This window comes from Panulirus ornatus, unplaced genomic scaffold, assembly GCF_036320965.1.
Source record: "Panulirus ornatus isolate Po-2019 unplaced genomic scaffold, ASM3632096v1 CTG_5919_pilon, whole genome shotgun sequence".
In the NCBI taxonomy this organism is placed as follows: domain Eukaryota; kingdom Metazoa; phylum Arthropoda; class Malacostraca; order Decapoda; family Palinuridae; genus Panulirus; species Panulirus ornatus.
Window position 1 is genome coordinate 102,476 of NW_027265000.1, and position 72,089 is coordinate 174,564.

Below are 72,089 nucleotides of genomic sequence, written 5' to 3' on the forward strand. Positions count from 1 at the left end.
AGTCATCCCCTTTTTTAATAAATTCCACTGCAATACCATCCAAACCTGCTGCTTTGCCGGCTTTCATCTTCCGTAAAGCAATTACTACCTCTTCTCTGTTTACCAAATCATTTTCCCTAACCCTCTCACTTTGCACACCACCTCGACTAAAACACCCTATATCTGCCACTCTATCGTCAAACACATTCAACAAACCTTCAAAATACTCACTCCATCTTCTTCTCACATCACCACTACTTGTTATCACCTCCCCATTAGCCCCCTTCACTGAAGATCCCATTTGCTCCCTTGTCTTACGCACTTTATTTACCTCCTTCCAAAACATCTTTTTATTCTCCCTGAAATTTAAAGATACTCTCTCACCCCAACTCTCATTTGCCCTCTTTTTCACCTCTTGCACTTTTCTCTTGACCTCCTGTCTCTTTCTTTTATACCTCTCCCAATCATTTGTCATTTTTTCCCTGCAAAAATCGTTCAAATGCCCCTCTCTTCTCTTTCACTAATAATCTTAATTCTTCATCCCACCACTCACTACCTTTTCTAATCAACCCACCTCTCACGCTTCTCATGCCACAAGCATCTCTTCCGCAAGCCATCACTGCTTCCCTAAATACATTCCATTCCACCCCCGCCCCCCTTACCTCCTTTGTTTCACCTTTTTCCATTCTGTACTCAGTCTCTCCTGGTACTTCCTCACACAAATCTCCTTCCCAAGCTCACTTACTCTCACCACTCTCTTCACCCCAACATTCTCTCTTCTTTTCTGAAAACCCATACAAATCTTCACCTTCGCCTCCACAAGATAATGATCAGACATCCTTCCAGTTGCACCTCTCAGCATATTAACATCCAAAAGTCTCTCGTGCGTCTATCAATTAACACATAATCCAATAACGCTCTCTGGCCATATCTACTACCTACATACGTATACTTATGTATATCTCGCTTTTTAAACCAGGTATTCCCAATCACCAGTCCTTTTTCAGCACATAAATCTACAAGCTCTTCACCATTTCCATTTACAACACTGAACACTCCATGTATACCAATTATTCCCTCAACTGCCACATTACTCACCTTTGCATTCAAATCACCCATCACTATAACCCGGTCTTGTGCAGCAAAACCACTAACACACTCATTCAGCTGCTCCCAAAACACTTGCATCTCATGATCTTTCTTCTCGTACCCCGGTGTATATGCACCAATAATCACCCATCTCTCTCCATCCACTTTCAGCTTTACCCATATCAATATAGAATTTACTTTCTTACAGTCTATCACATACTCCCACAACTCCTGATTCAGGAGTAGTGCTACTCCTTCCCTTGCTCTTTTCCTCTCACTACCCCCCTGACTTTACTCCCAAGACATTCCCAAACCACTCTTCCCCTTTACCCTTGAGCTTCGTTTCACTCAGAGCCAAAACATCCAGGATACTTTCCTCAAAGATACTACCTATCTCTCCTTTTTTCTCATCTTGGTTACATCCACACACATTTAGACACCCCAATCTGAGCCTTCGAAGAGGATGTGGACTCGTCGCGTGACTCCTTCTCCTGTTTCCCTTTTTAGAAAGTTGAAATACAAGGAAGGGAGGGTTTCTGACCCCCCGCTCCCGTTCCCGTTAGTCGCCTTCTACGACACGTGAGGAATGCGTGGGAAGTATTCTTTCTCCCCATCACCAGGGATATATATATTTTTTTTTTCTTTTTGCTTTGCCGCTGTCTCCCGCGTTTGCGAGGTAACGCAAGGAAACAGACGAAAGAAATGGCCCAACCCACCACCATACACATGTATATACATACGTCCACACACGCAAATATACATACCTACACAGCTTTCCATGGTTTACCCCAGACGCTTCACATGCCCTGATTCAATCCACTGACAGCACGTCAACCCGGTATACCACATCGATCCAATTCACTCTATTCCTTGCCCTCCTTTCACCCTCCTGCATGTTCATGCCCCGATCACACAAAATCTTTTTCACTCCATCTTTCCACCTCCAATTTGGTCTCCCACTTCTCCTCGTTCCCTCCACCTCCGAAACTTATATCCTCTTGGTCAATCTTTCCTCACTCATTCTCTCCATGTGCCGTAGCCATTTCAAAACACCCTCTTCTGCTCTCTCAACCACGATCTTTTTATTTCCACATATCTCTCTTACCCTTACGTTACATACTCGATCAAACCACCTCACACCACGTATTGTCCTCAAACATCTCATTTCCAGTACATCCATCCTCCTGCGCACAACTCTATCCATAGCCAACGCCTCGCAACCATACAACATTGTTGGAACCACTATTCCTTCAAAAATACACATTTTTGCTTTCCGAGATAATGTTCTCGACTTCCTAACATTCTTCAAGGCTCCCAGGATTTTCGCCCCCTCCCCCAACCTATGATCCACTTCCGCTTCCATGGTTCCATCCGCTGCCAGATCCACTCCCAGATATCTAAAACACTTTACCTCCTCCAGTTTTTCTCCATTCAAACTTAATTCCCAATTGACGTGACCCTCAACCCTACTGTACCTAATAACCTTGCTCTTATTCACATTTACTCTTAACTTTCTTCTTTCACACACTTTACCAAACTCAGTCACCAGCTTCTGCAGTTTCTCACATGAATCAGCCACCAGCGCTGTATCATCAGCGAACAACAACTGACTCACTTTCCAAGCTCTCTCATCCCCAAGAGACTTCATACTTGCCCCTCTTTCCAAAACTCTTGCATTAACCTCCCTAACAACCCCATCCATAAACAAATTAAACAACCATGGAGACATCATACACTCCTGCCGCAAACCTACAATCACTGAGAACCAATAACTTTCCTCTCTTCCTAAACGTACACATGCCTTATATCCTCAATAAAAACTTTTCACTGCTTCTAACAACTTGCCTCCCACACCATATATTCTTAATACTTTCCACAGAGCATCTCTATCAACTCTACCATATGCCTTCTCCAGATCCATAAATGCTACATACAAATCCATTTGCTTTTCTAAGTATTTCTCACATACATTCTTCAAAGCAAACACCTGATCGACACATCCTCCACCACTTCTGAAACAACACTGCTCTTCCCCAATCTGATGCTCTGTACATGCCTTCATCCTCTCAATCAATACCCTCCCTTATAATTTACCAGGAATACTCAACAAACTTATACCTCTGTAATTTGAGCACTCACTCTTATCCCCTTTGCCTTTGTACAATGGCACTATGCAAGCATTCCGCCAATCCTCAGTCACCTCACCATGAGTCATACATACATTAAATAACCTTACCAACCAGTCAATAATACAGTCACCCCCTTTTTTAATAAATTCCACTGCATTACCATCCAAACCTGCTGCCTTGCCGGCTTTCATCTTCCGCAAAGCTTCTCTGTTTACCGAATCATTTTCCCTAACCCTCTCACTATGCACACCACCTCGACCAAAACACCCTATATCTGCCACTCTATCATCAAACACATTCAACAAACCTTCAAAATACTCACTCCATCTCCTTCTCACATCACCACTACTTGCTATTACCTCCCCATTTGCGCCCTTCACTGAAGTTCCCATTTGCTCCCTTGTCTTACGCACTTTATTTACCTCCTTCCAGAAAATCTTTTTATTCTCCCTAAAATTTAATGATACTCTCTCACCCCTACTCTCATTTGCCCTCTTTTTCAACTCTTGCACCTTTCTCTTGACCTAATGTCTCTTTCTTTTATGCATCTCCCACTCAATTGCATTTTTTCCCTGCAAAAATCGTCCAAATGCCTCTCGTTTCTCTTTCACTAATAATCTTACTTCTTCATCCCACCACTCACTACCCTTTCTGAATCAACCCACCTCTCACTCTTCTCATGACACAAGCGTCATCACTGATTCCTTAAATACATCCCATTCCTCCCCCACTCCCCTTACTTCCATTGTTCTCACCTTTTTCCATTCTGTACTCAGTCTCTCCTGGTACTTCCTCACACAAGTCTCCTTCCCAAGCTCACTTACTCTCACCACCCTCTTCACCCCAACATTTGTATGGGTTTTCAGAAAATAAGAGTGAATATATATATATATATATATATATATATATATATATATATATATATATATATATATATATATATATGGGAGGCAAGTTGTTAGAAGCAGTGAAAAGTTTTTATCGAGGATGTAAGGCATGTGTACGTGTAGGAAGAGAGGAAAGTGATTGGTTCTCAGTGAATGTAGGTTTGCGGCAGGGGTGTGTGATGTCTCCATGGTTGTTTAATTTGTTTATGGAAGGGGTTGTTAGGGAGGTGAATGCAAGAGTTTTGGAAAGAGTGGCAAGTATGAAGTCTGTTGTGGATGAGAGAGCTTGGGAAGTGAGTCAGTTGTTGTTCGCTGATGATACAGCGCTGGTGGCTGATTCATGTGAGAAACTGCAGAAGCTGGTGACTGAGTTTGGTAAAGTGTGTGAAAGAAGAAAGTTAAGAGTAAAGGTGAATAAGAGCAAGGTTATTATTAAAAATAGGGTTTAGGGTCAAGTCAATTGGGAGGTAAGTTTGAATGGAGAAAAACTGGAGGATGTAAAGTGTTTTAGATATCTGGGAGTGGATCTGGCAGCGGATGGAACCATGGAAGAGGAAGTGGATCATAGGGTGGGAAAAGGGGCGAAAATCCTGGGAGCCTTGAAGAATGTGTGGAAGTCGAGAACATTATCTCGGAAAGCAAAAACTGGTATGTTTGAAGGAATAGTGGTTCCAACAATGTTGTATGTTTGCGAGACGTGGGCTATGGATAGAGTTGTGCGCAGGAGGATGGATGTACTGGAAATGAGATGTTTGAGGAGAATGTGTGGTGTGAGGTGCTTTGATCGAGTAAGTAACGTAAGGTTAAGAGAGATGTGTGGAAATAAGAGCGTGATTGAGAGAGCAGAAAAGGGTGTTTTGAAACGGTTTGTGCAAATAGAGAGAATGAGTGAGGAAAGATTGACCAAGAGGATATATGTGTCGGAGGTGGAGGGAACGAGGAGAAGTGGGAGACCAAATTGGAGGTGGAAAGATGGAGTGAAGAAGGTTTTGTGTGATCGGGGCCTGAACATGCAGGAGGGTGAAAGGAGGGCAAGGAATAGAGTGAATTGGATCGATGTGGTATACCGGGGTTGACGTGCTGTCAGTGGATTGAAACAGGGCATATGAAGCGTCTGGCGTAAACCATGGAAAGCTGTGTAGGTATGTATATCTGCGTGTGTGGACGTATGTATATACATGTGTATGGGGGTGGGTTGGGGTATTTCTTTCGTCTGTTTACTTGCGCTACCTCGCAAACGTGGGAGACAGCGACAAAGCAAAAAAATATATATATATATATATATATATATATATATATATATGTTATCCATGGGGATAGGGGAGAAAGAATACTTCCCACGCATTCCTCATGTGTCGTAGAAGGCGACTAGAGGGGACGGGAGCGGTGGGCGAGAAATCCTTCCCTCCTTGTATTTCAAGTTTCTAAAATGGGAAACAGGAGTCACTCGGGGAGTGCTCATCCTCCTCGTAGGCTCAGATTAGGGTGTCTAAATGTGTGTGGATGTAACCAAGATGTGAGAAAATGCGAGATAGGTGGTATGTTTGAGGAAAGGAACCTAGATGTTTTGGCTCTGAATGGAACGAAGATCAAAGGTAAAGTGGAAGAGTGGTTTGGGAATGTCTTGGGAGTAAAGTCAGGGGTTAGTGAGAAGACAAGAGCAAGAGATGGAGTGGCACTACTCCTGAAACAGGAGTTGTGGGAGTATGTGATAGATTGTAAGAAAGTAAATTCTAGATTAATATGGGTAAAACTGAAAGTTGATGGAGAGAGATGGGTGATTATTGGTGCATATGCACCTGGGCATGAGAAGAAAGATCATGAGAGGCAAGTCTTTTGGGAGCAGCTCAGTGAGTGTGTAAGTGGTTTTTATTCACAAGACCGGGTTATAATGATCGGTGATTTGAATGCAAAGGTGAGTAATGTGGCAGTTGAGGGAATAATTGGTATACATGGGGCGTTCAGTGTTGTAAATGGAAATGGTGAAGAGCTTGTAGATCTATGTGCTGAAAAAGGACCGGTGATTGGGAATATTTGGTTTAAAAAGCTAGATATATATAAGTATACGTATGTAAGTAGGAGAGATGGCCAGAGAGCGTTATTGGATTACGTGTTAATTGACAGGAGCGCGAAAGAGAGACTTTTGGATGTTAATGTGCTGAGAGTTGGAACTGGAGGGATGTCTGATCATTATCTTGTGGAGGCGAAGGTGAAGATTTGTATGGGTTTTCAGAAAAGAAGAGAGAATGTTAGGGGGAGGAGGGTGGTGAGAGTAGGTGAGCTTTGGAAGGATACTTGTGTGAGGAAGTACCAGGAGAGACTAAGTACAGAATGGAAAAAGGTGAGAACAAAGGAGGTAAGGGGAGTGGGGGAGGAATGGGATGTATTTAGGGAAGCAGTGATGGCTGCGCAAAAGATGCTTGTGACATGAGAAGCGTGGGAGATGGGTTGATTAGAAAGGGTAATGAGTGGTGGTATGAAGAAGTAAGATTATTAGTGAAAGAGAAGAGAGGGGCATTTGGACGATTTTTGCAGGGAAAAAATGCAAATGAGTGGAAGACGTATAAAAGAAAGAGACAGGAGGTCAAGAGAAAGGTGCAAGAGGTGAAAAAGAGGGCAAATGAGAGTTGCGGTGAGAGAGTATCATTAAATTTTAGTGAGAATAAAAAGATGTTCTGGAAGGAGGTAAATAAAGTGCGTAAGACAAGGGAGCAAATGGGAACTTCAGTGAAGGGGGTTATTGGGGAGGTGATAACAAGTAGTGGTGATGTGAGAAGGAGATGGAGTGAGTAATTTGAAGGTTTGTTGAATTTGTTTGATGATAGAGTGGCAGACATAGGGTGTTTTGGTCGAGGTGGTGTGCAAAGTGAGAGGGTTAGGGAAAATGATTTGGTAAACAGAGAAGAGGTAGTAAAAGCTTTGCGGAAGATGAAAGCCGGCAAGGCAGCAGGTTTGGATGATATTGCAGTGGAAGTTATTAAAAAAGGGGGTGACTGTATTGTTGACTGGTTGGTAAGGTTATTTAATGTATGTATGATTCACGGTGAGGTGCTTGAGGATTAGCGGAATGCTTGCATAGTGACATTGTACAAAGGGAAATAGGATAAGAGCGAGTGCTCAAATTACAGAGGTATAAGTTTGTTGAGTATTCCTGGTAAATTATATGCGAGGGAATTGATTGAGAGGGTGAAGGCATGTACAGAGCATCAGATTGTGGAAGAGTATTGTGGTTTCAAAGTGGTAAAGGATGTGTGGATCAGGTGTTTGCTTTGAAGAATGTATATGAGAAATACTTAGAAAAGCAAATGGATTTGTATGTAGCATTTGTGGATCTGGAGAAAGCATATGATAGAGTTCATAGAGATGCTCTGTGGAAGGTACTAAGAATATATGGTGTGGGAGGCAAGTTGTTAGAAGCAGTGAAAAGTTTCCATCGAGGGTATAAGGCATGTGTACGTGTAGGAAGAGAGGAAAGTGATTGGTTCTCAGTGTTTGCGGCAGGTGTGTGTGATGTCTCCATGGTTGTTTAATTTGTTTATGGATGGGGTTGTTAGGGAGGTGAATGCACGTGATTTGGAAAGAGGGACAAGTATGCAGTCTGTTGGGGATAAGAGTGCCTGTGAAAGTGAGTCAGTTGTTGTTCGCTGATGATACAGCGCCCGTGGCTGATTCATGTGAAAAACTGCAGAAGCTGGTGACTGAGTTTGGCAAAGTGTGTGAAAGAAGAAAGTTAAGAGTAAATGTGAATAAGAGCAAGGTTATTAGGTGCAGTAGGGTTGAGGGTCAAGTCAATTGGGAGGTAAGTTTGATTGGAGAAAAACTGGAGGAAGTAAAGTGTTTTAGATATCTGGGAGTGGATCTGGCAGCGGATGGAACCATGGAATCGGAAGTGAATCATAGGGTGGGGGAGGGGGCGAAAATCCTGGGAGCCTTGAAGAATGTGTGGAAGTCGAGAACGTTATCTCGGAAAGCAAAAATGGGTATGTTTGAAGGAATAGTGGTTCCAACAATGTTGTATGGTTGCGAGGCGTGGGCTATGGATAGAGTTGTGCGCAGGAGGGTGGATGTGCTGGAAATGAGATGTTTGAGGACAATGTGTGATGTGAAGTGGTTTGATCGAGTAAGTAATGTAAGGGTAAATGAGATGTGTGGAAATAAAAAGAGCGTGGTTGAGAGAGCAGAAGAGGGTGTTTTGAAATGGTTTGGGCACATGGAGAGAATGAGTGAGGAAAGATTGACCAAGAGGATATATGTGTCGGAGGTGGAGGGAACGAGGAGAAGAGGGAGACCAAATTGGAGGTGGAAAGATGGAGTGAAAAAGATTTTGTGTGATCGGGGCCTGAACATGCAGGAGGGTGAAAGGAGGGCAAGGAATAGAGTGAATTGGAGCGATGTGGTATACCGGGGTTGACGTGCTGTCAGTGGATTGAATCAAGGCATGTGAAGCGTCTGGGGTAAACCATGGAAAGCTGTGTAGGTATGTATATTTGCGTGTGTGGACGTATGTATATACATGTGTATGGGGGTGGGTTGGGCCTTTCCTTTCGTCTGTTTCCTTGCGCTACCTCGCAAACGCGGGAGACAGCGACAAAGTATAAAAAAAAAAGAAAAAAAAAAAAAAAAAAATATATATATATATATATATATATATATATATATATATATATATATATATATATATATATATATATATATATATATATATATATATATATATATATATATATATATATATATATATATATATATATATATATATATATATATATATATATATATATATATATATATATATATATATATATATATATATATATATATATATATATATATATATATATATATATATATATATATATATATATATATATATATATATATATATATATATATATATATATATATATATGTATCCATGGGGATAGGGGATTAAGAATACTTCCCACGTACTCCCTGCGTGTCGTAGAAGGCGACTAAAAGGGGAGGGAGCGGGGGGCTGGAAATCCTCCCCTCTCGTCTTTTTTTAATTTTCCAAAAAAAGGAACAGAGGGGGCCAGGTGAGGATATTCCAAAAAAGGCCCAGTCCTCTGTTCTTAACGCTACCTCGCTAACGCGGGAAATGGCGAATAGTTTAAAAGAAAGAAAATATTATATATATATATATATATATATATATATATATATATATATATATATATATATATATATATATATATATATATATATATATATATATATATATATATATATATATATATATATATATATATATATATATATATATATATATATATATATATATATATATATATATATATATATATATATATATATATATATATATATATATATATATATATATATATATATATATATATATATATATATATATATATATATATATATATATATATAGATGGAAAAAGGTGAGAACAATGGAAGCAAGGAGAGTGGTGGAGGAATGTGATGTATTTAGGTATTCAGTGAGGGATTGCGCAAAAGATGCTTGTGGCCTTAGAAGAGTGGGAGGTGGGTTGATTAGAAAGGGTAGTGAGTAGTGGGATGAAGAAGTAAGATTATTAGTGAAAGAGAAGAGAGAGGCATTTGGACGATTTTTGCAGGGAAAAAATGCCATTGAGTGGGAGATGTATAAAAGAAAGAGACAGGAGGTCAAGAGAAAGGTGCAAGAGGTGAAAAAAGAGGGCAAATGAGAGTTGGGGTGAGAGAGTATCATTAAATTCTAGGGAGAATGAAAAGATGTTCTGGAAGGAGGTAAATAAAGTGCGTAAGACAAGGGAGCAAATGGGAACTTCAGTGAAGGGCGCAAAAAGGGGAGGTGATAACAAGTAGTGGTGATGTGAGAAGGAGATGGAGTGAGTATTTTGAAGGTTTGTTGAATGTGTTTGATGATACAGTGGCAGATATAGGGTGTTTTGGTCGAGGTGGTGTGCAAAGTGAGAGGGTTAGGGAAAATGATTTGGTAAACAGAGAAGAGGTAGTAAAAGCTTTGCGGAAGATGAAAGACGGCAAGGCAGCAGGTTTGGATGGTATTGCAGTGGAATTTATTAAAAAAGGGGGTGTCTGTATTGTTGACTGGTCGGTAAGGTTATTTAATGTATGTGTGACTCATGGTGAGGTGCCTGAGAATTGGCGGAATGCGTGCATAGTTCCATTGTACAAAGGCAAAGGGGATAAGAGTGAGTGCTCAAATTTCAGAGGTATAAGTTTGATGAGTATTCCTGGTAAATTATATGGGAGGGTATTGATTGAGAGGGTGAACGCATGTACAGAGCATCAGATTGGGGAAGAGCAGTGTGGTTTCAGAAGTGGTAGAGGATGTGTGGATCAGGTGTTTGCTTTGAAGAATGTATGTGAGAAATACTTAGAAAAGCAAATGGATTTGTCTGTAGCATTTATGGATCTGGAGAAGGCATATGATAGAGTTGATAGAGATGCTCTGTGGAAGGTATTAAGAATATATGGTGTGGGAGGCAAGTTGTTAGAAGCAGTGAAAAGTTTTTATCGAGGATGTAAGGCATGTGTACGTGTAGGAAGAGAGGAAAGTGATTGGTTCTCAGTGAATGTAGGTTTGCGGCAGGGGTGTGTGATGTCTCCATGGTTGTTTAATTTGTTTATTGATGGGGTTGTTAGGGAGGTGAATGCAAGAGTTTTGGAAAGAGGGGCAAGTATTAAGTCTGTTGTGGATGAGAGAGCTTGGGAAGTGAGTCAGTTGTTGTTCGCTGATGATACAGCGCTGGTGGCTGATTCATGTGAGAAACTGCAGAAGCTGGTGACTGAGTTTGGTAAAGTGTGTGAAAGAAGAAAGTTAAGAGTAAATGTGAATAAGAGCAAGGTTATCAGGTACAGTAGGGTTGAGGGTCAAGTCAATTGGGAGGTAAGTTTGAATGGAGAAAAACTGGAGAAAGTAAGTGTTTTAGATATCTGGGAGTGGATCTGGCAGCGGATGGAACCATGGAAGCGGAAGTGGATCATAGGGTGGGGGATGGGGCGAAAATCTGGGAGCCTTGAAGAATGTGTGGAAGTTGAGAACATTATCTCGGAAAGCAAAAATGGGTATGTTTGAAGGAATAGTGGTTCCAACAATTTTGTATGGTTGCGAGGCGTGGGCTATGGATAGAGATGTGCGCAGGAGGTTGGATGTGCTGGAAATGAGATGTTTGAGGAGAATGTGTGGTTTGAGGTGCTTTGATCGAGTAAGTAACGTAAGGGTAAGAGAGATGTGTGGAAATAAAAAGAGCGTGGTTGAGAGAGCAGAAGAGGGTGTTTTGAAATGGTTTGGGCATATGGAGAGAATGAGTGAGGAAAGATTGACCAAGAGGATATATGTGTCGGAGGTGGAGGGAACGAGAAGTGGGAGACCAAATTGGCGGTGGAAAGATGGAGTGAAAAAGATTTTGTGTGATTGGGGCATGAACATTCAGGAGGGTGAAAGGAGGGCAAGGAATAGAGTGAATTGGATCGATATGGTATACCGGGGTTGACGTGCTGTCAGTGGATTGAATCAGGGCATGTGAAGCGTCTGGGATAAACCATGGAAAGCTGTGTAGGTGTGTATATTTGCGTGTGTGGACGTGTATGTATATACATGTGTATGGGGGTGGGTTGGGCCATTTCTTTCGTCTGTTTCCTTGCGCTACCTCGCAAACGCGGGAGACAGCAACAAAGCAAAAAAAAAAAAAAATATACTGATACTTGCTGCCTTCATCTATTCCTTTCACCACCCCGCCTCACATGAAATATATAAGTGTCATAAAATGAGAAAGAAATACTATGAGGACGTCGGCCATTATACAAGACATGAGAAGCGTCACAACAATCCTGTAAACTACACAGGACAGGTGCGGGGCCACGTCTCCTCACCAACTGGTATGTTATGCTTGGCTGAAGTTGTGACCTTGGGCTGAGCTGGGTGGTGTTGGCAACATTGACTATACTGGTTTTGTCATGATATTTGGTAACACTGCTGAATGTAGACAAGATAACTGTTCTGATGAAGTCGACATTTTGACTCCTATGTTCTGCCTGGAAATTGTAACTTTATCATTCGCTTGTAATATTTCAATACGTACGGAACTTCAAATCTGTTCTATATAGCCAGGAATTCTGCATAACTAATGTAGGAGAAATAATCTTTGATATGACAACTATAAGAAAACCCCAGCATCCCGTGCTGAGGTTTTCATCACCAGATGTATCATATCAGTATTTCGAAATAATGGAAAAAATGTTGATACAGAACTATGCAATTTTATGGGCCGTGTAGTTCCACCATTCACAAGAACTAGGAAGTACATTACTTGCCATAAATAAATTGAATTAAATGATTGCTCGGGTAAATTTTCCGTGTGAATCAGGTCACACAGACAAATGACTAACGGTATTCGGAATTTTGATGATACATTTCAAAGTAGTGTTAACTGTTTATAATGTATCAAAAACGCTAATGATGTGTCTTGTTTGGCCATTATGGTCGACTGTGACCTGTTTACGTAGCCTGGGTAATTATGACATTAGAACAGAAACATTTGTAGGATTATATACTGAATGATTTATTGTCAACATTGCTGGATGAAAGGTGCCAAAAACTAGAATATTGGACATTTTCCTGCACAATGACTGACAAAATCTATTTGTCATTGTGTGGCTTGTAAGATGGTGAAGTGGGCGGGTCTTGGCCTGACACAGTTACTGACCAAGAGCGTCACCCTCAGCGGATCACAACCCTCCACCTCTGCCCTGTTGCCTCATGGAACCTGTGTCCTCCAACTGCCAGGTCATGGCACCAGCCTCTACCATGGTGGTTTTGTTGCCTCATGGAACCTGTGTCCTCCAACTGCCAGGTCATGGCACCAGCCTCTACCATGGTGGTTTTGTTGCCTCATGGAACCTGTGTCCTCCAACTGCCAGGTCATGGCACCAGCCTCTACCATGGTGGTTTTGTTGCCTCATGGAACCTGTGTCCTCCAACTGCCAGGTCATGGCACCAGCCTCTACCATGGTGGTTTTGTTGCCTCATGGAACCTGTGTCCTCCAACTGCCAGGTCATGGCACCAGCCTCTACCATGGTGGTTTTGTTGCCTCATGGAACCTGTGTCCTCCAACTGCCAGGTCATGGCACCAGCCTCTACCATGGTGGTTTTGTTGCCTCATGGAACCTGTGTCCTCCAACTGCCAGTTCATGGCACCAGCCTCTACCATGGTGGTTTTGTTGCCTCATGGAACCTGTGTCCCCCAACTGCCAGGTCATGGCACCAGCCTCTACAGAGGAATACAAATATAAAGGATTTCAAACAGCAACAGATCACTGGGTCCTCTCGACGCTGTTTGTGATAGTTGAAGACACTAGAAACTCATATTATCGAGGTAAAAGTTAGAGGGTATACACATGATTCAAAAAGAGTAACATGCAAATTTTCAATATGACTAAGAAGGTGCAAAGAATATAATTCGTAGCTTGAAGCAATAAATCATGAAGACTATTCTTAAACGTATCTATAGTTCTGCTTTTAACTACTCTAACTGTCAAATCATTTCATGTGTTAACAATCCTATTGAAGAGAATTTACTTCGTCTCATTCGAGATAAAACTTTTGCCCACATGTTTGTGTCCACCACTGAGAGTGAAATTAGACAAATCAAGTCTAAGTAACGTGATAGATGTTCGCCCCAATTCATAATGGATATGGTAACTTCATGTGAGTGAGATAAGCCTAATATTTAAAGATACTATTTCACATAAAAACAAAATTATCTCATCATCCTTCTCTCTTATATCAGTGTACAATAATATTTTATGATGTGATAAGTTGGCTGTAACATCTATCATGCCTGTATGTTAGGTAAGCAATTTAGTTATGGTTATGTTATCTGTACGTTATATAAGACGATCTGCATTCAAAAACGCTTTCAGGACATCCCTGGTGTATAATGATTTATGTGTTTCCTGACAGACATCAAACAAGTAAATGGAGACACAAAGTACAAAAGAGAATTTGTAAAATGCTCTGAATTATAGGCATATACAACCATCAGGGGTGCAGTGGTGAGGAAGATGAATGACCGTATGCTGGTCATTTTCAGCATAGCAGGTGACGGCTAAAGTACATTACCATATATCATGTTACCGTTCATACACTCGTGATATAGAGGACCCAGCAGCCACCCGTAATGTTGAACCCAGTGAAGATCTGCAGCTCACTATAAAGCAGCAGTAAAACAATTATATGGTAAATTGTATTCGTATATAAGAAGTCAACTCAATCCTTATCTTGAAGTCCAACCTATGACGGACATCGCCCGTGTTAGGAATATGCATCAAATGTGTTGCTATCATTGCAGTCAGAGATTCAACCAAAAAACATTTCCATCGCAAGGTAGAAATCGCTGGAGTGTTGCACATATACCCTGATGACAAGGCGATACTGCGCTTCTGTCCAGACAGCTTGTTGACCAGGGAACCTGATAAACAACAGGTACTATGAAGGCCCAATTGACCGCACTTACATCTCCCAATAGTGATGATGTCATCTCCAAAGCAGCTCTTCAGATGAAAAAAATGAACAAGAAACAAGTATGGCCATCCGATACTTGCAATAGTGACGTCAGTATTCTGGATTCTGTCACAAGTTTCGTGTTAACACAGTTGTCAGGGAATCGCGATTGTGTGAATCCATCAGAAAGAGTCGAGCGACTTACGACACTTTGGAGATGACCTTGTATACACGGTTGGCTGCGGGATGAACAAACCACACAAGCATCCGTCAAAGATGCTGAAAGATGCACATGAGAGCCTAATACATCCATCCAGTCCAGAAATATATCAACAGGATGCACCATCCAACCATGAGAGAAACGTCTCTCCAACTCATGCAGCAAGTCTGATCTTATCAAGACAGAATGGAAAAGTCCTAAAATATTGGACGATATTGAAGGACAAGTTATTCTACACCTGCTTGAAAATGACAAATTATCAATGAGAGGATGTTGGAGAAGAGGACACTCATATGCTCCTACATGCACAACATGCAGCTGCCACTGACTACCAGGCTGTTACCTTCTCAGCAGGAGATACAGATGTACTGTTAGTGTTGTGTCTTAGTTTGGCGCCAGCCTTCCTCTGGGTCAGACGTGCCAGCTGTATGTGCTCTGCAGCACGATAATCTAGACCAGATTTTTTTGTTGTGATTATTCATCGTACTGTCACTGAATCTTTCCAAGCAAATTTTTTTGTGTTTCTGGGTGATTAACAAGTTGTGTATCGTGTCTTAGTGCCCAAAGGCACTGTGAATTTTGAGGGGAAGAAATAAATAGTATTCCTTCAAGTGTGCTTAGGAAACACTGCGCGGGTATCTGGGCTGGTGGAAAGCTCTCCTAAGCATAACGTGCAAGGTACTGTTTTATCTGTGAGTCTTCTTTTTATGAGTTATCATTTTATCTATTCAAATAGGACATTTTTCTTTTTCGAAGATTTTGTTAGCTAATTTTTATATGGTGGTGTTGAAGAGTGCTATAAACTGTGACGTAAAAAGAGCAAGTATAAACGATCAGGTCACATAAGCCGAGGACGCGCGGCACCGTGGAGGAATGTGAGTGTAGGGAACTTGGTCGTGTTCATAATGTCGACGGTTAAGTGTCCACAAGGCTGGTTGTTTACTAAGTCTTATTTTCTTTATTACTGAACTTATTTTCACTGCTTCAACATGTCGGCTTGCCAACAGTATTCTGTGTGTAATGGGAAGGTTTATGTCCAGTTTTACACAAATCTTGCGATATATTTGGTTTGCAGGTCTTGCGTGGCCAAACAGACCGTGGAGGAAAAGCTGGCTGCAGCTATTGATGAAATAACTTCTCTAACCCACACGGTGGATGAGCTTCACGAGAGAATCCAGCATCCACAGGACAAACCTCATCATCCACGCCAGTTACCCGGACGGAGGTATGAACACCAGGAGGTCGGGGAGACACCACATACAGAAAGGAGAATCTGGTAACGTACAGGAGGATCCCGGAGTGGTCAGGTGTTGTGATGGAGGGGACAGTAACCACGAGCAGATGCATACCTTGTCCGTAGGAGAGACACAAGACCCTAGCACCTCACCGGTGACGTTGGAGGAGGACTTGCAGGTGCCTGACGGTGGCTGGGGATGGCTGGTGGCGTTAGGTACCTTCATCATCATGGTCAGTTTCAAGCATAACTTAGTACCACTCTACTTTTAATAGTAGTTTATGTTGCATGAATTATATATAAGACCCCAGGTGCAAATTTTGTAATATTCAGCAGACCTTTATATATAAATATGTAAGTGCTAGATGATGTGTGCATCAAGTGTTTCCTTCAAAAATGGATGTGAGAAATATTCAAAGAAACAGATGATTTGTATGTGGCATTTATGAATCTGGAAAAGGCGTATGACAGGTGGATAGAGGTATTTTGTGGAAGGCCTTAAGAGTATAAAGAGTGGGAACTAAGTTGCTAGATGCAGTTAAAAGTTTTTATCAACGATGTAAGGAATGTGTGCTAGTAGAAAAAGCGGAGAGTAATTGGTTCTCAGTGAAGGTTGGTATACGGCAGGAGTGTGTGATGTCCCCATGATTGTTTAATTTGTTTATGAATGGGATGGTTAAGGAGGTAAATGCAAAAGATTTGGAGAGAGGGGAGAGCTTGTAGACCGCTGGGATGAGACGGCCTGGAAATTGTTAGATGTTGTTCGCCTATGATACAGCTCTGGTGGTTAATTCGAGTGTGAAAATGCAGAAATATTTGGAAAAGTATGTGAAAGTAGAGAGTTGAGAGTAAATGTGAATTAGAACAAGGTTATCAGTTTCAGTAGGGTTGAGGGACAAGTTAATTGGGAAGCAAGTTTGAATGAAGTAAATTCATCCCCCTTAATCACACTCCCTTTTACGGGTTACAACCAGTCATAGCAGACAGGGCATGGCCTAGAAAGAATTGTGTGCTACGGCAGGAACCAAGTGTGATGTGATGTAAATAACTTTGTTAAGTACTGGCTCCTGATTAGGCGAACTATCTCCACGAAACATGTCGTGCCACATGTATAGAAAAATTACAAGTAAAATAAGATTGTATGAATTACTGATATGCGATTTCAACATTATACTATCATCACGTACAAGTGTGATCATCATTTATATATATATATATATATATATATATATATATATATATATATATATATATATATATATATATATATATATATATATATATTTTTTTTTTTTTTTTTTTTTTGCTTTGTCGCTGTCTCCCGCGTTTGCGAGGTACCGCAAGGAAACAGACGAAAGAAATGGCCCAACCCACCCCATACACATGTATATACATACGTCCACACACGCAAATATACATACCTACACAGCTTTCCATGGTTTACCACAGACGCTTCACATGCCCTGATTTAATCCACTGACAGCACGTCAACCGCGGTATACCACATCGATCCAATTCACTCTATTCCGTGCCCTCCTTTCACCCTCCTGCATGTTCAGGCCCCGATCACACAAAATCTTTTTCACTCCATCTTTCCACCTCCAATTTGGTCTCCCACTTCTCCTCGTTCCCTAAACCTCCAACACATATATCCCCTTAGTCAATCTTTCCTCACTCATTCTCTCCATGAGCCCAAACCATTTCAAAACATCCTCTTCTGCTCTCTCAACCACGCTCTTTTTTTTCCACACATCTCTCTTACCCTTACGTTACTTACTCGATCAAACCACCTCACACCACACATTGTCCTCAAACATCTCATTTCCAGCACATCCATCCTCCTGCGCACAACTCTATCCTAGGCTAAGGCTGGGGTGTCTAAATGTGTGTGAATGTAACCAAGATGTGAAAAAAGGAGAGATAGGTAGAATGTTTGAGGAAAGGAACCTGGATGTTTTGACCCTGAGTGAAACGAATCTCAAGGGTAAAGGGGAAGAGTGGTTTGGGATTGTCTTGTTATTAAAGTCAGGTGTTAGTGAGAGGACATAAGCAAGGGAAGGAGTAGCAGTACTCCTAAAACAAGAGTTGTGGGAGTATGTGATAGAATGTAAGAAAGTAAATTCTCGATTAATATGGGTAAAACTGAAAGTTGATGGAGAGAGATGGGTGATTATTGGTGCATATGCACCTGGGCATGAGAAGAAAGATCATGAGAGGTAAGTGTTTTGGGAGCAGCTGAATGAGTGTGTTAGTGATTTTGATGCACGAGACCGGGTCATAGTGATGGGTGATTTGAATGCAAAGGTGAGTAATGTGGCAGTTGAGGGAATAATTGGTATACATGGGGTGTTCAGTGTTGTAAATGGAAATGGTGAAGAGCTTGTAGATTTATGTGCTGAAAAAGGACTGGTGATTGGGAATACCTGGTTTAAAAAGCGAGATATGCATAAGTATACGTATGTAAGTAGGAGAGATGGCCAGAGAGCGTTATTGGATTACGTGTTAATTGACAGGCGCGCGAAAGAGAGACTTTTGGATGTTAATGTGCTGAGAGGTGCAACTGGAGGGATGTCTGATCATTATCTTGTGGAGGCTAAGGTGAAGATTTATATGGGTTTTCATAAAAGAAGAGTGAATGTTGGGGTGAAGAGGGTGGTGAGAGTAAGTGAGCTTGGGAAGGAGACTTGTGTGAGGAAGTACCAGGAGAGACTGAGTACAGAATGGAAAAAGGTGAGAACAATGGAAGTAAGGGGAGTGGGGGAGGAATGGGATGTATTTAGGGAATCAGTGATGGATTGCGCAAAAGATGCTTGTGGCATGAGAAGAGTAGGAGGTGGGTTGATTTAGAAAGGGTAGTGAGTGGTGGGATGAAGAAGTAAGATTATTAGTGAAAGAGAAGAGAGAGGCATTTCGACGATTTTTGCAGGGAAAAAATGCAATTGAGTGGGAGATGTATAAAAGAAAGAGACAGGAGGTCAAGAGAAAGGTGCAAGAGGGGATAAAGAGGGCAAATGAGAGTTGGGGTGAGAGAGTATCATTAAATTTTAGGGAGAATAAAAAGATGTTCTGGAAGGAGGTAAATAAAGTGCGTAAGACAAGGGAGCAAATGGGAACTTCAGTGAAGGGCGCAAATGGAGAGGTGATAACAAGTAGTGGTGATGTGAGAAGGAGATGGAGTGAGTATTTTGAAGGTTTGTTGAATGTGTTTGATGATAGAGTGGCAGATATAGGGTGTTTTGGTCGAGGTGGTGTGCAAAGTGAGAGGGTTAGGGAAAATGATTTGGTAAACAGAGAAGAGGTAGTAAAAGCTTTGCGGAAGATGAAAGCCGGCAAAGCAGCAGGTTTGGATGGTATTGCAGTGGAATTTATTAAAAAAGGGGGTGACTGTATTATTGACTGGTTGGTAAGGTTATTTAATGTATGTATGACTCATGGTGAGGTGCCTGAGGATTGGCGGAATGCGTGGATAGTGCCATTGTACAAAGGCAAAGGGGATAAGAGTGAGTGCTCAAATTTCAGAGGTATAAGTTTGTTGAGTATTCCTGGTAAATTATATGGGAGGGTATATGATTGAGAGGGTGAAGGCATGTACAGAGCATCAGATTGGGGAAGAGCAGTGTGGTGTTTACTTTGAAGAATGTATGTGAGAAATACTTAGAAAAGCAAGTGGATTTGTATGTAGCATTTATGGATCTGGAGAAGGCATATGATAGAGTTGATAGAGATGCTCTGTGGAAGGTATTAAGAATATATGGTGTGGGAGGCAAGTTGTTAGAAGCAGTGAAAAGTTTTTATCGAGGATGTAAGGCATGTGTACGTGTAGGAAGAGAGGAAAGTGATTGGTTCTCATTGAATGTAGGTTTGCGGCAGGGGTGTTTGATGTCTCCATGGATGTCTAATTTGTTTATGGATGGGGTTGTTAGGGAGGTGAATGCAAGAGTTTTGGAAAGAGGGGCAAGTATGAAGTCTGTTGTGGATGAGAGAGCTTGGGAAGTGAGTCAGTAGTTGTTCGCTGATGATACAGCGCTGGTGGCTGATTCATGTGAGAAACTGCAGAAGCTGTTGACTGAGTTTGGTAAAGTGTGTGAAAGAAGAAAGTTAAGAGCAAATGTGAATAAGAGCAAGGTTATTAGGTAGAGTAGGGTTGAGAGTCAAGTCAATTGGGAGGTAAGTTTGAATGGAGAAACACTGGAAGAAGTAAAGTGTTTTAGATATCTGGGAGTGGATCTGGCAGAGGATGGAACCATGGAAGCGGAAGTGGATCATAGGGTGGGGTAGGGGGCGAAAATCCTGGGAGCCTTGAAGAATGTGTGGAAGTCGAGAACATTATCTTGGAAAGCAAAAATGGGTATGTTTCAAGGAATAGTGGTTCCAACAATGTTGTATGGTTGCGAGGCGTGGGCTATGGATAGAGTTGTGCGCAGGAGGATGGATGTGCTGGAAATGAGATGTTTGAGGACAATGTGTGGTGTGAGGTGGTTTGATCGAGTAAGTAACGTAAGGGTAAGAGAGATGTGTGGAAACAAAAAGAGCGTGGTTGAGAGAGCAGAGGGTGTTTTGAAATGGTTTGGGCACATGGAGAGAATGAGTGAGGAAAGATTGTCTAAAAGGATATATTTGTCGGAGGTGGAGGGAACGAGGAGAAGTGGGAGACCAAATTGGAGGTGGAAAGATGGAGTGAAAAAGATTTTGTGTGATCAGTGCCTGAACATGCAAGAGGGTGAAAGGAGGGCAAGGAATGGAGTGAATTGGATCGGTATGTTATACCGGGGTTGACGTGCTGTCAGTGGATTGAATCAGTGCATGTGAAGCGTCTGTGGTAAACCATGGAAAGCTGTGTAGGTATGTATATTTGCGTGTGTGGACGTGTACATATATACATGTTTGAGGACAATGTGTGGTGTGAGGTGGTTTGATCGAGTAAGTAACGTAAGGGTAAGTGAGATTTGTGGAAATAAAAAGAGCGTGGTTGAGAGAGCAGAAGAGGGTGTTTTGAAATGGTTTGGGCACATGGAGAGAATGAGTAAGGAAAGATTGACTAAGAGGATATATGTCTCGGAGGTGGAGGGAACGAGGAGAAGTGGGAGACCAAATTGGAGGTGGAAAGATGGAATGAGAAACATTTTGTGTGATCAGGACCTGAACATGCAGGAGGGTGAAAGGAGGGCAAGGTATATTGTGAATTGGATCGATGTGGTATACCGGGTTGACGTGCTGTCAGTGGATTAAATCAGGGCATGTGAAGCGTCTGGGGTAAACCATGGAAAGCTGTGTAGGTATGTATATTTGCGTGTGTGGACGTGTATGTATATACATGTGTATGGGGGTGGGTTGGGCCATTTCTTTCGTCTGTTTCCTTGCGGTACCTCGCAAACGCGGGAGACAGCGACAAAGCAAAAAAAAAAAAAAAAAATATATATATATATGTATATATATATATATATATATATATATATATATATATATATATATATATATATATATATATATATATATATATATATATATATATATATATATATATATATATATATATATATATATATATATATATATATATATATATATATATATATATATATATATATTCTCCATTGAGTCCACGGGGAAAATAAAACACGAGAGGTTCCCAAGTGCACTTTCATGTAATAATCACATCATCAAGGGAGACCCAAGAGAGATATGTAACATTCAAATGATATAGATCGAAGAGACGAAGCTAGGACGTTATTTGGTTAACAAACGATTGTCCAAGACATAAAACGAGCCTTCATAAACTTATCATTTTACAAATTTTATCAACAATAAAGTTATCGAATTTGTGTAGACCATCACTAATATCAAGATTAAAATTGTTTGTGTATTTGATATCAGAAGATTCAATGATACTTCTCGTGGTAAGAGAGTTAGAGTTAACAACTTAGATGGCATTACTCCAGTCAATACAATGATCATAGTTTTTAATGTGATTAAACAAGACATTTAATTCTTGTCCCTTTCCAATAATATATTTATGATGCTTAAGTCTAACAGAAAGATCCTTACCAGTCTGCCCAACATAAAATTTATCACAGTTTCCACATGGCACCTTATAGATGCATTCGGGAAAATTTCTTGGTGAATTCCTGATTAAGATATTCCTTATTGTATTATTGTTGCTGAAGGCAACATCTACATTAAAGGATTTAAGCAACATGGGAAGTAAGGTTAGATCATTATTAAAAGGTAGAACTAAAAGATTCTTGGTGTCAATGGGAGGCTTGGGCTCAACTTTATAAAATGATTTCTTTGTTAACTTAAGGGATTTATCATTGAAAGATCTAGGGTACTTTAACTTAGATCCAATAGAATATATCTTCTCAAAATCATCATCAATAAACTCTGAACTGCAAATACGTAATGACCTAAGGAACATGGAGTGAAATGATGATATGTTAACTCTGTCATGTTGAGATGAGTTATAATGGATACATGAGCATACACTGGTAGGATTCCAATATATGCTAAACTTAAACTTGTTTCCTTGCCTATGGATCATGCAACCTAAATATGGCAACATACCATTATTTTCATTTTCTACAGTAAATTTGATGGAAAGTACTAAATTGTTAAGTAAGGGGAGACTTATTTGTAAATTCTCATTTGTTGGCCAAACACAAAGAACAATATCTACATACCTAAACCAAACTGCATTAGAAGTTAAGATATCCTTTAATAATTGTTTCAAAAAAATCCATATAAAGATGACTTAGTACAGTTGAAAGAGGGTTACCCATTGCCATACTAAATTTGTGAGCATAATAATCTCCATTAAATTTAAATACGCAGTCTTTTATGCACGACTTTATCAGTTTAATGTGAAACAGACTTTGAAACAGGTAAATCAATATCATCCAAGACATAAAATAAATATTCTAAAAGATCATCAACGGTAACTTTTGTGAAAAGTGAGGAAACATCAAAGCTAACTAGGTTCAAATCAAAATTAGGCTAGAAACCCTCCCCTCCTTGTATTCTAACTTTCTATAACAGGAAGTGCTTATCCTCCTCGAAGGCTCAGACTGGTGTGTCTCAATGTGTGTGGATGTAACCAAGATGAGGAAAAAGGAGAGAGGTCGTATGTTTGAGGGAAGGAGCCTGGTTGTTCTGGCACTGAGTGAAACGAAGCTCAAGGGTAAAGGGAAAGACTGGTTTGGGAATGTCTTGGGATTAAAGTAAAGGGTTGGTGAGAGACAAGGGCAAGGGAAGGAGTAGCACTACTCCTGAAACAGGAGTGGTTGGAGTATGTGATAGAGTGTAAGAAAGTAAACTCTAAATTGATATGGGTAAAACTGAAAGTGGATGGAGAGAGATGGGCGATTATTGGTGCATATGCACCTGGGCAAGAGAAGAAAGATCATGTTTGGGAGCAGCTGAGTGAGTGTGTTAGAAGTTTTGATGCAGGAGACCGGATTATAAAGATGGGTGATTTGAATGCAAACTTCAGTAATGTGGCAGTTGAGGGAATCATTGGTGTACATGGGGTGTTCAGTGTTGTAAATGGAAATGGTGAGGAGCTTGTAGATTTGTACGCTGAAATAGGACTGTTATTAGGAATACCTGGTTTAAAAGAGAGATGTACACAAGTATGCGTATGAAAGTACGAGAGATGGCCAGAGAGCGTTATTGGATTACGTGTTAAATGATAGGCGAGAGAAATAGAGACTTTTAGATGTTGATGTGCTGAGAGGTGCAACTGGAAGGATGTCTGATCATCATCTTGTGGAGGCGAAAGTGAAGATTTGTAGAGGTTTTCAGAAAAGAAGAGAGAATGTTGGGGTGAAGAGAGTGGTGAGAGTAAGTGAGCTTGGGAAGGAGACTTTTGTGAGGAAGTACCAGGAGAGATGAGTACAGAATGGAAAAAGGTGAGAACAAAGGACGAAAGGGGAGTGGGGGAGGAGTGGGATGTATTTAGGGAAGCAGTGATGGGTTGCGCAAAAAGATGCTTGTGGCATGAGAAGCGTGGGAGGTGGGCAGATTAGAACGGGTAGTGAGTGGTGGGACAAAGAAATAAGATTATTAGTGAAAGAGAAGAGAAAGACATTTGGACGGTGTTTGTAAAGAAAGAGTGCATATGAGTGGGAGATGTATAAAAGAAAGAGGCAGGAGGTCACGAGAAAGGTGCAAGAGGTGAAAAAAAGGGCAAGTGAGAGTTGGGGTGAGAGAGCATCATTAAATTTTAGGGAAGAAAAAAGATATGTTTTGGAAGGATATAAATAAAGTGCGTAAGACAAGAGAACAAAAGATAACATCATTGAAGGGGGCTAATGGGCAGGTGAAAACAAGTAGTGGTGATGTGAGAAGGAGATGGAGTGAGTATTTTAAAGGTTTGATGAATGTGTTTGATGATAGAGTGGCAGATATAGAGTGTTTTGGTCGAACTGGTGTGAAGAGTAAGAGGGTTAGGGAGAATGATTTGGTAAACAGAGAGGAGGTAATAAAAGCTTTACAGAAGATGAAAGCTGGCAAGGCAGTGGGTTTGGATGGTATTGCAGTGGAATTTATTTAAAAAGTGGGTGACTGTGTTGGTGACTGGTTGGTAAGGTTATTTAATGTATGTATGACTCATGGTCGCTACCTCGCAAACGTGGGAGACAGCGACAAAGCAAAAAAAAAAAAGAAAAAAAAAATTACTCATGGTGAGGTGCCTGAGGATTGGACGGAATGCTTGCATAGTGCCATTGTACAAAGGCAAAGGGGTTAAAAGTAAGTGCTCAAATTACAGAGATATAAGTCTGTTGAGTATTCCTGGGAAAATGTATTGGCGGGTATTGATTGAGCGGGTAAATCCATGTACAGAGCATCAGATTCGGAAAGAGCAGTGTGGTTTCAGAAGTAGTAGAGAATATGTGGATCAGGTGTTTGCTTTCAAGATTGTATATGAGAAATACTTAGAAAAGCAAATGGATTTGTATGTAGCACTTATAGATCTGGAGAAGGCATATGATAGAGTTGATAGAGATGCTCTGTGGAAGGTATTAAGAATATATGGTGTGTGAGGAAAGTTGTTAGAAGCATTGAAAACTTTTTATCGAGGATGTAAGGCATGTGTACGAGTAGAAAGAGAGTAAAGTGATTGGTTCTCAGTGAATGTCGGTTTGCGGCAGGGGTACGTGATGCTTCCATGGTTGTTTGATTTGTTTATGGATGGGGTTGTTAGGGTAGTGAATGCAAGGGATTTGGAGAGAGGGGTAAGTATGCAGTCTGTTGTGGGTGAGAGAACTAGTGAAGTGAGTCAGTTGTTGTTCGCTGATGATACAGTGCTGGTGGCTGATTCGGGTAAGAAACTGCAGAAGCTAGTGAATGAGTTTGGTAAAGTGTGTGAAAGAAGAAAGCAAGAGTAGATGTGAGTAATAGCAAGGTTATTAGGTACAGTAGGGTTGAGGGACAAGTCACTTGGGAGGCATGTTTGAATGGAGAAAAACTAGCGGAAGTGAAGTGCTTTAGATATCTGGGAGTCGATTTGACAGCGGATGGAACCATGGAAGCTAAAGTGAGTCATAGGGATGGGAAGGGGCGAAAATTCTGGAAGCGTTGAAAAATATGTGGAAGGCGAGAACATTATTTGGGAAAGTAAAAATGGTTATGTTTGAAGGAATAATGGTTCCGACAATGTTATATGGTTTCGAGGCGTGGGCTATAGATAGAATTTTGCGGAGGAGGGTGGATATGCTGGAAATGAAATGCTTGAGGACAATATGTGGTGTGAGGTGGTTTGATCGAGTAGGTAATGAAAGGGTACGAGATGTGTGGTAATAAAAGAGTGTGGTTCAGAGAACAAAAGAGGGTTTTTTAAAATGGTTTGGTCACATGGAGAGAATGAATGAGGAAAGATTGAGAAAGAGGATATATGTGTCAGAGGTGGAGGGGACGAGAAGTGGGAGACCAAATTGGAGGTGGAGAGATAGAGTGAAAAAGATTTTGAGTGATCGAGGCCTGAACATGCAGGAGGGTGAAAGGCGTGCAAGGAATAAAGTGAATTAGAACGATCTGGTATACCGGGGTCGATGTGCTATCATTGGATTGAACCAGGTCATGTGAAGCGTCTGAGGTAAACCATGGAAAGTTTTGTAGTGCCTGGATGTGGAAAGGGAGCTGTGGTTTCGTTGCATTATACATGACAGCTAGAGCCTGAGTGTGAACGAATGTGGCCTCGGTTGTCTTTTCCTAGTGCTACCTCGCGCACATGCAGGGGGAGGGAGTTGTTATTTCATGTGTGGCGGGTTGGCGACGGCAATGAATAAGGTTAGACAGTATGAATTCTGTACATGTGTATATAAGTATATATATATATATGTGTGTCTATATATGTGTACACGTTGAGATATATCGGCATGTAAATGTGCGTGTTTGGACGTGTATGTATGTACATGTGTATGAGGGTGGGTTGTGCCATTCTTTTGTCTGTTTCCTTTGGCTACCTCACCATATACACACACACACACACACACACACACACACACATATATATATATATATATATATATATATATATATATATATATATATATATATATATATATATATATATATATATATATATATATATATATATATATATATATATATATATATATATATACATATATATATATATATATTTCTTTTTTTTCATACTATTTGCCATTTCCCGCGTTAGCGAGGTAGCGTTAAGAACAGAGAACTGGGCCTTAGAGGGAATATCCTCACCTGACCCCCTTCTCTGTTCCTTCTTTTGGAAAATTAAAAAAAAACAAGAAAGGGGAGGATTTCCAGCCACCCGCTCCCTCCCTTTTAGTCGCCTTCTACGACACGCAGGGAATACGTGGGAAGTATTCTTTCTCCCCTATCCCCAGGGATAATATATATATATATATATATATATATATATATATATATATATATATATATATATATATATATATATATATATATATATATATATATATATATATATATATATATATATATATATATATATATATATATATATATATATATATATATATATATATATATTATCCCTGGGGATAGGGGAGAAAGAAGTCAATTGGTAAGGTTATTTAATGTATGTATGACTCATGGTGAGGTGCCTGAGGATTGGCGGAATGCGTGCATAGTGCCATTGTACAAAGGCAAAGGGGATAAGAGTGAGTGCTCAAATTACAGAGGTATAAGTTTGTTGAGTATTCCTGGTAAATTATATGGGAGGGTATTGATTGAGAGGGTGAAGGCATGTACAGAGCATCAGATTGGGGAAGAGCAGTGTGGTTTCAGAAGTGGTAGAGGATGTGTGGATCGGGTGTTTACTTTGAAGAATGTATGTGAGAAATACTTAGAAAAACAAATGGATTCGTATGTAGCATTTATGGATCTGGAGAAGGCATATGATAGAGTTGAAAGAGATGCTCTGTGGAAGGTATTAAGAATATATGGTGTGGGAGTCAAGTTGTTAGAAGCAGTGAAAAGTTTTAATCGAGGATGTAAGGCATGTGTACGTGTAGGAAGAGAGGAAAGTGATTGGTTCTCAGTGAATGTAGGTTTGCGGCAGGGGTGTGTAATGTCTCCATGGTTGTTTAATTTGTTTATGGATCGGGTTGTTAGGGAGGTGAATGCAAGAGTTTTGGAAAGAGGGGCAAGTATGAAGACGGCTGGGGATGAGAGAGCTTGGGAAGTGAGTCAGTTGTTGTTCGCTGATGATACAGCGCCCGTGGCTGATTCATGTGAGAAACTGCAGAAGCTGGTGACTGAGTTTGGTAAAGTGTGTGAAAGAAGAAAGATAAGAGTAAATGTGAATAAGAGCAAGGTTATTAGGTACAGTAGGGTTGAGGGTCAAGTCAATTGGGAGGTGAGTTTGAATGGAGAAAAACTGGAGGAAGTAAAGTGTTTTAGATATCTGGGAGTAGATCTGGCAGGGGATGGAACCATGGAAGCGGAAGTGGATCATAGGGTGGGGGAGGGGGCGAAAATTCTGGGAGCCTTGAAGAATGTGTGGAAGTCGAGAACAGTATCTCGGAAAGCAAAAATAGGTATGTTTGAAGGAATAGTGGTTCCAACAATGTTGTATGGTTGCGAGGCGTGGGCTATGGATAGAGTTGTGCGCAGGAGGATGGATGTGCTGGAAATGAGATGTTTGAGGACAATGTGTGGTGTGAGGTGGTTTGATCGAGTAAGTAACGTATGGGTAAGAGAGATGTGTGGAAATAAAAAGAGCGTGGTTGAGAGAGCAGAAGAGGGTGTTTTGAAATGGTTACGGCACATGGAGAGAATGAGTGAGGAAAGATTGACCAAATGTGTCGGAGGTGGAGGGAACGAGGAGAAGAGGGAAACCAAATTGGAGGTGGAAAGATGGAGTGAAAAAGATTTTGTGTGATCGGGGCCTGAACATGCAGGAGGGTGAAAGGAGGGCAAGGAATAGAGTGAATTGGAGCGATGTGGTATACCGGGGTTGACGTGCTGTCAGTGGATTGAATCAAGGCATGTGAAGCGTCTGGGGTAAACCATGGAAAGCTGTGTAGGTATGTATATTTGCGTGTGTGGACGTATGTATATACATGTGTATGAGGGTGGGTTTGGCCATTTCTTTCGTCTGTTTCCTTGCGGTACCTCGCAAACGCGGGAGACAGCGACAAAGCAAAAAAAAAAAAAAAAAAAAAAAAAAAAATATATATATATATATATATATATATATATATATATATATATATATATATATATATATATATATATATATATATATATATATATATATATATATATATATATATATATATCATTAAATTTTAGGGAGAATAAAAAGATGTTCTGGAAGGAGGCAAATAAAGTGCGTAAGACAAGGGAGCAAATGGGAACTTCGGTGAAGGGCGCAAGTGGGGAGGTGATAACAAGTAGTGGTGATGTGAGAAGGAGGTAGCGCAAGGAAACAGACGAAAGAAATGGCCCAACCCCCCCCCCCATACACATGTATATACATACGTCCACACACGCAAATATACATACCTACACAGCTTTCCATGGTTTACCCCAGACGCTTCACATGCCCTGCTTCAATCCACTGACAGCACGTCAACCCCGGTATACCACATCGCTCCAATTCACTCTATTCCTTGCCCTCCTTTCACCCTCCTGCATGCCCAGGCCCCGATCACACAAAATCTTTTTCACTCCATCTTTCCACCTCCAATTTGGTCTCCCTCTTCTCCTCGTTCCCTCCACCTCCGACACATATATCCTCTTGGTCAATCTTTCCTCACTCATTCTCTCCATGTGCCCAAACCACTTCAAAACACCCTCTTCTGCTCTCTCAACCACGCTCTTTTTATTTCCACACATCTCTCTTACCCTTACGTTACTCACTCGATCAAACCACCTCACACCACACATTGTCCTCAAACATCTCATTTCCAGCACATCCACCCTCCTGCGCACAACTCTATCCATAGCCCACGCCTCGCAACCATACAACATTGTTGGAACCACTATTCCTTCAAACATACCCATTTTTGCTTTCCGAGATAATGTTCTCGACTTCCAAACATTCTTCAAGGCTCCCAGAATTTTCGCCTCCTCCCCCACCCTATGATTCACTTCCGCTTCCATGGTTCCATCCGATGCCAGATCCACTCTCAGATATCTAAAACACTTTACTTCCTCTTGTTTTTCTCCATTCAAACTTACCTCCCAATTGACTTGACCCTCAACCCTACTGTACCTAATAACCTTGCTCTTTTTCACATTTACTCTTAGCTTTCTTCTTTCACAGACTTTACCAAACTCAGTCACCAGCTTCTGCAGTTTCTTACATGAATCAGCCACCAGCGCTGTATCATCAGCGAACAACAACTGACTCACTTCCCAAGCTCTCTCATCCACAACAGACTGCAAACTTGCCCCTCTTTCCAAAACTCTTGCATTCACCTCCCTAACAACCCCATCCATAAACAAATTAAACAACCATGGAGACATCACACACCCCTGCAGCAAACCTACATTCACTGAGAACCAATCACTTTCCTCTCTTCCTACACGTACACATGCCTTACATCCTCGATAAAAACGTTTCACTGCTTCTAACAAGTTGCCTCCCACACCATATATTCTTAAAACCTTCCACAGAGCATCTCTATCAACTCTATCATATGCCTTCTCCAGATCCATAAATGCTACATACAAATCCATTTGCTTTTCTAAGTATTTCTCACATACATTCTTCAAAGCAAACACCTGATCCACACATCCTCTACCACTTCTGAAACCACACTGCTCTTCCCCAATCTGATGCTCTGTACATGCCTTCACCCTCTCAATCAATACCCTCCCATATAATTTACCAGGAATACTCAACAAACTTATACCTCTGTAATTTGAGCACTCACTCTTATCCCCTTTGCCTTTGTACAATGGCACTATGCACGCATTCCGCCAATCCTCAGGCACCTCACCATGAGTCATACATACATTAAATAACCTTACCAACCAGTCAACAATACAGTCACCCCCTTTTTTAATAAATTCCACTGCAATACCATCCAAACCTGCTGCCTTGCCGGCTTTCATCTTCCGCAAAGCTTTCACTACCTCTTCTCTGTTTACCAAATCATTTTCCCTAACCCTCTCACTTTGCACACCACCTCGACCAAAACACCCTATATCTGCCACTCTATCATCAAACACATTCAACAAACCTTCAAAATACTCACTCCATCTCCTTCTCACATCACCACTACTTGTTATCACCTCCCCATTTGCGCCATTCACTGAAGTTCCCATTTGCTCCCTTGTCTTACGCACTTTATTTACCTCCTTCCAGAACATCTTTTTATTCTCCCTAAAATTTAATGATACTCTCTCACCCCAACTCTCATTTGCCCTCTTTTTTCACCTCTTGCACCTTTCTCTTGACCTCCTGTCTCTTTCTGTTATACATCTCCCACTCAATTGCATTTTTTCCCTGCAAAAATCGTCCAAATGCCTCTCTCTTCTCTTTCACTAATACTCTTACTTCTTCATCCCACCACTCACTACCCTTTCTAATCAACCCACCTCCCACGCTTCTCATGCCACAAGCATCTTTTGCGCAATCCATCACTGATTCCCTAAATACATCCCATTCCTCCCCCACTCCCCTTACTTCCATTGTTCTCACCTTTTTCCATTCTGTACTCAGTCTCTCCTGGTACTTCCTCACACAGGTCTCCTTCCAAGCTCACTTACTCTCACCACCCTCTTCACCCAAACATTCACTCTTCTTTTCTGAAAACCCATACAAATCTTCACCTTAGCCTCCACAAGATAATGATCAGACATCCCTCCAGTTGCACCTCTCAGCACATTAACATCCAAAAGTCTCTCTTTCGCACGCCTGTCAATTAACACGTAATCCAATAACGCTCTCTGGCCATCTCCCTACTTACATAAGTATACCTATGTATATCTCGCTTTTTAAACCAGGTATTCCCAATCATCAGTCCTTTTTCAGCACATAAATCTACAAGCTCTTCACCATTTCCATTTACAACACTGAACACCTAATGTATACCAATTATTCCCTCAACTGCCACATTACTCACATTTGCATTCAAATCACCCATCACTATAACCCTGTCTCGTGCATCAAAACCACTAACACACTCATTCAGCTGCTCCCAAAACACTTGCCTCTCATGATCTTTCTTCTCATGCCCGGGTGCATATGTACCAATAATCACCCGCCTCTCTCCATCAACTTTCAGTTTTACCCATATTAATCGAGAATTTACTTTCTTACATTCTATCACATACTCCCACAACTCCTGTTTCAGGAGTATTGCTACTCCTTCCCTTGCTCTTGTCCTCTCACTAACCCCTGACTTTGCTCCCCAGACATTCCCAAACCACTCTTCTCCTTTACCCTTGAGCTTCGTTTCACTCAGAGCCAAAACATCCAGGTTCCTTTCCTCAAACATACTACCTATCTCTCCTTTTTTCACATCTTGGTTACATCCACACACATTTAGGCATCCCACTCTGAGCCTTCGAGGAGGATGAGCACTCCCCGCGTGACTCCTTCTTCTGTTTCCCATTCTAGAAAGTTAATACAAGGAGGGGAGGATTTCTGGCCCCCCCGCTCCCGTCCCATCTAGTCGCTTTCTACGACACGCGAGGAATACGTGGGAAGTATTCTTTCACCCCTATCCCCAGGGATAATATACATATATATATACATATACATATACACACACATACACATACACACGCACATATACACACACACACACACACACATATATACATATGAAAAATGTAAGAAACAATTTAGAAAACTGAAACTTCTAGCTTGAAATGAATGAAAAAATGAATGTCACATAATGGTTCAACCTCTGGCTATGGAAAAAAGAAATGTATAATTTATTTACACAAACGTCAATAGCAGTTCTCATCAATTTAACCACTGTATCAATAAGCTTCAATGTCTAAGCTACATTTTTCTTCAATTTCACTATTTTCTTGTCAAAACACCATATATATATATATATATATATATATATATATATATATATATATATATATATATATATATATATATATATATATATATATATATATATATATATATATATATATATATATATGACTATATATATATATATATATATAGTCATTGAATATGACTACTAATCAAGCATCTATTAGTTTCTTATTGATGTTTTCAAACTGTCGAACGACTCTCTTATTCTGCCCAGGTTGATTAACTATAAGGTGACCAAAGGTGGAAACTAATTGTGTAGTTCTGAGGTTTGTTGTAACAAATCGTTCCGTGACTCGTATCACATTCTTAAAGTGCGAGGAAAGTGTGTGATCAAAACACAAGTCAAGGATGAGGATATTGACCAATAAGAGATGAATGTGGTTGGTGGCATAACCAATGACAGCGCGCTGCCTGAGGTCTGAGGGTGCGTCGTTTCAAGTGACATCATCATTCCTTTACCTGCTTTCGTTGGGTAAAATCAACGGTCGAGTTCATCAGTCTGTAGATGCATGCTTGGTGATCTCTCACTGACACTGTGAGGAAAACCAATATTCCTGAAATTTGTTGGTGAACCCACAAATATATGTCAATGAACACTTTAGACAAGTCGCACAAAATGCTCACTTTTTTTCCAGATGCTGTACCAGTCTGTCGGTCCGATCTTTGGAATCCTTTTTTCTGGCTACCTTCTGGAGAAAGGCACGTCTTCTGCCACTACCGCCTGGGTCTTCAATATTCAGATTTTTGTTAAAAATATCATAGCGCCACTCATCCGACCTCTGGCGAAGGAGTTCGGCTGGAGAAGAATTGGCTACATTGGAGTGTTCATGTCGTCATTTTCAGTTATCCTCTCCGCCCTCTCACCATCAGCCGAATTTCTTTTCTTTTCTTACTCTCTCCTATCAGGTGAGTGGTTGTACTATGGACACCACTATACTCCTTAGGTGACTGATAGATATCACAGCTCCTAAATACACTGACGGACATGTACTATATGTATACATGCTCTGGTGAGTAGATCGGCATCACCAGAATTGGTATAAACAGAATACTTAAGCTAGTTTGTTGCCACATAATCATCATACTAAACCTACCTTCAATGACATCCGACGTTGATGGAGAAGAGGCAGAGCAATAGGTGGGAGTGAACCCTGGGATACTCAGACTGGCAAGAGATAGTCTGGGATTCCGGCCTCTTGCTAATGAACGCTGTTTGTCATTATTCTTGGCGAACTAGCAATAATTTCTAAGGACAGTATGACTTACTGTGTTGTGCAAGCATATTACCACAGTATCAAAAAAAAATTGCCTGAAGCATTTTGTATCCAACTACATTACGATAGTATATACATTTAGAACATATGATAAATGATTGTTAAAAGAAAACTAATAATTGCATAGGTGAAGGTCAGGTAAGTGAAGGGAAGGGAGAGGAAGATCATGTATGAGATGATACGTCAGCACATGGCAGCTACCAATGGCATCACTACGGACTGTAAATAGTGAAGCAGGTCAAGATAAAATGAGAGCTGATTCAGACATGAATCTCACTGACGAGTAATAAGAAGTAGACAGAGAATACATAAGAATCTTACTTTACATTGACTGAGGACTTCTTTAAGCTTTTAATACAATACCGTTCATGTTTCATTTTGATCTTAAGTTCCTAATCATTCATTACTATTTCCATTTTAGTTTCATATTCTTGCACCATATGTACCTGGAAAATATGAAACTGGATCAATATCAACGTTGAAAATTGCTAGAATCCGTGTTAAGCCAGTGTTGGTATTAGTTTCCATTATGGACATTAATGTACACATATAGATCAACTTTTTCCGGTTTACGCCTAGAGGCGGCATCAGATGGCCTGATAAAGAGGTAACTGTCACGTCTCATTTGCTTGCAGGTCTTGGTGCGGGTCTGGTGGTTGGGATGTCCATCATTATACTTCCACTCTACTTTGATCAACGACGTGGCTTGGCTAACACTTTCTTGATGGCAGGGGCCTGCTTGGGACAGATCCTCATTCCTCCATTCATTCGTCACCTGCTGGACAATTACAGCTACAAGGGTGGAGCTCTCATACATGGTGCTATGTTAATGAATGGGTTTGTGGCAGTCTCCTTCTTCCATCCAGTTGAGTGGCACATGAAGCCTCGTCTGAGGACAGACCAGCCTCTAGAAAGTCTTGCACCTTTGATACCACAAAAAGGAAGCAGTGATGGCCCTCAGAAGTCGATGAATCTGCTGGACGTCGTCCCTCAACATGAGGGAACCAAGGAGGAACCAGACTGGCTGGCTGTTGCAGATCAAGCGAGAGTCAAGCGAACGCGACGTGATACAAGTCACCGGGAGAGTGAATGTTCACAAGAGTCAGTGATTTCAAATATCTTGTCTGAAAATGTTTCAGACACTAACTCTGCTCCTCCTGACAACAAGGAAGGGTATAAGGGTAATGGTTGTTTGGATGTGATCAAGACATTGTGGATGATCTTGGTTCGCGTGGCGCACGAAACTAAATCTGATGTGCGTATTTTACGTTCAAGTCGTGTATTCATTATTTCTCTAGCCAACACGCTCATTTTTAGCAGTTACCACAACTTTACAATGATGGTGCCATTCGTGATGGAGTCAGAAGGCCACAGCCTACAAGACTCCGCTTGGGGCATGTCTGTGATGGGCATCTGTAACCTGGCGATCCTCCTTATTTTGTCTCCTTTATCTGACTGGAAGAGGTTCGACAAGCGCCTCTGTATAATGTCTGGTTGTGTCGTCATGGGATCCGCGATACTTGGTAAGGTACATCAGCTTTTGTTGTGCTCATATTAGAGGTGCAGTCACTATGTTCACAATTTCTTGTAAAATAATGTTTCTTTTTATACTGTGACTAGATTATCTTATCATGTCAGAAGACGGAAGATGATGATAAACATACTTCTTTGTACATTATTCTGCTCTCATATTATCTACACACACACACACACACACACACACACACACACACACACAATAGGTTAAGACCCCCAGCGGAGTACCATAGGGTTTAGTTCTGGGATCATTATTCTTTTTGATGTATATATAAATGACTCAAAAAAAGAAAGGCCTCCAGCCTGAATGAGTTTGCAGATGATGCAAAGGTCATGAGGGAAGTGGAGAGAGATGAAAATTGCATCAGCTTAAAAGGGGACTTGGACCGAGTTCATAGTTGCTCTGACACATGTTTTATGACGACCAACTTGAGTGAATTCAAAGTAATGAGGCCGGGTCACAGTGAGAGAAGATCTCGATGTAATTATTATCTAGCAGGAAACAAGCTGTGTGTGAGACGGACCTGGGAGTCGACATCGTCCCTGACGTGTCGAATAAGTTCCTCCTTTGTAGGATAGTGAAGGAGGCCTTCCATCTGCTGGTAAAATAGAAATGCATTCAAATTCATGGAAAAAGATATATTAAACAAAGCTGTTCATATCCTTTGGTACATAAGACCAAAACTGGAATATGTTTCTCAAGTTTGATCACCGATCTAAGGAACACAAGGTAGTCAATAGAGAAGGTCCAAAAAAAATCAACAAAATAATACCAGAATTAAAGCAGCTAAGTTACAGGGCAAGGCCAAAGGTTTTACATTTGTACGTCTTAGAAGACAGAAGGATGAAAGGTGACCTGAGCACTACTTTTGTTTTTGAAATAGACTGATGACATAGACACTGAACAGTTCAACGAGAGTTGTAAGAATAGAACAACCAGAGGACATAACATGAAATTAAGAGAGATTTAAAAGAGCACTTTCCTTGTATAAGAGTGATGGATGAATGGGATAAAAAGCCTGAACACATGGTATATGCAAACAGCAAACAGAAGTTGCACAATGGCCTCCAGTACAAAACAAACACGTAATTACAAGTGGAAAATTACTGATAAGTTGAATAAATACACTACTTGTTTTATACACTGCACACTGCTATGATGTAAGACACAACAACAACTGTTATATCGTGCCAGCTGCTATGATCTACCATTCATAATATTCTTGTTATACAGTACACGCAGCCCTGGTGTAGATACGCACTCTATATTTGTTATACATCACATCTTGCCATGATCTAACTCAACACAATTCATATTATACAGTTCACGTTCCCATGATCAAACACACTCACACAACGTACGTTACAAAGTGCATCCTGCCATAATCTGACACACGTACATCTTGTAATTACACAGTTCACACTGAAGATTATCTAACTCACGTACTACTTGTGTTATATAATGGATCCTGCCATTATCTAATACACACACCTTGTGTGTTCTACAGTGCATGATGCCATGAAGTAACACACCACGCACTACTTGTGTTATCCAGTTCATATCATCATGATCTAGCACATGCGCACTGCATGTCTTATACAGTGAATGTTGACATGATCTAACACACACAAACTCGTACTATACAGTGCACGCTGTCATCCTCTAAAACTCTTAAACTCTGTCATCCTCTTAAACTCTTGATGACCCAGCATCATATTAACCATGTAATGATGCTCAGATGATCAGTTCATACATAAAGCAAATTGTATTATGTTTTCTTCCCTCAGTGTTTTCCTTCGTGACGGACCTCATGTGGATAACTGTGGCATTAGCGGCCTCCGGCCACAGTATTGGTGCTGCCACCACCTTCTACACCTTAGTCATGATACAGTACCTGGGCATAGAGAACTTGGCAGCCATGTTTGGAGTTTCTTCCCTCATGCAGGGATGTGGTTTTCTGATCATTGGACCTGCGATAGGTAGGTAAATACAGCTCATCCCTACGAACCATCTCCCCATTTCTTTCACTTCCACCATCTCCAAATTCTTTTAAATTTTTCCATGATTCTTATACTCTCAAACATCAACAATCCCATTTCTTTTTTCTGATCATCAATACGACTTTCACAGAACGAGATCTACTTGTGGTCTTCTCTCCTATATTAGTAACCTCTGGTCTTCCTCACTCAGAGATTCTGGTGGAAAATTTACCGAGGCTCTTAACATCTAATCAACCCAACAGAGTGAGGCATAAGTCTCTCCTTTCTAAACTTCCTATTTTTAGTTTTTTCGTTTCTTCCTTTTAAGTCCACCCATTGCAGTAACCGTTAATGGAGCAACTTCTCTTCTTCTGTATCATCATCAAACAACAACTGACTCACTTCCTAGGCCCCCTCATTCCTGCAGACTGGTTAGTCGCCCCTCTTACCAAGAGTCTTTCATCTACTTTCCTCACCATCCCATTCATGAATAAATTCAAAAGCCAGGGTGGCATCATACGCTCTCGCCACAGACCAGCCTTCACTTGAAAGCACTCACTTTCCTCTCTTCCTACTCGTACACACACCTTACATCCTTGCCAAAAAAAGTCTCATGTATTCCACACCATAGAGTGTTAAACCTTCCAAAAGCATCTCTGTCAACCCTATCATGTGCTTTCTACAGATCCAAAAATGACACATAGAAGTCCTTCAATTTTTCTAAGTATATTTCACACGTACTCTGTAAAGAAAACACCTATCACTTCTGAAACCAAATTGTTTCTCCCCAGTCTAATGATCTTTATATGCCTTCACTCTTTGAAACAATAGTTTCCCATATAACCTATCACGTAAACGCACCAAACTTATGCCTCTGTAGGTCCGACACTCACTTTTGTCCCCCTTGCATATACATTAACACTGTATATACATTCCACCAGTCCTCAGGCACCTTACCATGATCTATACATGCGCTGAAAATCCTAACTAACCAGTCAGCAACAGTCACTCACTTTCTTAAGAAATTTTTCTCCAATACCATCCACTTGCCACATTTCATCTTACGGAAAGCTTCACTTCCTATTCTTCCTTTACCAACCACTCCCCATGACTCTAACTTCATATACCAACCTGATCAAAGCACCCCAAAAATGCCACTATATCGTGAAAAACATTCAACTTTCCTGGCGCTACCTCCTGACGCAGGGAATGGCGACCTGTTTTCCAGGCGCTGCCTTGTGAAGCAGTGGATGGCGATGCTGTTTCTAGTGGGATGGGGAAGCGCGAAGAATGGAGGAAGGCAAGCAAGTATGAATATGATATGTACATGTGTATATATATGTATATGTCAGTGCATGTGTATGTATATATATATGTTCATTTGTATATGTATATATAGTTTCATATATATATATATATATATATATATATATATATATATATATATATATATATATATATATATATATATATATATATATATATATATATATATATATATATATATATATATATATATATATATATATGTTTGTGTGTATGTGTGTGTGTGTGTATGTGTGGAAGGGCCACTTTCCGTCCGTTTCCTGGCGCTATCTCGCTGTCGCGGGAACTGGCGATCAAGTATGATATAATATTCCCCGCGTGTCGTAAAAGGCGACTAAAGGGGACGGGAGCGGGGGGCTACACGCCCTCCCCTCCTTGTATCTTAACTTTCTAAAAAGGGAAACAGAAGAAGGAGTCACGCGGGGAGTGCTCATCGTCCTCGAAGGCTCAGATTAGGGTGTCTAAAGGTGCGTGGATGTAACCAAGATGAGAAAAAAGGAGAGATATGTGGTATGTTTGAGGAAAGGAACCTAGATGTTTTGGTTCTGAGTTAAACGAAGTGGTTAGAGACTGTTTTGGCAGTAAAGTCAGGGGTTGGTGAGAGGACAAGAGCAAAGGAAGGAGTAGCACTACTCCTGAAACACGAGTTGTGGGAATATGTGAGAGTGTAAGAAAGTAAACTCTAGATTGATGTGGGTAAACCTGAAAATGAATGGAGAGAGATGAGTGATTATTGGTGCCTATGCACCTGGGTATGACAAGAACCATCACGAGAGGCAAGTATTTTGGGAGCAGCTGAGTGAGAGTGTTACCAGTTTTAATGAATGACAGCGAGTTATAGTGATGGGTGATTTGTATGCAAAGGTCAGTAATGTAGCAGTTAAGGGAATAATTGGTGTACATGGGGTGTTTAGTGATGTATATGGAAATGGTGAAGAGCTTGTAGATGCATGTGCTGAAAAAGAATTGGTGATTAGGAATACCTGATTTAACAAGAGAGATATATAGAAGTATACGTATATAAGTAGGAGAGATGGCCAGAGAGCGTTACTGGATTCCATGTTAATTGATAGGCGTGTGAAAGAGAGACTTTTGGATGTTAATGTGCTGAGAGGTGCAACTGGAGGGATGTCTGATCATTATCTTGTGGAGGCGAAGGTAAAGATTTGTAGAGGTTTCAGAAAAAAAAAGAGAGAATGTTGGGGGAGAGAGAGTGGTGAGAGTAAGTGAGCTTGGGAAGGAGACTTGTGTGAGGAAGTACCAGGAGAGACTGAGTGTAGAATGGAAAAAAGTGAGAGCAAAGGACATAAAGGGAGTGGGGGAGGAATGGGATGTATTTAGGGAAGCAGTGATGGCTTGCATAAAAGATGCTTGTGGCATGAGAAGCATGGGAGGCGGGCAGATTAGAAAGGGTAGTGAGTGGTGGGATGAAGCATTAAGATTATTAGTGAAAGAGAAGAGAGAGGCATTTGGACGAGTTTTGCAGGGAAATAATGCAAATGATTGGGAGATGTAAAAAAGAAAGAGACAGGAGGTCAAGAGAATGGTGCAAGAGTTGAAAAAGAGGGCAAATGAGAGTTGGAGTGAGAGAGAATCATTAAACTTTAGGGAGAATTAAAAGATGTTTTGAAGGGAGGTAAAAAACAGTGCGTAAGACAAGGGAACAAATGGGAACATCGGTGAAGGGGGCTAACTGAGAGTTGTTACAAGTAGTGGTGATGTGAGGAGATGGAGTGAGTATTTTGAAGGTTTGTTGAATGTATTAGATGATAGAGTGGCAGATATAGGGTGTTTTGGTCGAGGTGGTGTGCAAAGTGAGAGGGTTAGGGAGAATGATTTGGTGAACAGAGAAAAGGTAGTAAAAGATTTGCGGAAGATAAAAGCCGGCAAGGCGGCGGGTTTGGATAGTATTGCAGTGGAATTTATGAAAAAAGGGGGTGACTGTGTTGTTGACTGGTTGGTGAGGATATTCATTGTATGTATGGCTCATGGAAAAGTGCCTGAGGATTGGTGGAATGCATGCATAGAGCCACTGTACAAAGGCAAACGGGATAAAAGTGAGTTCTCAAATTACAGAGGTATAAGTTTGTTGAGTATTCCTGGGAAATTGTATGGAAGGGTATTGATTGAGAAGGTGAAGGCATGTACAGATTATCAGATTGGGGAAGAGCAGTGCGGTTTCAGAAGTGGTAGAGGTGTGTGGATCAGGTGTTTGCTTTGAAGAATGTATATGAGAAATACTTAGAAAAACAAATGAATTTGTATGTAGCATTTATGGATCTGGAGAAGGCATATGATAGAGTTGATAGAGATGCTCTGTAGAAGATATTAAGAGTATATGGTGTGGGAGGCAAGTTGCTGTAAGCAGTAAGAAGTTTTTATCGAGGATGTAATGCATGTGTACGAGTCGGAAGAGAGGAAAGGGATTGGTTCTCAGTGAATTTCGGTTTGCGGCAGGGGTGCGTGATGTCTCAGTGGTTGTTAAATTTGTTTATGGATGGGTTAGTTAGGGAGGTAATGCAAGAGTTTTGGAAAGAGGGGCAAGTATGAAGTCTGTTGTGTATGAGAGGGCTTGGAAAGTGAGTCAGTTGTTGTTCGCTGATGATACAGCGCTGATGGCTGATTCGGATGAGAAACTGCAGAAGCTGGTGACTGAGTTTGGTAAAGTGTGTGAAAGAAGAAAGCTGAGGGTAAATGTGAACAAGAGCAAGTTTATTAGGTACAGTAGGGTTGAGGGACAATCCATTGGGAGGTAAGTTTGAATGGAGAAAAACTGGACGAAGCGCAGTGTTTTAGATACCTGGGAGTGGATTTGGCAGCGGATGGAACCATGGAAGCGGAAGTGAGTCACAGGGTGGGGGAGGGGGCGAAAGTCTAGAAGCGTTGAAAACATTACCTAGGAACATTACCTCGGAAAGCAAAAATGGGCATATTTTAAGGAATAGTGGTTAGAACAATGTTATTTGGTTGCGAGGTTTGGGCTATAGATAGGATTGTGCGGAGGGTGGTGGATGTGTCGGAAATGAGATGTTTGAGGACAATATGTGGTGTGAGGTGGTTTGATCGAGTAAGTAATGAAAGAGTAAGAGATATATGTGATAATAAAAAGAGTGTGGTTAAGAGAGCAGAAGTGGGTGTATTGAAATGGTTTGGTCACATGGAGAAAATGAGTGAGGAAAGATTGACAAAGAAGATATATGTGTTAGAGGTGGAGGGAACTAGAAGTGGGAGACCAAATTAGAGGTGGAAAAATGGAGTGAATTGGAACGATGTGGTATACCGGGGTCGACGTGCTGTCACTGGATTGAACCAGGGCATGTAAAGCGTCTGGAGTAAACCATGGAAAGTTTTGTGGGGCCTGGATGTGGAAAGGGAGCTGTGGTTTCAGTGCATTATACATGACACCTAGAGACTGAGTGTGAACGAATGTGGCCTTTGTCGTCATTTCCTAGCGCTACCTCGCGCGCGTGCGGGGGAGGTGGTTGTCATTTCATGTGTGGCTGGGTGGCGACGGGAATGAGTAAAGGCGACAAGTATGAGTTATGTACATGTGTATATATGCATATGTCTGTTTGTGTGTATATATGTGTATACGTTGAAATGTATAGGTATGCATACATGCGTGTGTGGACGTGTATGTATATACATGTGTATGTTGGTGGGTTGGGCCATTCCTTCGTCTGTTTCCTGATATCTAAGTGTTAGACAGTCAGTCCCAAGATTTGTACTCTTGTGTTCGAGGGGGTTAGAGAGCTGCATTACCTGGAGACTGCGGAACTAACATGATGCTTTCGTTCTCCAGGTTTCATCCGCGACAAGAGTGGGAGCTACGCCGTCAGCCTGTGGGCGTTGGCAGCCATGCCATTCGTGGCCTTCACCCTGTGGCTCTTCATGCCCGCTGCTGTCGCTTGCGATAACAGGAAACGCTAGAGGGAAACATCACATGATCCTTGAGACTACATATCGAGTGTGGTCTTGGTCTGAGGTGCGCCAGTGAAGGACGTCAAGTGAATGTGAAAGTTAACCTTGTGTGACGTGACGGTGGATCCTTGAACACGAGTGCCATCCTTGAACAAGACGGTGCAATCTTTGGATATGACGGCCTGACCTTTGCCCTGATCATTAAGGGTCAAAACAAAGGCCATGTCATCATGGGATGTACCGTCATGCGCACGGGTCGTATCATATGCTCAAGGGTTGTACCGTCGCCCTCAAGAGGCCAAATTAACATCTGGATAGAGATGTAAACATCAAGTTTAGCAGAGTGTCGGTGTGGTCTGTACAGTGATGCACTGATGTCTACAGCCTGTAGGTAGCTGAATGTACTCCACAAGTCATCAGTAAATTAGCAGTGCGTAGTCTACAGTAAATTACTGATGCATATAAACTTTCGAAAGCAGAATGTATTCTGCAAGTCAATCCGACAACGACTCAGTGATCAGAAAGTCTGAAAGCCATGAGACGTAACAACAACAAAGAGGTCAAAGAGACATTACCTTGAGCAGGTTTTCAGAAACCTAATAATCCAGAAGTGAAAACGACACATAAAGAAACAAGTTTTAAAAGGTAGTTCATGTAAATGCATATCAACAATGAAGAGAGATCCATAAGTAGTTGTGCACTGCACGCATTGGACAGAACAAATGAACGTATAAACGACGTAGTTCCAATGGAACAAGAGAACTTACGGAATGAATTTTTAGACGTTTTGCTGAAGCTAATCTTACGTTGATACACAGATACTCATGAGAACCATTTAGTTATGGAAAGACGACAGTTAATGTGTATTTCTTTTGCATCTGTATTTACAATTGAAGACACCACTCACGTCCCAATCCAGTTTCATTGCTGGGAGGGGAAAATATTTTGCAACAAATTGATTAAAGGATAACGATATACTATCATCACTTAATGGAACGAGAGTAAACAAAACGGCGTGGCCAGATAAGTTTTATCTGAGGGCAGTGAAAGAAGTGAAAATTGAGATGGTTAAACCCTTGATTACTCCTTGCAATAACTTGCTGCCGAAAACATTCCAAGGGAATAGAAATCTGCCCGTGCAACACACTTATTCAAAAAGGTAATAACTGCCCAAAAATTATCATGCAATTATTTCGACGTGTGTAGTTGTTAACTCATGGAAACAATCTTTCATGATAAGATTTCTAGACGAAATCGATCATTTCTAACAAATCTGTCTGATCTCTTGATGTAAAATCAGGATGTATGATGGAAGTAATAAACTTGATGTCATCTAACTAGATTTTCCGAAAAAAATTGATAAAGTTTCACAGTGAAGGTGACAAACAAAAGTTGAGTCATATGATAAAGATGGGATTGTACTTCGATAATTAGGAAACTGGTTGACTGACCGTGACAAAGAGTGGTGATTAACGGTCAAACCTCTGAATGGTTAGACGTAGCAATTGATGTGCCACAGGGTTAAATCTTGGGACTGGTTCTCCTTCTTGTATACATTAATGTTATTGATAATGGGCTGCATTGTACGATATCGAAATTAGCGGACGATACTAAGATGAAATATAAATCTACAGCAGAAATTGCACGTCTGTTGAATCAAACTGACATACAAAAACTGTTGAACTAGGTGGCGGATGAGTCGTAGTGGTGATCAGTGTAAAGATTTACATGTTGGTAGTATAACTGACAAAGCAAGCTACATTTATGATTTGTTTCGCTACAAAACGTGAATGAGGAAAAGGACCTAAGTGTAATATTCTCTGGTGAACTAAATTGAGAAAGCATTTCAAAGAAACATAAAAACGGCAAACGAAATTCTTGGATTTATAGGACAGATTTTACTCTTGAAGGAACAAGGCCCACCTAGTTAACCTTTGATTCTTATCTCGGAACTTATTAACATATTTCAATGGGTGGTGATCAGTATACACCCTAATGACATTGCCTGAAGGACACAAATAAACATGCAAGTTAAAATTAAAGACAAAAGTTCCTTCTCAATGGTGGAATGATTCCATTGGGCTTGATTGAATTTCTTACTAAAGTAACTTACAGGGTGCTCAACATGGTTCTCCTCCTTCTGCAAGAGGACAGCACCGGCTCCCACATTGCTGGCATCAACAGCTAACTTGAATGGTTGATGAAAATCAGGTTGCGACAAGATAGGACTATTACATAGTATGGATTTTAATTGTTGAAAGGCTATCCCACACTGTCCATTCCAAACATATCTAGCATCTTTCTTCAATAAATCTGTCAGAGGGTTTGCGACTGTTGCAAAATTTACAATAAACATCCTATAGTACCCAACCATACCCATAAAACCTCTCAGTTCTCTTCGAGATCGGGCGGCGCTTATCTCGGATAAAGACTGGACCTTTGAAGTCGGTGGGGCTAGCTCACTTTGACCGATCACATAACCCAAATATTGCACCTTGGCCTTCACTAACTCGCATTTGTTCCAATCGATAATAAGGTTAGCCTTATTCAAGTCCGTCAGAACGTTATCAAGTCTCTGTAGATGTTCGTCCTAACTCTGACTGTATATCACAATATCATCCAAGTAGACGACACAACCAGGCAGGTCTCTGATGAGGATGTCCATAAGTCGCTGAAATGTAGCAGGGGCATTCTTCATGCCAAAAGGCATCACTTAACACTTATAAGTTTGTCCTAGCACTACAAAGGTGCTGACATCTTGTGCTCTCTCCGTCAGTCTAATATGCCAGTACCCTTTTCTGAGGTCTAGTTTTGACAGGAAGCGAGCATTCCAGACGCGATCTATATTGTCTTCCACTCGCGGCAGGGGGTAACTGTCAGTTCTTGTCACCTCATTAACCCGGCGGTAGTCAATACAGAACCGATAGGTCCCATCGGACTTGGATACGAGAATAACAGGGGAGCTCCACTCTGACTGACATGGCTCAATCAGGTCGTGCTCAAGCATATAATTGACCTCAGTGCGAAGAATGGCCGCTCGTTGTGGGCTCACCAGGTACGGAGCAAGTTTAACCGTTCGGGCTGCTTCCACGTCCACATCAAGTGTTGTGAGCGAGGTCTGTTCAGGTGTGTTTCGGAAAACCTCCGGGTGTTTTGACAACAAGGCGGACATCTGCAGACGATGCTCTTCCGACAGATGCGAAATTTTTGTCTCCCACTTCCCGTTCGCGCCTTCCTACGGTCCCCAGGCCTCCGAGGCACTCGCAGCTACGTCGTCGACTTCATCACACACAGCTACCGCTGGATATTGGATGATGCAGACTGGCACCTTCGGTTCCAAAGGGGAAGGATCACGACGGAAATATGGCTCAAGCATGTTGACGTGGCATAATCTCCGACCTCTGCGCCTATCGGGGGTAGAGACAAGGTAATTTGCGTCTCCTACACTCCGGATAATGGTGTAGGGGCCCTGAAACTGGGCAGCCAAGGGTTGACCTGGTTGCGGTATTAGAAGCAACACCTTGTCTCCCGCCTCAAACCTTCTCAAACGAGATCGTTTGTCATACCATTTCTTCATTCGCGCTTGGGTTCCTGTTAAATTCTGCCGAGCGGTTTCCCAACACCTTCGTAGTTTCTCATTGAACTCGCTAACGGAGTCCAACAGGACGACACTCTCACTCGAGTTGAGCCACACGTGTTTCAGTAACTTCAGAGGTCCTCGGACCTCGTGGGGAAACATCAGCTCAAAGGGGGCACTTCTCTCGTGGCGAAGAGAAGAAATGGGATTCCCTTATCCCAGTCCTTAGTGTTGTCAGCACAATAATTCTTTATCATGGAATTCAGGGTGGAATGATAACGTTCAATTGCTCCCTGGCTCTGAGGGTGGTAACCAGTGGAGGTAATCTTAACGATACCCAGCTCCCTCAGGGTTTGTTGAAAAGTCCTGGAAATAACATTGGATCCCCGATCAGATTGCACCCCTTTGGGAAGTCCAAATTTTGTGAAGAAGCTAAGCAGCTCCCGGACAACAGTCTTGGCATTCATGCTTCTGAACGGATTTGCTTTGGGGTATCTCGTTGCCATATCAATAATACTTAAAATGTAACAGTGGCCAGAGGAGGTTCCTGGCCATGGGCACACAATGTCAACTATGATTCAGTCAAACGGAGCTTCAAATGGGGAATAGGATCTAAGGTGGCAGCCATAAGCTTCTGATTAGGTAATCCCATCACTTGACATGTATGACACGTCTTTACGTACTGAGCGACATCCCGGCAGACACCAGGCCAGTATACATTCCGCCACACTCGGTCCAGGGTCTTCCTTCCCCGTAAATGACCGGCAAAATTTGAGTCATGCTCCAGCTTCAAAATCTTCCTTCTTTAAGGACGCGGCACTAAAACCTGGTTAAATGTCTGCCACTTCTCGTCTTCCCCATTATATGACACTGGACACCACCTCCTCATTAACAACCCATCACGAAGGTAATAACCGTCAGCCGATGCTGCAGGCGACTGAAAAAATTTCTTAAACTTGGGTTCGGCTCTTTGCAATTTCATGAGATTTTGCCGAGAAAAATTATTAGCCTCATCCGTCGACGCGGGGTCAGCGTCTAACTCAGCAAAGAAGGTATCAGAGAGTCCCACCTCACTCGGCTCACTCTTGGGCAGTGACTGTAGTTTTCCCGCCTCACGCTCTGTCTCCTGGGGCTTGCAACTTGCTTTCTTAGCGGCCATGGACCGGGTAACTGCGCACACGGGGATTAGGCCTGGTACCTCTTCCTGAACCTGCACTGCCTCCGGGGACTCCAACGGGAGCGTAGGCAACGCCGGCACTGGGTTCATCATCCCACCCTCTAGGTCATTGCCTAACACAAAGTCCACACCTGAGACAGGCAATCTATTGACAACCCCTATGAGAGCATGGCCAGTGAAAAGATCTGTTTCCACCCTCACATTGACTAGTGAAGCTTCCTTGGGACCCGGCAGTCCATCTAGCAAGATTCGGTCTCCAAACTCTTCTCGCGGCACCAAGGCATCCAACAGTAGGGACTGCAGCGCACCAGAATCCCGTAATACGGTCACTTTTCGTAGTACAACACATCTACTAACATAGACCTTAGACAAGAACGCATTGTAGTTCCCATAGAACGGATCCTTAACTATGAATTGATTAACACTCTCGTAACCCATCACTTCCTAGGAGCAGGGACAGCCTCACCTACTTTAGTAAGTGGACCTAAAGTTGAGAAGAGACTTACCGGTCTAGTTTTGGTAAAGTCTCTAGATTCCTTCTCTCGAGCCCAACAATCCTTCACTTGTTGCCCAGCCTTGCCAAAGTGAGAGCAAAACTTTACTTTCTGGGAGTAATTCCCCTGAATCATGAGTTACCGGCAAGGTAGCAGATTCAGGTGGGATTAAATAACCTTTGGTCCTCCCTCTGCCGTCAAAGCCCTTTGAACGTCTCTCCACGTCATGTTTGAGATTTAGCACGTACTCATCTGCTAGTTTCCCAGCCTCATCAAAATCATCCGCTGTTTTAGCTATTACGTAATACAGTACATCACGGGGTAGACCGTCCTCACATTCTTCGAATATTACTAGTTTTAAGACCAAGTCAGCATCATGATAAGCTCTTTCGGAGCTACCCATTGTACGCCTAACTTGCACTTTTCACGAAAGTAATATAGGTAGGTTTGATCAGGACGGTTACTTTTAGCTCGAAATCTGAGTCGGTGTGTTTCTTGGCTTAAGTGATAAGAATTCAGTACTGCATGTTTCACGACCTCATAATCATTACACTGGTCACCGGTCAAAGCGGTGTATGCAGACTCAGCTTTGACAAAAAGGATGGTACGTAGCACGATCGTCCAGGCCGCTTTCGTCCATGAGCAATCATGGGCAGTCTGTTCAAATCTAAGGAAAAAGGAAGCCACATCACCTTCATTGAACTTTGGTACGAGATGTAAGTTACTCAATTGGGTCGACACTGGTCCTGATGGTGAGGAATTAAGTCTTTCACGTTCGAGCACAAACCTAGCTTATTCAGTCTGGAACCTAGCTTGTTCAGTCTGCTCCTTCTGTATCGGCCCCTGTGCTTGTTATACTTGTGCATTGAACTTAGCTATCTCTAGTTGGATGCGCCAGTATTCGGGATGAAAATTAACATCACGTCAATGATGGAGCGTTACTGTCAACACTGATTTCAACATCAGGCGCCGAATCTACCATGTGCTCACTAAGAAAATGATTTATGACTAAGGTTTCGAACTGTACTTTACTAGCTTTCGGTCATAATCACTTTTAACATTTCCGCGACGAGCCTCAACTCAGGCTTTGTCAACGATTAATGTCCTCGGGAGAGGGCTCAGATCGACAGAACTGGTCAACGTCAGCGTCGCTGGTCAACGGCATGATTAACGAATCAAGGAAAGAGATTCCGTTAAGGCAAGAAAAATCAAAGCAAGGTTGCCAATTCATATGTTACGAACTCGATACTTATTCTGACAAGGTCGCCAGTAACATGTATATGTTACAAATACTATACTGATCCTTTTCTCTGCAAGGACGTTAGATTTATGTTGCACAACTCAGGATAACTGTATAAAAACTTTATGAGATTAAATCAAAGACAAGCATTACATTGAATTTACTTATAATGAAAGAATTCAAATGTACAAGGTGAACACATAAATTAGGGATGAATCATTGACGTTAACATTGAACATGAGTTTAACTTTGAACATGAGTTAACATTGAACATGAGTTAACATTTGTACATGAGTTAACATTCAAGATAAGATTTCGAGCCAGGATGTCTCTTTCCTTTATAACAGTTCTTCAATAACATTACACTTTGATAATTATTACGGGCTTACAAGCTTACAACACAGTACTCGGGAAACAGGCTTACAGGCGAAGAGCAGGGGGGGGGGGGACCACTTACTTAGCTGGGCTAGAGAGAAAGAGGATCTCAGCGGGTGTCATGGATATTTATTACAAAGACGAATCTTCGCCCTGCTAGCTATAACACCACCCTTGATTGGCAATGGTGCAAAGAGCGCTTGTGATTGGTTTGGGTATTATAGCGTCACACATTCTGGGCAGCTCACACTCCTCTTGTTTGAACCTGCAGCGATGATATATCCCGTACAGTGGTGAAATACTCCGTAACTGATTGACAACTCAAGTAAAAATGACCACCTGGCTTCAAAATTAAATTATCAAGCATAATGCTTGGTGGGAAGAGAAGCTCCGAGCCAATCTCAGAGAAAGACTTCTCTATACACATGGTCACACACACGTTATATACCCGAACATGTGGGCACACGCGTAACGTTCGAAACACCCACTCCTTAAAGGACAAAATACCTGGAATAGAAATTTTCTCAACTTGAGAGCGGGATAAACAATCAGCTAACACATTATGTGCGCCAGCAATATGGTGAATATCTGAATTATACTCTTGAAGGAACAAGGCACACCTAACTAACCTTTGATTCTTATCTCAGAACTTATCAACATATTTCAATGGGTGGTGATCAGTATACACCCTGATGACATTGCCTGAAGGACACAAATAAACATGCAAGTGATGAAATGCTAATATTAAAGACAAAAGTTCCTTTACAATGGTGGAATAATTCCTTTGGGCTTGATTGAATTTCTTACTGAAATAACTTACAGGGTGCTCAACACAGTTCTCGTCCTCCTTCAAGAGGACGGCACCGGCTCCCACATTGCTGGCATCAACAGCTAACTTAAATGGTTGATCAAAATCAGGGGACCGCAAGTTAGGACTATTACAAAGTATGGATTTTAATTGTTGAAAGGCTATCTCACACTGCTCATTCCAAACATATCTAACATCTTTCTTCAATAAATCTGTCATGGGGGTTGCGACTGTTGCAAAATTTACAATGAACATCCTATAGTACCCAACCATACCCATAAAACGTCTGAGTTCTCATCGAGATCGGGGGGCGCTCATCTCAGATAAAGACTGGACCTTTGCAGTCGGTGGGGCTAGCTCACCTTGACCGATCACATAACCCAGATATTGTACCTTAGCTTTCACAAACTCGCATTTCTTCCTATTGAGAACACAGTTAGCCTTACTCAAGGCCGTCAGAAAGTTGTCAAGTCTCTGTAGATGTTCGTCCTAACTTTGACTGTATATCACAATATCATCCAAGTAGACGACACAAATAGGCAGGTCTCAGATGAGGATGTCCATAAGTCGCTGAAATGTAGCAGGGGCAATCTTCAAGGGAAAAGGCATCACTTTACACTTACAAGTTTGTCGTAGCACTAGAAAGGTGCTGATATCTTGTGTTCTCTCCGTCAATCTAATCTGCCAGTACCCTTTTATGAGGTCTACTTTTGACAGGAAGCGAGCATTGTCGACGTGATCTATGCAGTCTTCCACTCGCGGCAGGGGGTAACTGTCAGTTCTTGTCACCTCATTAGCCCGGCGGTAGTCAATACAGAACCGATAGGTCCCATCGGACTTGGAAACGAGAGTAACAGTAGAGCACCACTCTGACTGACACGGCTCAATCAGGTCGTGCTCAAGCATATAGTTCACCTCAGTGCGAAGAATGGCCGCTCGTTCTGGGTTCTCCCGGTACGGAGCCAATTTAACCGGTCGGGGTGCTTCCATGTCCACATCATGGGTTGTGAGCGAGGTCTGTCCAGGTGTGTTTCGGAAAACCTCTGGGTGTTTTGACAACAAGGCGGACATCTGCAGATGTTGCTCTTCAGACAGATGCGAAATTTTCGTCTCCCACTTCCAGTTCGAGACTCCGTCCGGTTCCCAGGCCTCCGAGGCACTCGCAGCTACGTCGTCGACTCCATCACACACGGCTACCGCTGGACGTTAGATGATGCAGACTGGCATCTTTGGTTCCAAAAGGGGAGGAACACATGGGAAATATGGCTTAAGCATGTTGACGTGGCATAATCTCTGACCTCTGCGCCTATTGGCGGTAGAGACAAGGTAATTTGAATCTCCTACACTCCGGTTAACGGTGTAGGGCTCCTGAAACCGGGCAGCCATGGGTTGTCCTGGTTGCGGTAGTAGAAGCAACACCTCGTCCCATGCCTCAAACCTTCTCAAAAAAGATCGTTTGTCATACCATCTCTTCATTCGGGCTTGGGTCACTGTTAAATTCTGCCTAGCGGTTTCCGAACACCTTCGTAGTTCTCATTAAACTCGCTAACGGAGTCCAACAGGCCGACACTCTCACTCGAGTTGAGCCACACGTCTTTCAATAAGTTAAGAAGCCCTCGGACATCGTGGGCATGCATCAGCTCAAAGGGGGAGAAATTTAGACATCCATTAGGCAATTCTCTCGTGGCGAAGAGAAGAAATGGGAGTCCCTTATCCCAGTCCGTAGTGTTGTCAGCACAATAGTTCTTTATCATGGACTTCAGAGTGGAATGGTAATGTTCCAATGCTCCTTGGCTCTGAGGGTGGTAAGCAGTGGAGGTAATCTTACCGATACCCAGCTCCCTCACTGTTTGTTGAAAAGTCCTAGACATGAAATTGGATCCCCGATAAGATTGCACCTCTTTGGGAAGTCCAAATTTTGTGAAGAGGCTAAACAACTCCAGGACAAAAGTCTTTTCATTCCTGCTTCTCAACTTTATTGCTTCGGGATATATCGTGACCATATCAATAATACTTAAAATGTAACAGTGGCCAAAGGAGGTTATTGGCCATGGGCCCACAATGTCACCTAAGCCTCGGTCAAACGAAGCTTCAAATGGGGTAATATGAACTAAGGGAGCAGCCTTAAGCTTCCGATTAGGATATCCCATCACTTGACATGTATGACACGTCTTTACGTACTGAGCGACTTCCCGGCGGACACCAGGCCAATATACATTCCGCCATACTCGGTCCCAGGATATTCCTTCCCCCTAAATGACCGGCGAAATTTGAGTCATGCGCCAGCTTCAAAATCTCCCTTCTGTAAGGTCGCGGCACTAACAGCTGACGAAATGCCTGCCACTCCTTGTCTTCCCCATTAGAGGACCCTGGACACCTCCTCCTCATTAACAACCCATCACGAAGGTAATAAACGTCAGCCGATTCTTCAGCCGACTCAAACACATTTCTTAAACTCGGGTTCGGCTCTTGGCAATTTCATCAGATTCTGCTGAAACAAATCATCAGCCTCACCCGTCGACGCGGGGTCAGCGTCTAACTCAGCAAAGAAGGTATCAGCGAGCTCCACCTCACTCAGCTCACTCTCGGGCAGTGACTGTAGTTTTCCCGCCTCACGCTCTGTCTCCTGGGGCTTGCAACTTGCTTTCTTAGCGGACATGGACCGGGTAACTGCGCACACGGGGACTAGGCCTGGTACCTCTTCTTCAAGCTGCACTGCCTCCGTGGACTCAACCGGGTCCGTAGGCAACCCCGGTACTGGATTCATCTTCCCACCCGCTAGGTCACTGCCTAGCACAAAGTCCACACCTAAGACAGGCAATCTATTGACAACCCCTATGAGAGCATGGCCCGTGAAGAGATCTGTTTCTACCCTCTCATTGACTAGTGAAGCTTCCTTGGGACCAGACAGTCCATCTAGCAAGAACTGGTTTCCAAACTCTTCTCGCGGCACCAAGCCATCCAACATCAGGGACTGCAGAGCACCAGAATCCCGTAATACGGTCACTTTTCTTCGTACACCACATCTACTAACATAGCCCTTAGACAGGAACGCATTGTAGTTCCCACAGAACGGATCCTTAACTACAGATTGATTAACACTCTCGAAACCCCTCACTTTCCTAAGAGTAGGGACAGCCTCACCTACTTTACTAAGTGGTCCTAAAGGTGAGAAGAGCTTTACCGGTCTGCTTTTGGTAAGTCTCTAGATTCCTTCTATCGAGTTGAGCAATCCTTCACCTGGTGCCCAGCATTGCCACAGTTAGAGCAAAACTTTACTTTCTGAGAGTATTTCCCCTGACTTTTATGAGTTACCGGCAAGGTAGCAGATTCAGGTGGGATTGAATAACCTTTGGTCCTCCCTCTGACGTCAAAGCCCTTTGATCGTCTCTCCACGTCAAGTTTGGGATTTAGCACGTATTCATCTGCTAGTTTCCCAGCCCCCTTAAAATCCTCCGCTGTTTTAGTTATTACGTAATGCAGTACATCACGGGGTAGACCGTCCTCACATTCCTCGAATACTACTAGTTTTAAGACTGAGTTAGGATCATGATAAGCTTTTTCGGAGCTACCCATTGCACGCCTAACTTGCACTTTTTACGAAAGTAATCTAGGTAAGTTTGATCAGGACGCTTACTTTTAGCTCGAAATCTGAGTTAGTGTGCTTCCGGGCTCAAGAGATAAGAATTCAGCACTGCCTGTTTCACGACCTCATAATCATTACACTGGTCACCGGTCAACGCGGTGTATGCAGACTCAGCTTTGTCAAAAAGGATGGTACGTAGCACGGTTGTCCAGGCCGCTTTCAGCTTTGAGTAATCATGGGCAATCTATTCAAATTTGAGGAAAAAGGAAACCACATTATCTTCATTGAACTTTGCTACGAGATGTAAGTTACTCAATTGGGACGACACTGGTCCTGATGGTGAAGAGTTAAGTCTAAGTTTTTCACGTTCGAGCGCAAACCTAGCTTGTTCAGTCTGGAACCTAGCTTGTTCAGTCTGCTCCTTCTGTACCTGCACCTGTGCTTGTTGTGGTTGTGTATTGAACCTACTTATCTCTAGTTGGATTCGCCACTATTCGGGATCAACATTAACATCACTAGGGATATTAGGAGGCATCGAGACATCGGCCGACGTCAATGATGGATGCGGTATTGTCAAAAATGATCTTAACAACATGCACCGCATCTACCATGTGCTCGCTAACAAAATGATTTATGACTCAGGTTTCCAACTGTACTTTACTAGCTTTCAGGGCATAATTCACTTTTAATATTTCCGCGACGAGCCTCATCTCAGGCTTTGTCAACGATTTAATGTCCTATGGAGAGGGCTCAGATCGACAGAACTGGTCAACGTCAGCGTCGCTGGTCAACTTCATGATTAACGAATCAAAGAAAGAGATTCAGTTAAGGCAAGAAAAATCCTGGCAAGGTCCGCCAGTAATATATATATATATTACAAATACTATACTGATCCTTGTCTCTGCAAGGCTGTTAGATTAGTTATGTTGCACAACTCAGGATAACTCTATCTAGACGGTATGGGATTAAATTAAAGACCAGCATTACATTAAATCTCCTTATAATGAAAAAATTCAAATGTACAAGGTGAACACATAAACCACGGTTGAATCCTGGACGTTAACATTGAACGTGGGCTTACCATTGAACATGAGTTAACATTGAACAAGAGTTTACATTTGTACATGAGTTAACATTCCTGAGAAGATTTCAAGCCAGGAGATCCCTTTCCTCTATGACAGTTCTTGGATAACATTACACTTTGATAATTATAACGGGCTTACAGGTTTACAGCACAGTACTCGGGTGACGGGCTTACAGGCTTAGAGCAGGGGGGGGACCACTTACCTCGCTGGGCTAGAGAGAGAGGGATCTCAGCGGATGTCATGGGTATTGATTACGAAGACTAATCTCCGCCCTGCTAGCTATAACACCACCCTTGATTGGCTATGGGACTAGGAGGAGTTGTGATTGGTTGGGGTGTTCTAGCGTCGCACATTCTGGGCAGTTCACATTCTTCTTGTTTGAACCTGCAGCGATGACATGTCCCGTACGGTGGTGAAATACTCCGTAACTGATTGACAACTCAAGGATAAATGACCATCTAGCCTCAAAATTAAATTATTAAGCCTAATGGTTATTGGGAATAGAAGCTCCGGGCCATTCTCAGAGGAAGACATCTCTATACACAAGGTCACACACACGTTATATACACGAACATGTGGGCATCGCGCACACGTTTCTAACACCCCCTCCTTAAAGGAGAAAAATCCTGGAAGAGGACTTTTCTCACCTTAAGAGCGAGATAAAATGTTCGCCAGCAATGTTGTGAATATCTAAATTATACTTTTGCCGGAACAAGGCCCACCTAGTTAACCTTTGATTCTTATCTCGGAACTTATTAACATATTTCAATAGGTGGTGATCAGTATACACCCTGATGACATTGCCTGAAGGACACATATAAACATGCAAGTGATGCAGTGCTAATATTAAATAGAAAAGTTCCTTCTCAATGGTGGAATAATTCCTTTGGGCTTGATTGAATTACTTACTAAATTAACTTGCATGGTGCTCAACATGGTTCTTGTCCTCATGCAAGAGGAGAGCACCGGCTCCCACATTGCTGGAATCAACAGCTAACTTGAATGGTTGATGAAAATCAGGGGACCGCAAGGTAGGACTATTACAAAGTATGAATTTTAATTGTTGAAAGGCTATATCACACTGTTCATTCCAAACATATCTAACATATTTCTTCAATAAATCTGTCAGAGGGGTTGCAACTGTTGCAAAAATTTCAATGAACATCCTATAGTACCCAACAATATCCATGAAAAGTCTCAGTTCTCTTGGAAATCGGGGGGGCGCTAATCTCGGATAAAGACTGGACCTTTGCAGTCAGTGGGGATAGCTCACCTTGACCGATCACATAACACAAATATTGCACCTTGGACTTCACACACTCGCATTTGTTCCAATTGAGAACAAGGTTAGCTTTATTCAAGGCCGTCAGAACGTTGTCAAGTCTCTGTAGATGTTCGTCCCAACTCTGACTGTATATCACAATATCATCCAAGTAGACGACAAAACCAGGCAGGTCTCTGATGAGGATGTCCATAAGTCGTCGAAATGTAGCATGGGCATTCTTTATACCAAAAGGCATCAGTTTACACCTATAAGTTTGTCCTAGCACTACAAAGGTGCTGATATCTTGTGCTCTCTCCGTCAATCAATCTCCCAGTATCCTTTTCTGAAGTCTAGTTTTGACAGGAAGCGAGCATTGCCGACGCGATCTAAGCAGTTTTCTACTCGTGGCAGAGGGTAACTGTCAGTTCTTGTAACCTCATTAACCTGGCGGTAGTCAATACAGAATTAATAGGTCCCATCGGAATTGGGTACGAGAGTAACAGGGGAGGTCCACTCTGACTGACATGGCTCAGTCAGGTCGTGCTCAAGCATATACTACACCTCAGTGCGAAGAATGGCAGCTCGTTGTCGGCTCACCCGGTACGGAGCCAATTTAAACGGTCGGGCTTCTTCCACGTCCACATCATGGGTTGTGAGCGAAGTCTGTCCAGGTGTGTTTAGGAAAACCTCTGGGTGTTTTGACAACAAGGCGGACATCTGCAGACGTTGCTCTTCCGACAGATGCGAAATTATCATCTCCCACTTCCCGTTCGCGCCTCCGTCCGGTTCTTAGGCATCCGAGGCACTCGCAGCTAAGTCGTCGACTTCATCACACACGGCTACCGTTGGATGTTGGACGATGCAGACTGGCACCTTCGGTTCCAAAGGCAGAGGATCACGACGGAAATATGGCTTAAGCATGTTGACATGGCATAATCTCCGACCTCTGCCCCTATCGGGGGTAGAGACAAGGTAATATGAGTCTCCTACACTCCGGATAACGGTGTAGGGGCCCTGAAATCATGCAGCCAATGGTTGACCTGGTTGCGGTAGTAGAAGCAACACCTCGTCCCCCGCCTCAAAGCTTCTCAAACGAGAACGTTTGTCATACCATCTCTTCATTCGGGCTTGGGTCCCTGTTAAATTCTGCCGAGCGCTTTCCCAAGACTTTCGTAGTTTTTCATTGAACCCGCTAACGGAGTCCAACAGGCTGACACTCTCACTCGATTTGAGCCACATGTCTTTCAGTAACTTTAGAGGCAGTTGGACCTCTAAGGTAAACATCAGCTCAAAAGGGGAGAAACTAAGAGATTCATTAGGCACTTCTCTCTTGGCGAAGAGAAGAAATGGGAGTCCCTTATCCCAGTCCTTAGTGTTGTTATAATGGACTTCAGGGTGGAATGGTAACGTTACAATGCTCCCTGGCTCTGAGGGTGGTAAGCAGCGGAGGTAATCCTACCTATACCCAGCTCCCTCAGGGATTGATGAAAACTCCTGGACATGAAATTGGATCCCCGATCAGATTGCACCTCTTTACGAAGAAGCTAAGCAGCTCCCGGACAACAGTCTTGGCATTCATGCCTCTCAACGGTAATGCTTCGGGATATCTCATGGCCATATCAATAATACTTAAAATGTAACAGTGGCCAGAGGAGGTTCTTGGACATGGGCCCACAATGTCAACTATGACTCGGTCAAACGGAGCTTCAAATGGGGCAATAAGAACTAAGGGGTCAGCCTTAATCTTCTGATTAGGTTTTCCCATCACTTGACATGTATGACACGATTTTACGTACAAAGCGACATCCCGTTGGACACCAGGCCAATATACATTCCGCCTGACTCGGTCCAGGGTCTTCCTTCCCTCTAAATGACCGGCGAAATTTGAGTCATGCGCCAGCTAAAAAAATTCACTTCTGTAAGGACGCGGCATTAACACCTGGTGAACTGCCTGCCACTCCTCGTCTTCCCCATTACATGACACTGGACAAAACCTCCTCATTAATAACCCATCACGGAAGTCATAACCGTCAGCCGATGCTTCAGCCGACTCAAACAATTTCTTAAACAAGTGTTCGGCTCTTTCCAATCTCATCAGATTCTGCCGAGACAAATCATCAGCCTCACCCGTCGACGCGGGGTCACCGTCTAACTACAGCAAAGAAGGTATCAGTGAGCTCTATCTCACTCGCCTCACTCTCGGGCAGTGACTGTATTTTTCCCGCCTCACGCCCTGTCTCCTGGGCCATGCAATTTGCTTTCTTAGTGGAGATGGACCGGGTAACTGCGCACACGGAGATTCGGCCTGGTACCTCTTCCTCAAGCTGCACTGAATCCGTGGACTCCACCGGGTCCGTAGGCAACACCGGCACTGGATTCATCTTTCCACCCGCTAGGTCATTGCCTAACACAAAGATCACACCTGAGACGGGCAATCTATTGACAAACCATATGAGAGCATGGCCCGGGAAGAGATTTGTTTCTACCCTCACATTGACTAGTGGAGTTTCCTTGGGACCCGACAGTCCATCTATCAAGACTCGGTCTCCAAACTCTTCTCGCGGCACCAAGCCATCGATCATCAGGGATTGCAGGGCACCAGAATCCCGTAATACGGTCACTTTTCGTCGTACACCACATCTACAGGAACGCATTGTAGTTCCCACAGAACGGATCCTTAACTACAGATTGATTAACACTCTCCCAACTCCTAAAAGCAGGGACAGCCTCACCTACTTTACTACGTGGACCTAAAGTTGAGAAGAGACTTACCGGCCTACTTTTGGTAAAGTCTCTAGATTCCATCTCTTGAGCCCAGAAATCCTTCACCTGATGCCCAGCCTTGCCACAGTGAGAGCAAAACTTTACTTTCTGGGAGTATTTCCCCTGACTTTTATGAGTAAACGGCAAGGTAGCAGATTCAGGTGGGATCAAATAACTTTTGGTCCTCCCTCTGCCGTCAAAGCCCTTTGAACGTCTCTCCACGTCAAGTCTGAGATTTAACAAGTACTCATCTGCTAGTTTCCTAGCCTCCTCAAAATATTCTGCTGTTTTAGTTATTACGTACTGCAGTACATCACGGGGTAGACCTTCCTCACATTCCTCGAATACTACTAGTTTTAAGACAGAGTCAGCATCATGATAAGCTCTTTCGGAGGGTACCCATTGAACGCCTAACTTGTACTCTCCACGAAAGTAATCTAGGAAGGTTTGATCAGGACGCTTACTTTTAGCTCGAAATCTGAGTTGGTGTGCTTCCGGGCTTAAGTGATAAGAATTCAGCACTGCCTGTTTCACGACCTCAAAATCATTACACTGGTCACCGGTCAACGCGGTGGTTGCAGACTCAGCTTTGCCAAAAAGGATGGTACGTAATACGGTCGTCCAGGCCGCTTTCGGCTATGAGCAATCATGGGCAGTCTTTTCAAACTGAAGGAAAATGGAAGCATCATCATAATTGAACTTTTCTACGAGATGTAAGTTACTCAATTGGGACGACACTAGTCCTCATGGTGAAGAGTTAAGTCTAAGTTTTTCACTTTCGAGCGCAAACCTAGCTTGTTCAGTCAGGAACCTAGCTTGTTCAGTCTTTTCCTTTTGTACCTGCACCTGTGCTTGTTCTGCTTGTGCATTGAACTTAGCTATCTCTAGTTGGATTCGTCACTATTCGGGATCAACATTAACATCGCTAGGGACATTAGGCGGGATCGAGACATCGGCCGATGTCAATAAGGGAGCGGTATTGTCAACACTGATTTGAACATCAGAAGCCTCATTTACCATGTGCTCACTAAGAAAATGATTTATGACTAAAGTTTCCAACTGTACTTTACTAGCTTTCATGTCCTAATTCACTTTTAACATTTCCGCGACGCGCCTACACTCAGGCTTTGTCAACGATTTAATGTCCTCAGGAGAGGGCTCAGATCGACAGAACTGGTCAACGTCAGCGTCGCTGGTCAACGGCATGATTAGCGAATCAAGGAAAGAGATTCCGTTAAGGCAAGAAAAATCCTGGCAAGGTCGCCAATTTATATGCTATGTACTCGATACTTATTCGGGCAAGGTCGCCAGTAGCATATGAATGTTACAAATGCTATTCTGATCCTTGTCTATGCGAGGACGTTAGATTTGTTATGTTGCACAACTCAGGATAACTCTATCTAAACGTTATGGGATTAAATTAAAGACTACCTTTTCATTAAATCTACTTATAATGAAAGAATTCAAATGTATAAGGTGAACACATAAATCATGGTTGAATCATTGACGTGAACATTGAACGTGGGCTTAACATTGAACATGAGTTAACACTGAACATGAGTTAACATCTGTACATTCCCGATAAGATTTTGAGCCAGGAGATCTCTTTCCTTTATGACAGTTCTTCGATAACATTACACATTGGTAATCATAACGGGCTTAAAGGCTTACAGCACAGTACTCGGGTAACGAGCTTACAGGCTTAGAGGCTGGGTGGACCACCTACTTCGCTGAGCTAGAGAGAAAGGGATCTCAGCGGATGTCATGTGTAATTATTACAAAGACGAATCTCCGCCCTGCTAGCTATAACACCACCCTTGATTGGCTATGGGACTAAGAGCACTTTTGATTGGTTGGGGTATTCTAGCGTCGCACATTCCGGGCAGCTCACACTCCTCTTGTTTAAAACTGCAGCGATGACATGTCCCGTACGGTGGTGAAATACTCCGTAACTGATTGGCAACTCAAGAACAAATGACCATCTGGCTTCAGAATTAAATTATTAAGCCTAATGTTTGGTGGGAAGAGAAGCTACGAGCCATTCTCAGAGGAAGACATCTCTATACACAAAGTCACACTCACGTTATATACACTAACATATCGGCACACGCGCACACGTTCGTAACACCACCCTCCTTAAAGGAGAAAATTCCCGGAAGAGGAATTTTCTCACCTTGAGAGCTGGATAAACAATCAGCTAGCACATTATGTGCGCAAGCAATATGATGAATATCTAAATTATACTCTTGAAGGAACAAGACCCACCTAGTTAACCTTTGATTCTTATCTCGGAACTTAACATATTTCAATGGCTGGTGATTAGTATACACCCTGATGACATTGCCTGAATGACACAAATAAACATGCAAGTGATGCAATGCTAATATTAAAGACAAAAGATCCTTCTCAATGTAGAATAATTCCCTTGGGCTTGATTGAATTTCTTACTAAAATAACTTCTAGGGTGCTCAACATAGTTCTCGTCCTCCTGCAAGAGGACAGCACCGGGTCCCACATTTCTGGCATCAACAGCTATTTTGGATGTTTGAACAAAATCAAGAATCCGCAAGCTAGGACTCTTATAAAGTATGGATTTTAATTGTTGAAAGACTATATCACACTGTTCATTCCAAACATATCTAACATCTTTCTTCGATAAATCTGTCAAAGGAGCTGCGACTGTTGCAAAATTTACAATGAACATCCTATAGTACCCAACCATACCCATAAAACGTCTCAGTTCTCTTCGAGATCGGGGGCGCTCATCTCGGATAAAGACTGGACGGGCAGTCGGTGGGGCTACCTCACCTTGACCGATCATTTAACCCAAATATTGGAACTTGGCCTTAACAAACTCGCATTACTTCCAATTAAGAGCAAGGTTAGCCTTATTCAAGGCCGTCAGAACGTTGTCAAGTTTCTGTAGATGTTAGTCCCAACTCTGTATATCACAGTATCATCCAAGTAGACGACACAACCAGGCAGGTCTCTGATGAAGCTGTCCATAAGTCGCTGAAATGTAGTAGGGGCTTTCTTCATGCCAAAAGGCATTACTTTACACTTATAAGTTTGTCCTAGCACTATAAATGTGCTGATATCTTGTGCTCTCTCCGTCAAACTAATCTGCCAGTACCCTTTTCTGAGGTCTATTCTTTACAGGAAGCGAGCATTGCCGACGCGATCTATACAGTCTTGCACTCGTGAAAGGGGGTAACTGTCAGTTCTTGTCACCTCACTAACCCGGCTGTAGTCAATACAGAACCAATAGGTCCCATCGGACTTGGATACGAGAGTAGCAGGGGAGCTCCAACCAGACAGATTTGGCTCAATCAGGTCGTGCTCAAGAATATAGTTCACCTCAGTGCGAAGAATGGCCGCTCGTTGTGGGCTCACCCGGTACGGAGCCAATTCAACCGGTCGGGCTGCTTCCACGTTCACATCATGGGTTGTGAGCGAGGTCTGTCCAGGTGTGTTTCGGGAAACCTCCGTGTGTTTTGAAAACAAGGCAGACATCTGCAGACGTTGCTCTTCAGAGAGATGCGAAATTTTCGGCTCCCACTTCCCGTTCGCGCCTCTGTCCGGTTCCCATGCCTCCGAGGCACTCGCAGCTACGTCGTCGACTTCATCAAACACGGCTACCGCTGACCGTTGGATGATGAAGCCTGGCACCTTCGGTTCCAAAGGGGAAGTATCACAACGGAAATATGGCTTAAGCATGTTGACGCGGCATAATCTCCGACCTCTGCGCTTATCGGGGATAGAGACAAGGTAGTTTGAGTCTCCTACACTCCGGATAATGGTGTTAGGGCCCTGAAACCGGGCAACCAAGGGTTGACCTGGTTGCGGTAGTAGAAGCAACACTTCGTCCGCTGCCTCAAACCTTCCCAAACGAGATCATTTGTCATACAATCTCTTCATTCGGTCTTGGTTCCCTGTTAAATTTTGCCGAGCGGTTTCCCAACACCTTCGTAGTTTCTCCTTGAACTCGCTAACGGATTCCAACAGGCCGACACTCTCACTATAGTTCAGCCACACGTCTTTCAGTAACTTAAGAGGCCATATAACATAAGAGGCCAGGAACTTACGAGTCCCTTACCCCAGTCCTTAGTGTTGTCAGCACAATACTTCTTTATCATCGACTTCAGAATGGAATGGTACCGTTCCAATGCTCCCTGGCTCTGAGGGTGGTAAGCAGTGGAGTTAATCTTACCGATACCCAACTCCCTCAGGGTTTGTTGAAAAGTCGTGGACATGAAATTGGATCCCCGATGAGACTGCACCTCTTTGGGAAGTCCAAATTATGTGAAGAAGCTAAGCACCTCCAGGACAACAGTCTTGGCATCCATGCTTCTCAAAGATATTGCTTAGGGATATCTCATGGACATATGAATAATAATTAAAATGTAACAGTGGCCAGAGGACGTTCTTGGCCATGGGCTCACAATGTGAACTATTACTCGGTCAAACTGAGCTTCAAATGGGGGAAGAGGAACTAAGGGAGCAGCCTTAAGCTTCTGATTTGGTTTTCCCTTCACTTGACATGTATGACACGTCTTTACGTACTGAGCGACATCCCGGCGGACACCAGGCCAATATACATTCCTCAAAACTCGATCCAGGCTCTTCCTTCCCCCTAAATGACCGGTGAAACTTAAGTCATGCGCCAGCTAAAAAATCTCCCTTCTGTAAGGAAGCGGCACTAACACCTGGTGAACTGCCTGCCACTCCTCGTCTTCCCCATTACATGACACTGGACACTACTTCCTCATTAACAACCCATCACGGAGGTAATAACCGTCACCCGATGCTTCAGCCAACTCAAACAATTTCTTAAACCGGATCTTTGCAATCTCATCAGATTCTGTCGAGACAAATCATCACCCTTACTCGTCGACGCGGGGTCAGCGTCTAACTCAACAAAGAAGGTATCAGCGAGCTCCACCTCACTCGGCTCACTCTCGGGCAGTGACTGTAGTTTTCCCGACTCACGCTCTGTCTCCTGGGGATTGCAACATGCTTTCTTCGCGAACATGGAACGAGTAACTGCGCACACGGGGACTAGGCATGGTACCTCTTCCTCAAGCTGCACTGCCTCCGTGGACTTCACCGGGTCCGTAGGCAACACCGGCACGGGATTCATCTTACCACCCGATAAGTCATTCCCTAACACAAAGTCCACATCTGAGACAGGCAGTCTATTAACAACCCCTATGAGAGCATGGCCCATGAAGAGATCTGTTTCTACCCTCACACTGACTAGTGGAGCTTCCTTGGGACCCAACAGACCATTTAGCATGACTCGGTTTCCAAACTCTTCTCGTGGCACCAAGGAATCCAACATCAGGGACTGCAGCGCACCAGAATCCTGTAATACGGTCACTTTTCGTCGTACACCACATCTAATAACATGGCCCTTAGACAGGAACGCATTATAGTTCCAACAGAATGGATCCTTAACTACAGATTGATTAACACTCTCGCAACTCCTAAGAGCAGGTACAGCCTCACCTACTTTACTAATGGACCTAAAGTTGAGAACAGACTTACCGGCCTACTTTTCGTAAAGTCTCTAGATTCCTTCTCTCGAGCCCAGCAATCCTTCACCTGATTCCCAGCCTTGCCACAGTGAGAGCAAAACTTTACTTTCTGGGAGTATTTCCCCTGACTTTTATGAGTTACCGGCAAAGTAGCAGATTCAGGTGGGATTGAATAACCTTTGGTCCTCCCTCTGCCCTCAAAGCCCTTTCAACGCCTGTCCACGTCAAGTTTGAGATTTAGCACGTACTCATCTGCTAGTTTCCCAGCCTCCTTAAAATACTCCGCTGTTTTAGTTATTACGTACTGCAGTACACCACGGGGTAGACCGTCCTAACATTCCTCGAATACTACTAGTTTTAAATCCGAGTCAGCATCATGATAAGCTCTTTCGGAGTGTACTCATTGCACGCCAAACCTGTACTCTTCACGAAAGTAATCTAGGTAGGTTTGATCAGGACTCTTACTTTTAGCTCGAAATCTGAGTCGGTATACTTCCTGGCTTAAGTGATAAGAATTCAGCACTGCCTGTTTCACGGCCTCATAATCATTACACTGGTCACCGGTCAACGCGGTGCATGCAGAGTCAGCTTTGCCAAAAAGGATGGCACGTAACACGGTCGTCCAGGCCGCCTCCGGCCATGAGCAATCATGGGCAGTCTGTTGAAATTCAAGGAAAATAGAAGCAACATCATCTTCATTGATCTTTGGTACGAGATGTAAGTTATTCAATTGGGACGACACTGGTCCTGATGGTTAAGAGTTAAGTCTGTTTTTCACTTTCGAGCGCAAACCTAGCTTGTTCAGTCTGGAACCTAGCTTGTTCAGTCTGGAACCTAGCTTGTTCAGTCTGTTTCTTTTGTACCTGCACCTGTGCTTGTTGTGCTTTTGCAGTGAGCTTAGCTATCTCTAGTTGGATTCGCCAGGATTTGGGATCAACATTAACATCACAAGGGATATTAGGAGGGATCGATGATGGAGCGGTATTGTCAACACTAATTTCAACCTCAAGCGCCGCATCTACCATGTGCTCACTAACAAAATGATTTATGGCTAAGATTTCCAACTGTACTTTACTAGCTTTCCGGTCTTAATTCATTTTTAACATTTCCGCGACGAGCCTCAACTCAGGTTTTGTCAACGATTTAATGTCCTCGGGAGAGGGCTCAGATCAACAGAACTGGTCAACGTCAGCGTCGCTGGTCAACGGCATGATCAACGACTCAAGAAAAGAAATTTCGTTAAGGAAAGAAAAATCCTGGCAAGGTCGCCAATTTATATGTTACGAACTCCATACTTATTCGGGCAAGGTCGCCAGTAACATATATATGCTAAAAATACTATACTCATCCTTGTCTCTGCGACGACGTTAGATTTCTTATGTTGCACAACTCTGGATAACTCTTTATAATCGTTATGGGATTAAATTAAAGATCAACATTACATTAAATCTACTTACAATGAAAGAATTCAAATGTACATGCTAAACACATAAATCAGCGATGAATCATTGGCGTTAACATTGAACATGACTTTAACACTGAACATGAGTTAACATTTGTACGAGTTAACATTCCAGATAAGATTTCGAGCCAGGAGATCTCTTTACTTAATGACAGTTCTTTGATAACATTACACTTTGATAATTATAACGGGCTTACAGGCTTACAGCACAGTACTCGGGTAACGGGCCTAAAGGCTTAGAGCAGGGGGGGACCACTGACTTTGCTGGGCTAGAGAGAGAGGGATCTCAGCGGGTGTCATGGGTATTTATTACAAAGACGAGTCTCCGCCCTACTACCTATAACACCACCCTTAATTGGCTATGGGACTAAGAGCACTTGTGATTGGTTGGGGTATTCTAGCGTCGCACATTTTGGGCAACTCACGCTCCTCTTGTTTAAACCTGCATCGATGACATGTCCCGTACGGTGGTGAATTATTCCGTAACTGATTGACAACTAAAGGACAAATGACCATATGACTTCAAAATTAAATTATTAAGGCTAATGTTTGGTGGGAAGAGAAGCTTCAAGCCATTCTCAGAGGAAGACATCTCTATACACAAGGTCACACACATGTTATATACACGAACATGTGGCCAAACGCGCACACTTTCGTAACATCCCCCTATTTAAAGGAGAAAATTCCTGGAAGAGGAATTTTCTCACCTTAAGAGCGGGATAAACAATCAGCTAACACATTATGTGCGCCAGCAATATGGTGAATATCTAAATTATACTCTTGAAGAAACAAGGCCCACCTAGTTCACCTTTGATTCTTATTTAGGAATTATTAACATATTTCAATGGGTGGTGATCACTATACACCCTGATGACAATGCCTGAAGGACACAAATAAATATGCAGGTGATGCAATGGTAATTTTAAACACAAAAGTTCCTTCTCAATTGTGGAATAATTCCTTTGGGCAGAATTGAATTTCTTACTAAAATAACTTACAGGATGCTCAACATGGTTCTCCTCCTCCTGCAAGAGGACAGCATCGGCTCCCATATTGCTGGCATCAACAGCTAACTTGAATGGTTGATCAAAATCAGGGGACCGCAAGATAGGACTATTTCAGAGTATTGATTTTAATTTGTGAAAGGCTATCTCACACTGTTTATTCTAAACATATCTAACATCTTTCTTCAATAAAACTGTCAGAGGGGTTGCGACTGTTGCAAAATTTACAATGAACATCCTACAGTACCCAACCATACCCATAAAACGTCTCAGTTCTCTTCGAGATCAAGGGGCGCTCATCTCTCATAAAGACTGGACCTTTGCAGTCGGTGTGGCTAGCTCACCTTGACCGAACACATAACCCAAATGTTGCACCTTGGCGTTCACAAAGTCGTATATGTTCCAATTGAGAGCAAGGTTGGCCTTATTCAAGGCCGTCAGAACGTTGTAAAGTCTCTGTAGATGTTCGTCCCAACTCTGACTGCATATCACAATATCATCCAAGTAGACGACAAAACCAGACAGGTCTCTGATGAGGATGTTCATAAGTCGCTGAAATATAGCAGGCGCTTTCTTCATGCCAAAAGGCATTAGTTTACACATAAGTTTGTCCTAGCACTACAAAGGTGCTGATATCTTTTGCTCTCTCCGTCAATCAAATCTGTCAGTACCCATTTCTGAGTTCTGATTTTGACAGTAAGCGAGTATTGCCGACGCTATCTATGCAGTCTTCCACTCGCGGCAAGGGGTAACTGTCAGATCTTGTCACCTCATTAACCCGGCGGTAGTCAATACAGAATCGATAGGTCCCATCGGACTTGGTTGCGAGAGTAACAGGGGAGCTCCATTCTGACTGACATGGCTCAATCAGGTCGTGATCAAGCATGTAGTTCACCTCAGTGCGAAAAATGGCCGCTCGTTGTGAGTTCACCCGGTACGGAGCCAATTCAAACGGTCGGGCTTCTTCCACGTCCACATCATGGGTTGTGAGCGAGGTCAGTCCAGGTATGTTTCGGGAAACCTCCCCTTGTGTTTTGCCAACAAGACGGACATCTGCGGACGTTGCTCTTCCGACAGATGCAAAATTTTCGTCTCCCACTTCCCGTTCGCTCCTCTGTCCGGTTCCCAAGCCTCCGAGGCACTCACAGCTACTTTGTCGACTTCATCATACTCTGCTACCGCTGGACGTTGGATGATGCAGACTGGCACCTTAGGTTCCAAAGGGGGAGGATCACGACGGAAATATGGCTTAGCATGTTGAAGTGGCATAATTTCCGACCACTGCGCCTATCCGGGGTAGAGACAAGGTAATTTGAGTCTCCTACACTCCGGATAATGGTGTAGGGGCCGTAAAACCGGGCAGCCAAGTGTTGACCTGGATGCGGTAGTAGAAGCAACACCTCGTCCCCCGCCTCAAACCTTCTCAAACGAGATCGTTTGTCATACCATCTCTTCATTCGGGCTTGGGTCCCTATTAAATTCTGTCGAGCGGTTTCCCAACACCTTCGTAATTTCTCCTTAAACTCGCTAACTTAGTCCAACAGGCCGACACTCTCACTCGAGTTGAGCCACACGTCTTTCAGTAACTTAGGAGGCCCTCGGACCTCGTGGGCAAAAATCAGCTTAAAGGGGGAGAAACTTATATAGTCATTGGGCACTTTTCTCGTGGCGAAGAGAAGAAATGGGACTCCCTTATCCCAGTCCATAGTGTTGTCAGCAAAATACTTCTCTATCATGGACTTTAAGATGAAATGATAACGTTCCAATGCTACCAGGCTTTGAGGGTGGTAATCTTACCGATACCCAGCTCCCTCAGGGTTTGTTGAAAAGCTCTGGAAATGAAATTGAATCCCCAATCAGATTGCACCTCTTTGGGAAGTCCAAATTTTTTGAAGAAGCTAAGCAGCTCCCGGAAAACAGTTTTGGCATTCATGCTTCTTAAAGGTATTGCTTCGGGATATCTCGTGGCCATATCAATAATACTTAAAATGTAACAGTGGCCAGAGGAGGTTCTTGGCCATGGGCCCACAATGTCAACTATGGCTCGGTCAAACTGAGCTTCAAATGGGGGAATAGGAACTAAGTGGGCAGCCTTAAGCTTCTGATAAGTTTTTCCCATCACTTCACATGTATGACACGTCTTTACGTACTGAGCGAAATCCCGGCGGACACCAGGCCAATATACATTTCGCCGCACTCGGTCATGGGTCTTCCTTACCCCTAAATGACCGGCGAAATGTGAGTCATGCGCCAGCTTCAAAATATCCCTTCTATAAGGACGCGGCACTAACACCTGGTGAACTGCCTGCCACTCCTCGTCTTCCCCATTACATGACACTGGACACAACCTCCTCATTAACAACTCATCACGGAGGTAATAACCGTCAGCCGATGCTTCAGCCGACTCAAACAATTTCTTAAACTCGGGTTCGACTCTTTCCAATCTCATCAGTTTCTCCCGACACAAATTATCAGCCTCACCCGTCGTCGCAGGAACAGCGTCTACCTCAGCAAAGAAGGTATCAGCGAACTCCTCCTCACTCGGCTCACTCTCGGGCAGTGACTGTCTCCTGGGGCTTGCAACTTGCTTTCTTACCGGACATGGACCGGGTAATTGCGCACACGAGGATTAGGCCTGGTACCTCTTCCTCAAACTGCACTGCCTCCGTGGACTCCACCGGGTCGGTAAGCAACACGGGCATTGGGTTCATCTTCCCACCCGCTAGGTCATTGCCTAACACAAAGTCCACACCTGAGACAGGCAATCTATTGACAAACCCTATGAGAGCATGGCCCGTCAGGAGATGTTTCCACCCTCACATTGACTAGTGGAGCTTCCTTGGGACCCGACAGACCATCTAGCAAGATTCGGTCTCCAACCTCTTCTCGCGGCACCAAGCCATAAAACATCAGGGACTGCAGCGCACCAGAATCCCGTAACACGGTCACTTTTCGTCGTACACCACGTCTACTAGCATAGCCCTTAGACAGGAACGCATTGTAGTTCCCACAGAACGGATCCTTAACTACAGATTGATTAACACTCTCGCAACCCCTCACTTTCCTAAGAGCAGGGACAGCCTCACCTACTTTACTAAGTGGACCTAAAGTTGAGAAGAGACTTACCGACCTAATTTTGGTAAACTCTGTAGATTCCTTCTCTCGAGCCCAGCAATCCTTCACGTGGTGCCCATCCTTGCCACAGTGAGAGCAAAACTTTACTTTCTGGGAGTAGATCCGCTGACTTTTATGATTTACCGGCAAGGTGGCAGATTCAGGTGGGATTGAATAACCTTTGGTCCTCCCTATGCCGTCAAAGCCCTTTGAAACACTCTCAACGTCAAGCTTTAGATTTAGCACGTACTCATCTGCTAGCTTTCCAGCCTGCTCAAAATCCTCCATTGTATTAGTTATTACGTACTGCGGTACATCACGGGGTAGACCGTCCTCACATTCCTTGAATACTACTAGTTTTAAGACCGAGTCAGCATCATGATAAGCTCTTTCGGAGCGTAACCATTGCACACCTAACTTGTACTTTTCACGAAAGTAATCTAGGTAGGTTTGATCGGGACCCTTACTTTTAGCTCGAAATCTGAGTCGGTGTGCTTCCGGGCTCAAGTGATAAGAATTCAGCACTGACTCTTTCACGACCTCATAATCATTACACTGGTTACCGGACAACGCGGTGAATGCAGACTCAGCTTTGCCAAAAAGGATTGTACGTAACCGGTCGTGCAGGCCGCTTTCGGTCATCAGCAATCATGTGCAGTCCGTTCAACTTTAAAGAAAAAGGAAGCCACTTCATCTTCATTGAACTCTGGTACGAGATGTAAGTTACTCAATTGAGACGATACTGGTCCTGATGGTGAAGAGTTAAGCTACGTTCGACCCCAAACCTAGCTTCTTCAGTCTGGAACATATCTTGCTCAGTCTGGAACCTAGCTTGTTCAGTCTGGAACCTAGCTTGTTCAGTCTGGAACCTAGCTTGTTCAGTCTGGAACCTAGCTTGTTCAGTCTGGAACCTAGCTTGTTCAGTCTGGAACCTAGCTTGTTCAGTCTGGAACCTAGCTTGTTCAGTCTGGAACCTAGCTTGTTCAGTCTGGAACCTAGCTTGTTCAGTCTGGAACCTAGCTTGTTCAGTCTGGAACCTAGCTTGTTCAGTCTGGAACCTAGCTTGTTCAGTCTGGAACCTAGCTTGTTCAGTCTGGAACCTAGCTTGTTCAGTCTGGAACCTAGCTTGTTCAGTCTGGAACCTAGCTTGTTCAGTCTGGAACCTAGCTTGTTCAGTCTGGAACCTAGCTTGTTCAGTCTGGAACCTAGCTTGTTCAGTCTGGAACCTAGCTTGTTCAGTCTGGAACCTAGCTTGTTCAGTCTGGAACCTAGCTTGTTCAGTCTGGAACCTAGCTTGTTCAGTCTGGAACCTAGCTTGTTCAGTCTGGAACCTAGCTTGTTCAGTCTGGAACCTAGCTTGTTCAGTCTGGAACCTAGCTTGTTCAGTCTGGAACCTAGCTTGTTCAGTCTGGAACCTAGCTTGTTCAGTCTGGAACCTAGCTTGTTCAGTCTGGAACCTAGCTTGTTCAGTCTGGAACCTAGCTTGTTCAGTCTGGAACCTAGCTTGTTCAGTCTGGAACCTAGCTTGTTCAGTCTGGAACCTAGCTTGTTCAGTCTGGAACCTAGCTTGTTCAGTCTGGAACCTAGCTTGTTCAGTCTGGAACCTAGCTTGTTCAGTCTGGAACCTAGCTTGTTCAGTCTGGAACCTAGCTTGTTCAGTCTGGAACCTAGCTTGTTCAGTCTGGAACCTAGCTTGTTCAGTCTGGAACCTAGCTTGTTCAGTCTGGAACCTAGCTTGTTCAGTCTGGAACCTAGCTTGTTCAGTCTGGAACCTAGCTTGTTCAGTCTGGAACCTAGCTTGTTCAGTCTGGAACCTAGCTTGTTCAGTCTGGAACCTAGCTTGTTCAGTCTGGAACCTAGCTTGTTCAGTCTGGAACCTAGCTTGTTCAGTCTGGAACCTAGCTTGTTCAGTCTGGAACCTAGCTTGTTCAGTCTGGAACCTAGCTTGTTCAGTCTGGAACCTAGCTTGTTCAGTCTGGAACCTAGCTTGTT

General features: G+C 42.8%; 1 protein-coding gene across 2 annotated transcripts; it reads left to right on the plus strand.

The window, feature by feature from the left end:
* Positions 1-15,222: 15,222 nt before the first annotated feature.
* LOC139748522 (monocarboxylate transporter 9-like) lies at positions 15,223-43,948 on the plus strand. Of its 2 annotated transcripts, XM_071661586.1 has the most exons (6): positions 15,250-15,493; positions 15,891-16,282; positions 33,210-33,480; positions 34,484-35,371; positions 37,173-37,364; positions 42,493-43,948. In XM_071661586.1, the coding sequence occupies exons 2-6, from the start codon at positions 15,971-15,973 to the stop codon at positions 42,618-42,620; spliced, it is 1,791 nt and encodes a 596-aa protein (XP_071517687.1). In that variant the 5' UTR covers positions 15,250-15,493; positions 15,891-15,970; the 3' UTR covers positions 42,621-43,948. The 2 variants fall into 2 exon arrangements, with proteins under 2 accessions (XP_071517688.1, XP_071517687.1); XM_071661587.1 differs by lacking the exon at positions 42,493-43,948 and having other exon boundaries at positions 15,223-15,493; positions 34,484-35,376; positions 37,173-37,337.
* Positions 43,949-72,089: the final 28,141 nt, after the last annotated feature.

Excerpts from the sequence above, each read along its gene's own strand:
- LOC139748522 (XM_071661586.1), top strand. The coding sequence starts at position 15,971 with ATGAGCTTCACGAGAGAATCCAGCATCCACAGGACAAACCTCATCATC. Across the intron at positions 16,283-33,209 it reads TAGGTACCTTCATCATCATG|ATGCTGTACCAGTCTGTCGG; the intron begins GTCAGTTTCAAG and ends CTTTTTTTCCAG. Across the intron at positions 37,365-42,492 it reads GATCATTGGACCTGCGATAG|GTTTCATCCGCGACAAGAGT; the intron begins GTAGGTAAATAC and ends TTCGTTCTCCAG.